The 72089-nt window shown below is 34.8% G+C and overlaps 3 protein-coding genes and 1 non-coding gene across 5 annotated transcripts; all 4 read left to right on the forward strand.

The window, feature by feature from the left end:
* Window positions 1-19403: 19403 nt before the first annotated feature.
* Window positions 19404-19510, forward strand: LOC141662487 (small nucleolar RNA R71). Its single transcript, XR_012550602.1, has one exon. It is a non-coding gene; the product is annotated as a small nucleolar RNA R71 (small nucleolar RNA).
* Window positions 19511-23987: 4477 nt separating this feature from the next.
* LOC141725035 (methionine aminopeptidase 1B, chloroplastic-like) lies at window positions 23988-29746 on the forward strand. 2 transcript variants are annotated; one of them, XM_074527398.1, is made up of 10 exons: window positions 23988-24212; window positions 24439-24520; window positions 25534-25774; window positions 26575-26736; window positions 26829-26870; window positions 27055-27126; window positions 27370-27449; window positions 27540-27637; window positions 27972-28019; window positions 28405-29056. In XM_074527398.1, the coding sequence occupies exons 1-10, from the start codon at window positions 24128-24130 to the stop codon at window positions 28542-28544; spliced, it is 1050 nt and encodes a 349-aa protein (XP_074383499.1). In that variant the 5' UTR covers window positions 23988-24127; the 3' UTR covers window positions 28545-29056. The 2 variants fall into 2 exon arrangements, with proteins under 2 accessions (XP_074383499.1, XP_074383498.1); XM_074527397.1 differs by lacking the exon at window positions 28405-29056 and adding an exon at window positions 29102-29746 and having other exon boundaries at window positions 24006-24212.
* Window positions 29747-30005: 259 nt separating this feature from the next.
* Window positions 30006-32452, forward strand: LOC141725036 (uncharacterized). The gene is made up of 3 exons (XM_074527399.1): window positions 30006-30561; window positions 31296-31556; window positions 32116-32452. Exons 1-3 carry the CDS (start codon window positions 30145-30147, stop codon window positions 32302-32304), a joined length of 867 nt encoding a protein of 288 aa, XP_074383500.1. The 5' UTR covers window positions 30006-30144; the 3' UTR covers window positions 32305-32452.
* Window positions 32453-33426: 974 nt separating this feature from the next.
* Window positions 33427-36257, forward strand: LOC141660864 (uncharacterized). Its single transcript, XM_074467848.1, has 3 exons — window positions 33427-34666; window positions 34763-35031; window positions 35289-36257. The coding sequence occupies exons 1-3, from the start codon at window positions 33427-33429 to the stop codon at window positions 36255-36257; spliced, it is 2478 nt and encodes an 825-aa protein (XP_074323949.1).
* The last annotated feature ends 35832 nt before the right edge of the window (window positions 36258-72089 follow it).

The following is a 72089-nucleotide window of genomic DNA, read 5'->3' on the forward strand; positions in this document are numbered from 1 at the left end:
GAGATATCGACAAGTCAAAATAAAGATATGAAGATTGGAGATATCTACAAGTCAATTTTCTCACTAGAGATCTCAGAGATATCGACAAGTTAAAATGCTTATAGAGATCTCAGAGATATTGACAAGTCATTTCTACATGCAGAAATTTGGAGACCTTAACAAGCCAAGTTCACTTATAGAGAACTCAGAGACCTCGACAAGTCAAAGACACTTATAGAGAACTCAAAGATCTCGATAAGCCATTATACTTATCGAAATGTCAGTTCTCTATAGATAAAACGGGAGATCTGGATATGAACATCAAGTACAGAATGGATAAAAGTTAAAGATTCAAGATTATCAATCAACAAACGATCTAATCAATTAGATTGACAAGTCTACAAAAGCAGCTTGAAGAGTGCAAGATTAAAGGCCAAGATTAACTGACAAAGGAAAGTCACAGACTGTAACGCCCCCAAATACGGGGTCAGGAATGTGGGTCATCACGTCATCCTCACTCATGTGTAACCTGTATTGATTCAATAATCCAACAGATCTCAAGCTCACGCACACACACAAAAGTTATAGCCTTAGAAATGATGTACAAAATATAATCTTCTTTTATTACACTTAAATGTACTTTACAGGATCTTAAACAATTATTCATAACCTCTTCATGAAGTTACAATAATTACTACTAACATCTTATACCTATCTGGATACTCTGGTCCACCTGAGGCAAAGCTGTAAGGGATTCTCCCCATGATTTCAAGTGACAAAGTCCCACACCGGCATACTGGTAATTTGTTGTGTTGTGACATTTAAAAGAAATCAAGAGTGAGCAATAATGCTCAGCCATAAATAATCAACAGTATGAAAAGACTGTTAAAGAAATTATATTAATCCATACAAGGATATGTATTTATTCAAAGTAGTTTTCTTGGTGATATACACCTCTTTTCAAAACAATTATTTGCTTGACTTATTATCCTGCAAATATCTTAATGGTAAACCCAGCGCCTAGGCTTGGGTTACGGTATTGCATCTCAATTCCAATTGGAAAAATAGGACATTCACTAGAGCCACCGCATACGATGATCAGTCGTAATACGGAAAATAGTAACTTTTTCTACTAGTAGGAGGATAACTTCAAAAATCCTTGTTATCACCCTGCCCGCATACGGGCTATGTGTCACATTTTGGGTATACACACACTTCGCAGGTCCTTAGGTACACATAGTACCGTCCCCAAGGTACTAGCAGTCTCCCCAATACACGAACTACTGGACCTCTACCCCTCCCTTGTCATTTAAGAAATCCTATCATATCCCAAGAACTCGTACTCCTCGAGTTCCCAAAGCGTTTAGCTTATTGATAGGCACAACTCATGTTGTTATTATATATATGTACTTCCGAGAATTTTCGGAGAAAGTACTAATTTAATGTGAGTTGACCGTTGTTAATAGATAAATACATGAGGGGGAGTTTCTTATGAAACTATATTCAAAATATTTAAAAAAGATAACATTTTCGACGATCCGTATTAAGTAGAATGATTTTCTGAAACTCAGAAAATATTTAAAATCAAGTCTTACTATTTTTAAATAATATTACATCATTTAATAAATATTTAATAATTAAATAATAATTATTAAATAAAACCCCGAATAAATATATTTTAAAATAATATTTGAAATAATATTCCTCAAGTAATTTATGTTTAAATAATTAAAGTAATCTTTCATAATATACTTAGTTGTGTTTGAAATAATAATCGTTGGAGAATATTCCTCTTATATTAAATGAATAACTGAAATAATATTCATTATTTGAATAATAAAAATATTTGAGGGAATACGATCTTTGGAAATTGTTTTAACTAAATTCGAGGTATTTTGATATTTCGCAAGTGAACATCAAGTCCCTTGGAATAAAACAAGTACGGACTTTAATCGTCCAAAATATCTCTGGAATGACTCCCGGATTTTTGTTTTAAAACTTCGACCGACTCTCGGTCTTATAACTTATACATAACGCTCTACTGTAGCGTTAATATTTATAAATAAAATACCTGCAGAATACTTCCGGGTTTTCAACAAATTATACTGACCGATCCTCGGTCTAAAATATATATCTCATATATACAACGCTACTCTCTAGCTTTATCAATTGAAATTCGGTAATATTCATATACCAAAATCATTAACATATCATATGATATTATATATCACAATATATCTTAATACAATATCATGTATATATAGCATTTATTTGAAAACAAAAACAACACAACAGTTATAAAAGGTAGGGTTTGAATTTTTGCCTAGGTTCCAAGATACGTTTCCCGACTTCCTCTCGTTCCGGGTTTTCTAATCAACAAATATCATAATCTTAAGCAACATTCCTACTCTCATCACCAACTTATATTTTAATAAGTTCAATACTTCATAATTTTAAATATTCAACCGACTCGAATTAAGTATCAATCCTTGGTCAAAACAGACGGTCAAAGTAGTCTTTTAGAGTTGACTTTACTGAATGTTACTATTACGCGACTCGCACTCTATCATTTTTAATATATCGTAAAATTAATATTTTAATACAAAACTACTTCGAGGAGCTTCTTGAGTGTTTGTAATATTTATCATAAAATTTTCATTATGATAAAATGAATTTAATTAGGTGAAAAGCATTTCAAAAGTTTGGTCAACCACGAAATTTTACTATTCAAACTGCTTTCACTAAAATGTTGATATCTCTCGAACCGTTAACTCAATTGATGCACCATTTTCGCGTGCACGATCTAGAAAAAATTTAGAATACTTTTTATATTATGATATTATAGAGAATATCCCTTGAAAGCAATGATTTTTGAATAATAACATTATACAAATGATACTTGTAAGATTTCCCCATTGAAAGAATACTTTTCTTTTTGAATAATGAAAGGAATTTCGAATAACATCCTCAACCAAAGGTTAACCATTAAGGTTTCAAAAAGATACTATTTTGAAAGAAGGAATTTTATTCAGTGATTAACAAAAAAGGAAGTATGTTGTTCTTCAATCACTTTATGATTTTAAAGGGATATTCATTATATAGATGAAAGAATAGAAATTTCATGAACGAAATATTTCATAAAACTGAATATGAATTCTCGTTTGAGTGGACGACCTAGTTAGGTCTCAATTAAATCATTCTTTGAAAATTTCATCAACGATTAATCTTGCATATATAATGCATTGTGCAAAAAAATTGATTGGAAGTGGAACTAGAAAATAATAACTAGTCCATATCAAGCAATATTATCAACCGGCTAAGAAAATGGCCAGCTCAATCGGTTTGGACCATAGCAACTAGCTAGGACGATTAGCTAGGCTTTCATCGTATTAATTAAAATTCTGACTAGTTAGGACATTAACTAGTCATTCATGAGAACATATGCAACTAAGCATATTTCAGTTTGTGCGAAAAAGAAAATCTCAATATTGTAACCACTAAAGAATTTGTGGCTACCTGGATGACGATTTTAAAAGAAAAGAGTTTTCAAATTTGGGCTGAGAAAGGCAATTATAACTCTGAATCGAGTGGTCTTGGCATCGGAACAATCGATAGCCTCTCATCGAATATTTCTTGCCAATAAAATGGTACACTCAGAGTTGCCTTCGTTCACATACTTTATCAGATTCTCAAATAGAATTGAATTCAGAATACCAATATCAAATTCATACCCTTACTATGATTTCAAAATTCAATAAACAATTTCCTCCCGAACAAAAGAAAAGGATTCCTGAGGAATCTATGGATATTAGATCATCTATATTTTTAACAATTTGTTATATATTTACAATCTCGACTGAGAAGAGCAAGTATGAAAGAAGAATCAAATGAAGATACTCATTATGAATATTCATCAATGAATTGAGGAAAATTTATTAAATATTCCTTGGATAATTAAAATAAAGTGTAAATAGCTCTGAGCCGAACAAGAAGATCATAATCTATGAATGAAAGTTCATGGATCAACTAAAAGAATTGAACAAGTCCTAATGCGGAGGAAGACTATTCAAGTTGTTGGTCACATCAGAAGTTCAAAGTAGGGAACTAAAAGGATTTCCTAATATGACTTATTAAGGCAATACGAATGATCAACATTTTGGAGGGAGTAACGTGACAGTGAGTAGGTGCCAAAATATTTCACTGATTATCCTAACTCTCATCATTATCCATCTGAGGATGATCCCATCTCTTCTTCATCGTAATACCATGTTTCAACTAGTTTCTCTTTCAACATCATTTTAAAATCGCTTACTAACTTGACTTTCACACGTATATCTCTCATCCCGGTGTTTTACCTCAAAGACCTTACTCAGAAATATTCCAAAAACATCTGTTAAGGAAATATAAGCTTGCTACACGCATCCATTACTAATTACAAGTGGCCAGTTCCCCCTGGGAACAGATCAAAGAGATCTCTCAGGGATCTCAATATAGTCCATAAGTTCGGTGGCATGTGTGTGTAATTGAACATATGTTACCGAATATATTAGAGGTCTTCGAGTATATATACATAGTCTCTGACATCATATCTACCGAAGAATTTTGATCTAAACTCACTGGTCTATCATTTTAAAAGGTTCTAAGATCAAACCATCACTCGTTGTAATCTTACGCCATTTAATTGTAGACATGCCATTGATTCTCGATGCTCTTGATTTTTGAGCTAAACCATCATAACTTTACATGTTAAGCTCCTAATAATATCATGTAGTGTACTTATTTTTTTTGATGACATTCGTATATTATATTCAAATCTTCCTTAATGGAAATAAATATCCTCAAGGGTATATCAGACACTATCTCTGTTGAATTCGTTATTTATACGGTATTCAAATCCTCATTGGTAAAATGACACCTTCAACTAGTTTGGGTCAATAACTTCAATTGTATGTTAATAATTAGACTATATGGTTTTTACATGTGATTCCCCCTCATGGGCAACTTATAGAGAACTATGAGTCACAAGGCTCGTGTAATCCAAATGAATATATGGTATTAGTAATATCGTCTTTACCCCAAATGCCCTGGAGACTCAGCTCCGAGTTCTACATCCACATCTTTGCCAAATCATATAGGATTCTAACTTTTCTTCTCATCATTCTGATAATCTCCAATAGTTCTATTAGTCACACTTTAATACCTCAAATATACACTTATCCTAACCTACACCTTGGGGCTACATCCGGTAGTCTAATGATGAACTTTATATGAGCTCTTACGAAATCTCGCATCTAGACAAACTCCTAACATTCTCGTCTCTAAGTAATATAACTTAATGCTCTGATACCATTTCTGTAACGCCCCCAAATCTGGGGTCAAGAATCTGGGTCGTCACGCCATCCTTTACTCATGTGTAACCTGTATTGATTCAATAATCCAACAGACCCCAATCTCACGCGCACACACTCACACAAGTTATAGCCTTAAAAACGATGTACAAAATGTAATCTTCTTTTATTACACTCAAATGTACTTTACAGGATCTTAAATTCGTAACCTCTACATGAAGTTACAATAATAACTACTAACATCTTATACCTATCTGGATACTCTGGTCCACCTGAGGCATAGTTGTAAGGGATTCTCCCCATGATTTCAAGTGACTAAGTCCCACACCAGCATACTGATAATCTGTTGTGTTATGACATTTAAAAGAAAGCAAGAGTGAGCAATAATGCTCAGCCATAATAATCAACAATATGAAAAGACTGTTAAAGAAATTATATTAATCCGTACAAGGATATATATTTATTCAAAGTTGTTTTCTTGGTGATACACACCTCTTTTCAAAATAATTTTTTGCTTGACTTATTATCATGCAAATACCTTAATGGTAACCCAGCGCCTAGGCTTGGGTTACGGTATTGCATCTCAATTCCAATTGGAAGAATAGGACATTCACTGGAGCCACTGCATATGATGATCAGTCGTAATACGGAAAATAGTAACCTTTTCTACTAGTAGGAGAATGACTTCAAAAATCCTTGTTATCACCCTGCCCGCATACGGGCTATGTGTCCCATTTTGGGTATACACACACTTCGCAGGTCCTTAGGTACATATAGTACCGTCCCCAAGGTACTAGAAGTCTCCCCAATACATGAAGTACTGGACCTCTACCCCTCCCTTGTCATTTAAGAAATCCTATCATATCCCAAGAACTCGTACTCCTCGAGTTCACAAAGCGTTTAGCTTATTGATAGGCACAACTCATGTTGCTATTATATATATGTACTTCCGAGAATTTTCGGAGAAAGTACTAATTTAATGTGAGTTGACCGTTTTTAACAGATAAATACATGAGGGGAAGTTTCTTTTGAAACTATATTCAAAATATTTAAAAGAGATAACATTTTCGACGATCCGTATTAAGTAGAATGATTTTCCGAAACTCAGAAAATATTTAAAATCAAGTCTTACTATTTTAAATCATATTACATCATTTAATAAATATTTAATAATTAAATAAATAAAACCCCGAATAATTATATTTTAAATAATATTTGAAATAATATTTCTCAACTAATTTATGTTTAAATAATTAAAGTAATCCTTAATAATATACTTAATTGTGTTTGAAATAATAATCGTAGGAGAATACTCCTCTTATATTAAATGAATAACTTAAATAATATTCATTTTTCGAATAATAAAATATAGTTGAGGGAATACGATATTTGGAAATCGTTTTAACTAAATTCGAGGTATTTTGATATTTCGCAAGTGAACATGAAGTCCCTTGGAATAAAACAAGTACGGACTTTAATCATCCAAAACATCTCTGGAATGACTCCCGGGTTTTCATTTTAAAACTTCGACCGACTCTCGGTCTTATAATTTATACATCACGTTCTACTATAGCGTTAATATTCTTAAATAAAACACCTCCAGAACACTTCCGGGTTTTCATCAAATTATACTGACCGATCCTCAGTCTAATATATATACCTCATATATACAACGCTACTCTATAGCGTTATCAATTGAAATTCGGTAATATTCATATACCAAAATCATTAACATATCGTATGATATTATATATCACAATATATCATAATACAACATCATGTATATATAGCATTTATTTGAAAACAAACACTACACAACAGTTATAAAAGGTAGGGTTTGAAAACTTGCCTGGAGTCCAAGATACGTTTCCCGACTTCCTTTCGTTCCAGGTTTTCTAATCAACAAATATCATAATCTTAATCAGCATTCCTACTTCCATCACCAACTTATATTCTAATAAGTTCAATACTTCAAAATTTTTAATATTCGACCGACTCGAAATAAGTATCAATCCTTGGTCGAAACGGACGGTCAAAGTAGTATTGTAGAGTTGACTTTACCGAATGTTACTATTACGCAACTCACACTCTATCATTTTTAATGAATCGTAAAGTTAATATTTTAATACGAAAAAACCTCGAGGAGCTTTTTGAGTGCTTGTAAATTTATCATAAAATTTTCATTTGATAAAATGAATTTATTAGGTGAAAAGTATTTCAAAAGTTCGATCAACTACGAAGTTTTACTATTCAAACCGCTTTCACTAAAACGTTGATATCTCTCAAACCGTTAACTCAATTGATGCACCGTTTTCGCGTGCACGATCTAGACAAAATTAAGAACACTTTTTATTGAAAATGATTTTCTGTTAACAGGGGTGAAAATCCCGAAGTGTCAGTTTAATGGCAGTAGGTGTTCTTGGCGATCATTCCTTGCGCGACCTCAGCTACGACATTTTTATAAAATCGAACAATTAACATCTTTAGCTGAAATTTTAAAAAGGCCTTCCTCATTGTAGAGTAAGTTACTGAGCAAGTTTTATGATTTTAAACAATGTTTAAGGGCCTCAATTATACCCTCAAAGTCAGCACTAGGTAGAAGTTTGGTATTCTCGACTACATTTACTAAAACAAGCTTTTCTCCTAATCCGTAAATCTTCTTGGCACGATCTTTATATGGTTGAAAACTAGAAAACAAAAAATTTACATCCATGTCCAGTGGTGTGTAAAAATATTAAATTTACAGTTCATATTTATTGCTTAATACAGTCCTAAATATAAACGGATATTACGACGACTATACACGTAACGATTCCTGGTTTTAACTACGTTAAATTCATTGAGAACGACTCAAACACCAATTCCTTCATATTTCTTGAAAGATAAGTCCCTCAACTATATGAAATCATCACTAACATCAATCCATAACAATCAACCATCCAAAAACAACTTTTTATAATGCAAACTTAATGAACCAACATGTACTTAAATATAACTCAAACTTAATCTTATAACTCAAGTAAATCAAAGGGTGGATGATGTTTATGTTGGATTTTAATCGCAGCGGAGGCATGGTAAAACACTTTTACACATATAAAATCCAAATAAAAGCATATAAATCGTGATTAAAACATATGAATCGATAACTAACCTTTAATAGCGATCCAAAAGCAATGATCGGAGATCCTTAGCAGCTGCTACTCAAACGTGAAGCACTCCACCGGTATCCACCAAGAAAACGATGTTAAGGAGGAGGAGGAGGTGGAGAGAATTAGGTTTTCTAAAAACTTTTGGGTTTGGGTTAGAATAAAAATAGGGTTTATAATAGTATATTTATAGGCAAAATTTTCAGGTGAAATTTTCCCATAAAATATTATTATTATTAACCCATTTATTATTCTCATTAATAAATAAAACACCTTTTAATTATTAATCCTTTTTCTAAACACTTTAGAAATAATTCTCTCTCTTGATTTAATTTCCAAAAAATTAAATTCTTAATTAATAATATTAAGAACTTTTCTTAATTAATTTATAATCAATTAAATCTCATTTAATCAATTATTAAATTTGCCAATTAATTATTTATTTCATAAATAAATAATTATTAGCCATTATTAATTATTTCCTCCACCATTAAATCATTCTCTTTTTATGGTGTGACCCTGTAGGTTCAATATTAAGCCGGTAGTAGAAATAAATAATAATAAAACTATTTTATCATTATTTATATAAATTCTCTAATTTATTAAATATGATTAATTAATTAATCACATTTATTCTACATCATGAGATTTACTTCTCAGCATATCGCGACTATCCGGATAATATGAATTCACTGCTTAGAATACCAAGAACCTATTCAGTGAATAGTTACCGTACAATAAACTCCTTCTACCCTACAATGTCCCGATTAAATACAAGGCATGGATCTCGTGCCAAGCCTATCTAATTCAATCACTTGCTTACCATTTACTATGCTTAGTTCTATGCAAATTAGAAACTCCTTTCTAATTTCATTCACTCTGGCCAGAGATTCCTGAACTAGCATAAGTGGATCAGCCTTGAACATTCGCTTCCTTCACTGGAAGGGGTAGATCCTTTATTGATCATACACTATCTTCGTGTACAAATTCCTATACCCAGTAGAGCCCTAATAATTGTCCCTGGAGACTAAGAACTAAACCAAAGCATAGTTCAGTGTACACAAGATGCCTATGATGACCTCAAGTCTAAGGATACTTGTACAACTATCACTATGTGAACAACTGCTGACACGTGAGTGAACTCCATCAGTTGTTCAGCTGTGCGAGTCATGTTCAGTGAACTTATTCTATAATAAGCACCTACATACTAGCTATAGTGTCACCACATAAATGTCTATGAGAACAGACATCCTTCATAATGAAGCAAGCATAATATGTACCGATCTTTGCAGATTATTAATTACCAGTTAGTAATCCTATGATCAGGAACTATTTAAGTTTAGAGTTATCATCTTTTAGGTCTCACTATTATGATCTCATCATAATCCATAAAAAGCTTTACTCTAAACTATGGTATATCTTATTTAAACACTTAAATAGATAGAGCCCATAATAAAAACAAAACAAGTCTTTTATTAATATCAATGAAATCAAAATAGATTACATAAAAGTTATTCCTAAATCCTAATAGATGATTGGACTTAGGACATATTCCTTTCAGTTTATACCTTCCTTAAAGATTTTTAATACTTAATAAAGTCCAAAGATCCTTGATGAAGCCTTGGTCTAGCTTTAGGAGCCTTAAACTTCCATGAAAAATCAAGGAAACAAGTTAGTGATTTTCGGAGTTACTATTTACCCTCAACTTCAAACATTTTAATAAAATTAAAAACTTCATGGATGGGCTTGAAATTTGGTTCGTGACTTACCCATGATATGAAAGAGGTTTGGTAAAAATGTTGTGATTTTTTAATGGGTAGAATGTGAGTTTTGGATTTTACTTTCCTCCTTGTTCTTGAAAATCAGCATTGTTCTAAGAGAGAGAGAGAGAGAGAGAGAGAGAGAGAGAGAGAGAGAGAGAGAGAGAGAGAGAGAAGTTGATTGGCTTGGCTTCCTTTGGAAGTATTGAATGATATTTGTGATATGTATTGTGTATGTATAAGGTGTGTTCAACAAGATGCTTCTAATTCAAGCCTAGGTCTTAGCTTTCACACCACACTTGACTAGTCATTTTAATTATTAAACATGAATTCTTATTTTAAGAATGTTGTCTTTCACTTAATTCTTAATTTACTTAGCTAGCTTGGATAATTTATTGCTAATTAATTTTCATGGGATTTTCTTGGCCTTGGTTCTTTTATTTATTCGCTATATTCGCTTGGTCATTTATTCATTTTCGTAATAAATCTTCGTAAGCGGTTTGCGGGGTAAATCCTTTCTTATAAATCGTTTATACTTTGAAACCTTGTACTTGGATTTTAATTTCTAGAATTCTAAATTCTTAATCATAATGTGATTCTCGTATTCCTCGATAGTCCGTAAGATAAGGTCATTTTACAAAGTTCATTTTCTCTGAAAATGAATGGCTTTTACATACACTTATTTGGTACGTATAATCACAATATCAACTCGGAATCTTAAATTAAAATCTCTTTTATGGTGTGATCGCAAATTTTTTCATTAAACCACAAGGTTACTATTTATAAGGGTCTTTTACCGATGTCAAAAATTTGGGTTTTTACACAGACCTACATGATTTGCAAAGATATACTAATCCAGAAATGGAAAGCTTTAGAGATAACTTAAAGTAGGGTTTAGTATATCTTATTGCATGCTATGTAAACCTATGTTTACTAATCTATAAAATAAACACTGGTCCTTTGTTTAAGTAGTATCAAACATATCTAATTTTTCTTGTACTCTCTCAAGGAAGAAGCTAAGTTTTTTACCTACAAAGAACCCAGGATTTGTAGCAAAACAATAGCCTAATTTTAATACAAAATTAAGTGAGTTTTGAAATATTGTGTGCACTATTTTATATCAGCCAACATAATATTAATGCAATTCTAATATGCGTTATTAACCAAGAAACAAACATTCAAAAAGCCTTAAAAATATCTAAAATACATTCATCCCCCCTCTGTATTGTATTCATTACCTAACAAAATTCAACAAATAAGACAAAGCTAGAGAGACCCAAGTGCATTACTAAGAATCTTAACTATTCCCTACACTGGAAGTAGAGTGCACTTGAGGCGATACTGGTTGATGGAGTTTAGAGATGAAAGAAATACTAGATGATTCTTCAGACTGGAAGACCAGCTAAAGATATCAAGCAATGAGACTCTCAAGGAAATGTTGGATATGTTGGATCTATCTAATGAAGATGAATCTATATTCAACAAATAACTCCAACATCAGATAGAAAATAACAATGAGAAGCTGAGAAAGAAGACTAGACACTAAAGGAAAAAAGATTAATTTGCTCAGTCTGGAGGAGCACCGTGAACAAGGCTTGTGAGATTTCTGTGAACTTTCTTCTATCATTTTTCAATAAAGTTTTTGCAACACTTATCATTTTTATCTACTATTGAATGATCATTTTGTATAAGGTATTTTGTTATCATCAAGTCTTCCTAAATTTATGCCTACAATTCTAGTAGACATAAATTGGGGGAGATTGTTAGGAATGTGTTCTAGACTTGATGATATTTTACCAAAACAACTTAATAGATTTAATTAAGTGTGTTTATAACTTTCAACGGATAATCTTACTTTGTCATCCATTGAAAGAGTAACTTATGGTCAAATAAGTTTTTGTAGCACATTCCTGTAGACTGTAATGTCTTAGAGGATTAGTGGTTGCAGGATATTCTAAGTCATGTTGACTACTAGAATGATATGCAAAATAGGCTGGCTAATTATAAATATTAGATGCCTTGTAATTTTGCGTAAATAAAATAGAGTCAACTGCTATGGAAATACTTTCAACGGATGATTCTACAAGGCTTTGACGGATAACCCAAGTTACTCTCAATGGATGATTCAATAGAGACTCAACGGATAATCTACAAAGTCTCGACGAATAACAAATTCAAATAAGAGTTGATAGTGACTTGACAGTCACATGGGTTGATTGTAGACAAAAGGAATGTGGCAGCCTATTTGCAGGGTTTTGAGAATAAAGAGCATTTCCATTTTCATGCTTACTTGAAGAAATACAAAGATGCTGGATAGAGAAATGAAGAAACATGTGATGAAGACCTAGACACTTTATTTTATATGTTTGTCTTTTTCATATGTAACTTGGTGATATATAAATTGAGAGTAGAAAGTAGATAAAATATCAATTGAGCTGAGAAATAGAAAAAGTAACATTTGTTAGGAATTTCTATGTTCTTTACAATTTTACTTGTAAACAGATGTGTGCATTATTGCATCACAAAGTTCTCGATCAATATCTCTGGTGGAAAATATCAATCCACCAGAAAGTTTTTAAATCTTTGTGTTTAATTACTTTGTGTTTTGAATACATTTATATTTCATTCCGCACACTTGCATATTCAAACATTGATATATTTTGGTAAAGAATTTTCTTAATTTTCATAAAAAACTATAATTATATTCACCTACCCCTTTTGTAATTATATTGTTAGATTGTTTGGGACTAACAAAAAGAATGTTAAAAATAATATTTTTTTGGGAAAATGGTTGAAAATAACCATTCCGGAGGCAGATGGCTAAAAATAGCGTTTGGGATACGCATTTCCCAACTGGGTATCCTATTTTGTACTAAATACACATTTGTAAAATTGGTATCCAATTTTTTTATGATACGCATCTGATTGTTGGGTGTCTCAAATGTAATACCAAATTGTGAATGCGTATCCTTGTAATTTTCTGAGATACCCAATTCAGAAATGTGTATTATCATTACCCAATTAAGAATTGCGTAATTGAATGGGTATTTTCAGCAATATGCTTTTAAAATGGGTATCTATCCTCTTGGCTCGGTTGGTTAAAGAGAGGATAACTATCCTTTTGGTAACAGTTTCGAATCCCACGGGAGGAGAATTTATGATTTTAATTCATGAGTCAGAGCCTGTCGCTTAAATATGGTTTACCTTGGTTCACGTTGTTTGCAGGCTATTGCGTGAGCCCGTAGGGTTTACCTAGTGTGCACTCAAAGGGTAGCGGCTGCGGGTTACCTACGATAAAAAAATATGGGTATTTTGATGAATTATATCAAAAAATTGGTATTTTTCACCTTCACCCAAGGGGTGATGAAAAAAATACCAGTTTTCACTCGATTGTGATGACAATAATAATTCTCGGGAATTATGGTTGAAAATACCCGATTGAATACGCATTCAATATTGAGGTATGGGCTAATACGCATAAGCAAATGGAGTAATATGGGATGAATGATCTAGTACGCATGCATGACTTGGGTATTACAAAATTATTTAATATTAAAAAAAAGATATGCAGTTATAAGATGGGTGACATGATAGAATACTCTATATAATACACAAACCCAATATGCGTATTTTATATATACCCCACTAGGATATGCGTGTTCCACTTACCTATCTTCAGCTATCAGCATCATATCCATATATCCAGCCACAACACATATATACATATATTTCTTATCCGGCTCTTTCTTTACTCTAGCAATCAGATATACATCGAAATCATCTTATGATCAATTGAGGTTATATATATTATGGTGGGTATATAAAATAGAAGGGTGTGCTTTGATTGTTCACGAAAAATGAATCGAAGAGAAAGACAAGTTGACTTGTATATGCATTTGTAAGTGGGATAATCAAATTGGTAAAATCCGTCATCTATATGGGTATTTTGGTGGTTTATGATGAAAACATGGTACTTTCATCATTGTTTCCACCAAAGAACCAGTTCAGCAAGTCACCACGTTAAAATGTAACCAAACAATAGAGAAGAATTCAGACATTACACCCAACATAAAGACAACGATTATTTTTGGCAAAAAAAAGAAGAAGATAAAGATAAATAATTTTTTTATTTTAATTTCTTTTTATACGAGGAGAGAAGATAATACGTGTTTGAAGAAGGTATAATAAATCTGCATGGGCTAGGGTTAGGGCGAAAACACGCGCTAATAACACACGCAAGTCTACGCGTTCGCAAGTAATATAGAATACTTTCTAGTTCGTTCCCACGGAGACTCAGACTAATTATGTTCAATTAAACTCACTCACCAGTGTATGATTACTTCTCAATGTTAAGACAATAACACTTAGATTTGATTAACTAATTATTAACTATAATTAACTACTAGAATTAAACACTTAATTAACACTTGAATTAACAATATTAAAACACTCATGAGATCAAAACTTCATTACTACTTCCTTCAATAGCTATTGTTATTACCCTTAGCATGCAACAGTGATGGTATTAATCGAATAACACGAAACTGATAAAAGCCAACTTTCATTGTATTAATACCATTCTACCAAGCATCCACAATTAATATAGAAGTTGAATAGGCATCAATTATGTTGAGTCCCTATATGTCTACAGAAATTGACAACATAACGATTTAAGCACAAGTTATTCCTTTTGATTACACAAGGCGAATAAAACGGTTAGAGTTACCCATTAATCATGCATACTCGTACATGAACCTATGCTAGCATGGCAAGTTCTAAATCTCAAGATTCACCGTCGCTTCACAAGAGATTAACACCCTATCGTATATGTTCGTGACGCACATAAGACGAATACGCACAACCAATACTAGATATCATACAATCATCACACACTAAGGTATTAAACAACTAACTAAAGAATTCCATAGTAAATCCATTACAACCCAATGATCACGATTAGCCCATGATAGCACTCATCGTCATTATGGGTTCATATGAAAACATGATAATAACACACGAGAATAATAACTAAAACTACTTATATTAAACCAGAGTACGTCACAAGAGTAAAATAGGTTCAAGGTAAAGAAAACTAGCATCCAACGTTACAACGAAATAAAGAATCACAAGAAAATATGCTTCCTCTTCGTTGCGGTGTGCTAAAATGGTCTTCTTCCTTATTTCCTTGCTCTTCGATTAATACTACGATCCAACCTTTGTGAAACGTCTCTGAAATCTACTTATATAGGAGTCCCATAAAGCCCAGCTAACTCAGAAGTTGGAAGTCAAACAGAAATAGGAGTCTAAAATATTAACTCTGAAAATCCGTCCCTGCGCGGCCGCTCAGCATTCCTGAGCGAGCGCTCAGCTTCCTGAGCGGTCGCTCAGCAGAGCTGAGCGGGCGCTCAGCAGAGCTGAGCGGGTGCTCAGTCCCCTTGTACAAAGTAGGCCAGAAAAAACCTGCTTGTAGAATACGAGCTGTCGTCTTCTCACCACCATAGTGTCCACCATAAACTGTGGAGTGGCAGTCTCATAATATCCCCTCCGTCTCAAAGAATGGGATACATCTCCTGATGATCTGGTCAGCTCCCTGTCTAAACAAATACGGTTCATCCCACATATACCACTTCACCTCATGCATAAACTTCTTCTTTTGAGTTGTGGTCAAATTAGGATGCATTATATTGCTGACAAGATAATTCACAATATATGCGAACCATGGCTCTTCCTCCTGAACTGCGGACAACTGCTCATCCGGAAAAGATTTGTTGATCAATGTTTTATCATGTGAAGTAGACTCGGGATTCCCTAATCTAGAGAGATGGTCAGCTACTTGATTCTCAGTACCTTTTCGATCCTTGATCTCTAACTCAAATTCCTGTAGTAAGAGCACCCAACGAATGAGTCTCGACTTCGAATCCTTCTTGAAACCAAATAGTGAATGGCCACATGATCAGTGAACACTGTCACCTTTGTCCCAAGCAAATAAGATCAAAAATTTTCGAAACCAAAGACTATAGCCAAGAGCTCCTTCTCAGTAGTGGTGTAGTTCATTTGGGCCCCATTTAAGGTCTTGCTAGCATAGTAGACCCCATGAAAGAGATTATTCTTGCGCTACCCAAGAACTGCGCCCACCGCATAATCACTTGCATCACACATCATCTCAAAAGGCTCTGTCCAATTAGGTGCTATAATAACTGGTGCAGTTATCAAACTCTTCTTGAGAGTCTCGAATGCCGTCAAGCAGTCATCATCAAATTTAAAAGGCACATCCTTCTCAAGCAAGTTGCACAACGGCTTAGATATCTTCGAAAAGTCCTTGATGAAACGCCGATAAAAACCCGCATGACAAAGAAAACTACGGATTCCTTTCACAGAAATAGGTGGTGGAAGATTTTCAATGACTCCCACCTTGGTTTTGTCCACCTCAAGACTCTTGCTAGAGACCTTATGCCCAAGAATAATGCCTTCACATACCATAAAATTACATTTTTCCCAATTGATCACCAAATTAGTTTCCACACACCTTTTGAGTATTGCACGAAGATTATTCAAACATTCATCATATGAATGTCCAAAGACGGAGAAGTCGTCCATGAACACCTCGACATTATTTCCAATCATGTCAGAGAATATAGCCATCATACATCTCTGAAAAGTGGTCGGTGCGCCACATAACCCAAACGAAACTCTGCGAAAAGCAAATGTGCCAAATGGACAAGTGAAGGTAGTCTTTTCTTGATCCTCTGGTGCAATACAAATCTGATTATACCCTAAATAGCCATCCAGAAGACAATAATACTCATGACCGACCAACCTGTCAAGCATCTGATCAATAAACGGAAGAGGGAAGTGATCCTTCCTTGTGGCCTTGTTCAACTTTCTATAGTCCATGCATACCCTCCATCATGTGACTGTTCTCGTGGGGATGAGCTCGTTCTTCTCATTTGCTACCACAGCGATACCTCATTTCTTAGGTACACATTGCACGGGGCTCACCCAAGAACTGTCAGAAGTAGGATAAATGATTCCTGCATCCAGCCACTTCAGAATTTCTTTCTTCACCACTTCTTTCATGATAGGATTAAGTCTGCGTTGTTGCTCAACAGTCGGCTTACTACCCTCTTCTAGCAGAATCTTATGCATGCAGTATGAAGGGCTGATCCCTTTGATGTCTGCTATAGTCCATCCAATAGCCGATTTGAATTCTCTCAAGATCCTTAAGAGCTTGTCCTCCTCACTACCTGAAAGGTTAGATGCAATAATAACAGGTAAAGTAGATGCATCACCTAAAAAAGCATACCTCAAGTGTTCAGGCAATGGTTTAAGCTCCAAGGTAGGTGCTTCCTCAATAGATGGTTTGAGCTTTCCTTCAGCATTTTTGAGGTCAAAAGTACCAAGAGATTCAAATGGCATGTCTAGCTTTCGCCTCTAGGGAGAAGCATTTAGATATTGTAGTTGCTCATTGCCATCCTCATCATCATTGTCAAAATTCCCCACTAAGGTTTTCTCTAATGCATCAGACATTAGCATATGATCAAGTTCTGCAGTAACCGTAGAATCAATCAAATCCACTTTTAAGCACTCCTCATCTTCTGTAGGGAATTTCATTGCTTTGAATACATTGAATGTCACATCCTGATCCCGCACCCACATAGTAAGTTCACCTTTCTACACATCTATCAAGGTACGGCCTGTAGCCAAGAAAGGTCTTCCCAAGATTATGGGAATCTTCTTATCTTCCTCGAAATCCAGAATAACGAAGTCTGCAGGAAAGAAGAGCTTATCCACCTTTACTAGCACATCCTCCACTATGCCTCGTGGGTAAATAATAGAACGATCAGCCAATTGCAGAGACATGTAAGTGGGCTTTGGATCAGGTAAATTCAACTTTTTGAAGATCGACAACGGCATCAGATTGATGCTTGCTCCCAAATCACAAAGGCACTTGTCAAAAGACAACTTGCCAATGGTGCAAGGAATGGTGAAGCTACCTGGATCTTTAAGCTTTGGAGGTAACTTTTGTTGTAGCACAGCACTGCATTCTTCCGTTAGAGCAACGGTCTCAAGATCATCCAGTTTCACCTTCCTTGAAAGAATACTCTTCATAAATTTCGCATAACTAGGCATTTGCTCCAGAGCCTCAGCGAAAGGTATATTGATGTGAAGTTTCTTGAACACCTCCAGAAACTTACCGAACTGCTTATCCAGCTTTTGTTGTTGCAATCTCTTAGGGAAAGGTGGTGGAGGATAGAGCTGTTTCTCCCCTGTATTACCCTCAGGCAGAGTGTGTTCAACAGTAGTCTTCCTTGGTTCCGCTGCTTTCTCCTTTTGTTTAGCTTCTTCATCACCAGCTTCAGCTTCTCATTCTTTTGCTTTTTCAACATCAGCAACTTTTCCTGACCTTAAGGTAATAGCCTTGACTTGCTTTTTAGCTTCCTTCCTGCCTGGCACTTCAGTATCACTGGGAAGTGTGCCAGGTTGACGATTGAGCACTACATTAGCTATTTGACCGATTTGATTTTCCAAGATCTTGATAGAAACCGCCTGACTTTTGCACAACAACTTAAGTTCCTCAAAATCAGCACTAGAGGGTGGAGCTGCACCTCCTTGTTGAGGATATGATTGCCTTTTAGCATAATGTTGTGGTTGCTGGAATCCAGGTGGATTGAACTGTTTACTTATGCCTTGCTGATATGGTTGCTGAATAGCATTCTGATTATTACTTCAGTTGAAATTTGGATGATTTCTGTTGTTAGGATGATACGTAGCTGGCACAGGCTGCTGCTATCGCTGATAATTATTCACATACTGAACAGATTCATTAACAAGAGAACACTAATCCGTAGCATGAGAACCTGCACAAAGCTCACAGACCATAGCTATCTGATTGACCCCATAGGTGGCTAGAGAGTCGACCTTCATAGACAGCGCTTGGAGCTGCGCTGCAATAGCTGTAGCTGCATCGACTTCCAGAATACCTGCTACCTTCCCAGGCATCATCCTTTGAGTTAGGTTTTGATGCTCATTTGCAGCCATAGTCTCAATAAGATTATAAGCCTCAGTATAGCTTTCGGCCCACAAGGCGCCTCCAGCTGCTGCATCGAGCATGGGCCGAGAGTGGGCCCCCAAAACCATTATAAAAACCAGTGATCACCATCCAATCAGGCATTCCATGATGTGGACACTTTCTCAACATCTCGTTGTAGCGCTCCCAAGCTTCGCACATAGATTCTGTAGGTTGCTGTGCAAACTGAGTAAGAGCACTCCTCATAGCAGCAGTCTTCGCCATTGGATAAAACTTCACCAGAAACTTTTGTGCAAGATCTTGCCAAGTAGTGATAGACCCAGCTGGTTCAGAATGTAACTAGTCCTTAGCTTTATCCCTCAGAGAGAATGGGAAAAGCCTCAGCTTGATAGCCTCATCAGTCACACCATTATATTTGAAAGTACTGCAGATCTCGACAAAATTCCATATGTGCATGTTGGGGTCTTCAGTCGCAGCACCTCCGAAAGAAACAGAGTTCTGCACCATCTGAATAGTGCCCGGCTTGATTTCAAAGTTATTGGCCTCAATAGTCGGGTGCATGATGCTAGACTGAATGTCATCAATTTTGGGCCAAGAAAAGTCCATAAGAGCTGGATCTGCCGGAACTAAGCGATCACCCATGGTTACTGGCTCTTTCTGCTCACTTCCTGAATCCGAATCTTCAAAATATATCTTCTCCGGAATATCAAGAACTTCGTCTGTCTCCTCAGCCGTATCTAAAGTCCTCTTGTGAGTACGAGAACGAGTTTGCATAAACGCTCGCTAAAGTACCTGAAACACAACCGGAAACAATAAGTAACACGTCTTAATCACTGAGTCCTAATGACCAATGATGGTAAGTACATAAACTAAACAAATACGCCGAGTCCCCGGCAGCGGCGCCAAAAACTTGTTAGGGCGAAAACACACGCTAATAACACACGCAAGTATACGCGTTCGTAAGTAATATAGAATACTTTCTAGTTCGTTCCCACAGAGACTCAGACTAATTATGTTCAATTAAACTCACTCACCAGTGTATGATTACTTCTCAATGTTAAAACAATAACACTTAGATTTGATTAACTAATTATTAACTATAATTAACTACTAGAATTAAACACTTAATTAACACTTGAATTAACAATATTAAAACACTCATGAGATCACAACTTCATTACTACTTCCTTCAATAGCTATTGTTATTACCCTTAGCATGCAACAGTGATGGTATTAATCGAATAACACGAAACTGATAAAAGCCAACTTTTATTGTACTAATACCATTCTACCAAGCATCCACAATTAAGATAGAAGTTGAATATGCATCAATTATGTTGAGTCCCTATATGTCTACAGAAATTGACAACATAACGATTTAAGCACAAGTTATTCATTTTGATTACACAGGGCGAATAAAACGGTTAGAGTTACCCACTAATCATGCATACTTGTACATGAACCTATGCTAGCATGGCAAGTTCTAAATCTCAAGATCCACCGTCGCTTCACAAGAGATTAAAACCCTATCTTATATGTTCGCGACGCACATAAGACGAATACGCACAACCAATACTAGATATCATACAATCATCACACACTAAGGTATTAAACAACTAACTAAAGAATTTCATAGTAAATCCGTTACGACCCCATGATCACGATTAGTCCATGATAGCACTCATCGTCATTATGGGTTCATATGAAAACATGATAATAACACACGAGAATAATAACTAAAACTACTTATATTAAACCAGAGTACGTCACAAGAGTAAAATAGGTTCAAGGTAAAGAAAACTAGCATCCAACGTTACAACGAAATAAAGAATCATAAGAAAATATGCTTCCTCTTCGTTACGGTGTGCTAAAACGGTCTTCTTCCTTATCTCCTTGCTCTTCGATTAATACTACGATCCAACCTTCGTGAAACGTCTCTGAAATCTACTTATATAGGAGTCCCATAAAGCCCAGCTAACTCAGAAGTTGGAAGTCAAACATAAATAGGAGTCTAAAATATTAATTCTGAAAATCCGTCCCTGCGCGGCCGCTCAGCATTCCTGAGCGGGCGCTCAGCCCCCTTCTGGAAACTGATCCATTTTTCTTCCGTTTCTTCGCTGCAATCTGCTCCTATCTTCCCACTTGCAATGCTAAACACATGCCAAGGCTTAGTATTGATGAATTCTCTCCCGAAATGCAATTAATACCCTGAAATGCACAAACACTAGAAAAACGCATCAAATACACAAAATACTTGATTTCAAGACATCAATTCAAGCTATTATAAGATGTTCTAAGTGGTACAAAATGCCACTTATCAGCTAGGTGAGTGGATTTATACGGTGGGCTAGTTAAGTGTATACGCATGGACTATGTCAATCCATTAAAATGGGGGCTAAAGTGCATAAGTTTTTCAAACTTGTCTGTCTATTTAGTTGCTTGTATTGTCCAAAGTTTATACAAGTAATTAATATTCAGTCCCGCCGTCCCGGGGTTTCCGGCTATCATAATAGAATTTTTCTTATCAGTGTGGCATAAAATTATATTTATCGAAGATTTTTTACGATCCAACCAGATGGATACAAAATTATGTCAAAATATAATTGTAAAAAAACTTTCATGCAAATTCAAGGGGAATACTATTGATTTTATAATGATTCTATCTTCTTATATAATGTTAACGGTAAAGTTGAACGATTATTTTTTGTTATAAAGTGAATGATCTAAATAATAAAATAATTTGAAATTTTATATACTTACTTATTTTTACATTTACATCGGCTGAATTTTTAATTTAATATTTAATTATTGTGAATTTGAGGTGCACTCTTTTTTCAAGTTGTGTAACTTGTGTAAATGTAATTTGAAAATACCAAAATGTGTACTTGAAATTAACGAAGGGCATACATTTTGTGTACAACCCTTAACTTCATTTAACAACATTAATGGAGGCTATTTTTGAAATGTAAAATATGTACCAAAAGATTCGAATGGTGCAAATTTTGTATCTGAAGTTTGAATAAAAACTAAAAAATATGTAACTTTAAAATGCATTCTTTTTAAATTATTTATTAATTTGCATTGGAATTAAAAAAAAGAATCGATTTAAAGTTGAAACACAACATAAAAACAAATTTACTAGATTTAGTTTTATTTTATATCCGCCCTCTCTCGTATAATATTTAATTCAGATGATTTAAAAGGTATTGTACAAGTAAATTTATCCAGAATCCGGAGAACAAAGCCGTTCGAATTATGTATTTTTTCATCTATTTGTTTTTATATATTACAAACTTTATTACATTGATCGCTAATACCATAACTATCAAAATTCTGAATAAAATTCCTCTTGTTCCTATTATATATAAGATATAATATATTAAATCCGAAAATTTATTACACGACATGAAATATATATTACGGAAAATACGAAAATTTAGTGTTTTATTTATATTTTGGGTACACGACACGAAACTAAATGAACTCGAGGATTTAATATCGGTTTTGTATTTTCGCTACGAGTACACAACTTATGACATATATAAATTTTTAATTAAATATTAATATTTATAATGAATATATGCAGGGGTAAGGAAAAAATCGTATTAAAATCAAAACCCATATGAAACCGTCAAAACCGAACTGACCTGATTATTAATATAAATAAAAATATAATTTATAATTTATATAAATTTTAGAACTAGAAAATATTATAGTTGTGATTGTAGTTTTCGATTTTTAAAATTGAAGATCTATGGTTCCAGTTCAAGTTTTACTCAAAAATCGAGTCGAACCGGCTATTCTCTCTTAAGTATAAGTATATTTACTAAAAATATGTGCATATTTTTTTTTAAAATTATACATGATATTTTTAAAATAATACTTGATATTATAATGTTTTATATAAATGTAATCTATATATATAGGCATATTATAAAATAGAAACTAAAGATAAAATAGGAACTATAAACTAATATAAACCATTAGATCAAACTAATCTAATGACCCCCTTACAAGCACCACACCCAACTAATCTACACCCTCCCCACACAATCTCAACTTTCCCCCTCCATTTTTAATTTGATTTTTTCTGTCAAACGATAAGTTTTTTTTGAATCCGACTTCATTGTATTTTTCTCCAATTTTCAACAATAGATTTACATACCATATGTGTTTTATTTCAAAACAATTTTTTTTAAAAAATTATTTGATTTCTAATTTATATTCTAAAATTGGAATCTATTAGAGTAGCCCCTATATATACACACATATATTGTATGTAGATATAATATTTATCTAAAAAATTATATTATATTTTTGTTTATTTAATCTAGTCTATATAAATATTCAATTATGCACAAAAATACGACACAAAATATTTGACACGAATTTCTTCGGGTACATATTTTGTTATTCTCAAACTTCAGGTTTACAATTTGCACCATTTCGAATTCTCAGGCACATATCTTACATTCAAAAAGAAGTTTTCACTAATGATATTAAAATAGAATTAACGATTATACACAAATTATATATTATCACTAATGATGTTAAAATGGGTCCTGTTAACTACATTCCTAACGCTGTACTCCAGAGTTTGAAAATAGAGAGAATTGAAGGGGACAGAGGGAGTAATTTTCAATAATTGATATATTATAATTTGTGTTCATACTGTGTATGCAGGGCGACTTATATTCGTGGTAGAGTAAATTTTGATAGAAAAAACATATATATTTAATGATTAAACATATACATTTTGCTATTTTCAAATTAGCTGCAGACATTTGCTCAATTTGTAAAGTTTATGTCACATCTTACATTTTAGTCAAATTATAATTATTATCCGGTTGTTGTTGCTGGGAAGAAATGGCTATGAATATGATAAGCTCTTCATCCTTTCTTCGTGGGGATGCCTTGTCATCTTCCTCCTCTGCTCTCTATCCTCTATCTGGTATGTGTGTATGTATGTATACATTAATCTGTATCTACTACTTGTTTATACAATTATGTTATGTTTCAATTTTATTATCTAAGTTGTAACATTACGAAAAAAACATTAAAAGTACTAGTTTTGCTCTACACTTGCTATTAGTTGCTAATTTCTGTTCCTTTCTATTGTTTTCTAAATTTTGATTTCAATTCTTGATTGTAATTTTCTTGAATTGCCCTTGATTCAGGAAACCATCTTCAGTTTTCAAACCGATTCGTTGTTTTTTCGAAAAGAATTTCGGGCTTAGAAGAAGCTATCAGAATTAGAAGGTACAAATTTCTAGTCCTTTTGCGGTTTTGCCACCCCCATTTGCAGCAATTCATATATTTATTAAAGCTAGGATCTTTAGCCAAACAATACTTAGGAGGGGGCTTTGCGATAATGTATAAAGTTATAGTTTGCGTACATCTTAATGCACATTCTCAGTGACTATGTTAGTTTGGTTATGTTGTATCATTGGATGATTTTCTTCATGTTCTGGCACATAATAAGCTAATCATGTACCACACACCTTATGCTTATTTCTTTTGATATGTCTATACAATAAGCTAGCCATTGCAGGTCTATGATAATGACATAGTGATCAAAGTATTAGCATCAGTAGGTATTCAGTCCTCCAGTGAAATATAGTTCAGGCATACTTACAACGTTTAATTGAAATAAACATGACCAAGATTGACATGTGGCCATCAATGTGCTTCATCGGTGGTTGCACAGTTGTAGGAATGTACTTAGTAGTAATGCATAAATATATCAAAACTTTCACCTAGTTGTTTAGATAGAGAAATGAACATAAACCTATTCTATATTAAAAGCGGGTAAGATTAACTTCTGCAAGTTCATATGGATCATGTATATTGAGTAGTAACTATGTTAAATATGTGATAACAAATGTACATGTCTGTGTGAGCTAGTTATATATATATATGTATAGAGAGAGAGAGAGAGAGAGAGAGAGAGAGAGAGAGAGAGAGAGAGAGGTCGTAATTAGCTATCCGTTCATTAGTATTGTGTTGCACTGCAGCCTAAGTATGTACCTAAATATTGGTTCACGAAGGAGTTTAAAACCTTAATACTTTGCTCGTTTGATTTGATTTCTCCTACATTCTTTTTGTTACATACAATTTTCTAGATTAGTATGTTAACGCTCCTATACAAAATAAATAGAACCATAAATGTTGTGCATGGTAGCTGAGATTTAGTGGACTTGGAATCATATTTTTCCTTTATGAACAAGAATTTGTTTAACTGATCCAGTAAGTTGATGCTTGTTACTCTACAGGGAACGTGAGCTTAGTAAGAAATCAACAGGTTCAACACGTAGATTACCTTTAAAGCGTGGAAAGGTATCACCACGTCTTCCAGTCCCCGATCACATACAAAAGCCCCCTTATACAAGTTCAACTTTGTTGCCAGAAATTTCGAGCGAATATCAAATTCATGATGCTGAAGGACTTTCTAAAATGAGAGCTGCATGTAAGCTCGCTGCTCAGGTCTTGGACTATGCGGGAACCTTGGTTAGGGTGAGAAATTTCAAACTGCAACCTACCCCACCCACCCTCCCCAGTTAAATGTTTTATATGTATTAAATTTTAAGCACAATCAAAATTTGGACGCCTAGATACTCATATTAGTCACAATTTTGGACTTTTGTTTCTTAATATTTTTTGAAAGAAGATTTTTAGTTTCACTTTTAGATGCTATGATTTTGGGTAGAGTTGTATTTAACTACCATGACTCTAGCTCAGTCTTAGATTTGTTTATTCTATGATACTTGTACAAAAAACAAAGAAATATATTAAAATGTTACTCATGTATGTATGTGTATGAATATTTCGTTAAGTTTAAACTTTAGGGTCAATTTAATAAAATGTAGTCGATCATCACACTTAACAGGCTAAGAGAAATTGGCGCAGTAGACTGAAACTCCCTAGGCACAGCCTTAAACAGTAGTTCATTTTAATTCACGAGAAATTTATAAACCAATCTCAAAGGTGACTTCTGTTAGATTTCTGAATCTCCTCATGTCTAATGTACTAATATTTTGTAAGTGACTAGCCTATAAGGTACCTATATTTTTGTAGTGCTGTTCAGCCGTCATGTATCTTGTAGATACTTGCCTAGCATAGGCCAATCCTGCTTTCGATATGTCAATTTCTGGTATTTACAGCTAGTCTAGATACTTTCTGCAATTTTCAGGGTTCTTTGAGATGCAAACTTCACATTTTACTATCCTTTTTTGCAATTTTAAGATAATCAGCCTGCTGATGCACAAATTATGAAATGTTAGAACGTGTGACACAATCTTTAAATTCTTGATCAGCCATCAGTGACAACAAACGAAATTGATGAAGCAGTGCACCAAATGATTATTGAAGCTGGAGCTTATCCTTCACCACTTGGCTATGGGAGTTTTCCAAAGAGTGTATGCACCTCAGTAAATGAGTGCATGTGCCATGGAATACCTGACTCTCGGAAACTAAAGGTTTTATAGTAGTTCTGCTCATCGTTACAAGCTCAAAACGCTTAATGTTTATAGTATTCTTAGTGTTAATAAAAATGAGCTTACCTTTGCAGGACGGGGACATCATAAACATTGATGTCACAGTCTACTTGAATGTAAGTTGATGAGTGATGATATATTGTTTATTCATTTATCTTATAATTACAGTATGTCCCCAGTATTATCTTCTTATTTATGCCAGTATTTTATTGCATCTTTTTGTAATATCCTTTTGATCAATTGTACTTTGTAAAGCAAAGGGCTAAATTCTATCTAAAATTGCAATTATTTTGTTATCAGGGCTATCACGGGGATACATCAAAGACTTTTCTCTGTGGCAATGTTGATGATGCAACAAAAAAGCTTGTAAAGGTAACCTTTTGTTTGAACTTACACAATTAGAAAAGTAATATTATTATCAATATTATAAACAATATTCATATTCATTACCATAATTAATAGAAAAATTAAGCTCACGTTCTTCAATTAATAAATTATAATGTCATCATTGTTACCGTCTGCCAAAGAATTTTTAAGTTGAAATTTTGTTTCATTCCTCACATAAGTTTCTTGATATGCTCTCTGACCTTCATAGTTCCTATTTATATATGGCAGGTAACAGAAGAGTGCTTACAAATAGGCATTTCTGTCTGCAAAGATGGTGCTCCTTTCAGAAATATTGGAAATAGTATTAGGTAACATTGTCTCTACTGCACTTACATGGAGAAAGAGTTGGTAGACTAGTATTGGTCTTTCTCTTGACAGTCTTATAATTGGTGTATCAGTGAACATGCTGAAAAGTTTGGTTATGGCGTGGTGGATCGTTTTATCGGACATGGTGTAGGGACTGTATTTCATTCCGAGCCATTAATATATCACGATCGTAAGTAGCTTCTTGTTCTGGCTTCAGAGTAGAAATTGCGAATCATAGTCAAAACAACTGCACACTATCCGGCCTTAGAGTTTTTAAGGATTTCATATTAATTTATACAACTAAACGGAAGGAGTAAAATGTAAGATAAGCTATCTTCAAGACTGGTGCGTTAAGTGCACCACAATGGGGTATTGTTTAGTCGGAGAAATATACCATATGGAAATATGCTAGGTCCTTTCCCATATATTTGCAGAACACTTGTAAATGCATCTATTTCTGTTTTAATGATGTTGGTGTCTTTTCTTTTTGTGTTTGTATTTTACATGTACTTGTATTCATACAGGCAATAAAAAGCCTGGTACAATGGTTGAAGGATTGACTTTTACAATTGGTGAGTGCAATACCTTCATATGCTTGAAAGTTTCATAACTGTTTGGACCATACATACTTGGCGCAACCGTATTTAACTGTTTGAAATTTTATAGCAGCTACCAATCATAAATGCATTGATTGTCGGCACTGTCTTGACTACCTCAGATAAACTCTTGATTTTGATGGTCAACACTAACTGCAGATTCCATGAGTACATTATCAGAAAAGAAAATTAGTGGGATACAAATTTGTCATTTTCATTGCCTTTGAAATAGTCTTAGCTCAGGAAATTCAAAATGAACCTTATAATTGTTCTGGCCTACCAATTGATTGCTTAACCAAATGTCCAGGATTAGTCTACATTCTAAAATATTCCAAAATCTTTCTATTTTGATGTTGAACAGGTTGTTGTCAGGTGATTAGGGTGCATGGTACGATTCAAGAATTTTACTTCGTGTCCTGTGGATTTAAGCTAGTAAATGATAACTCCGGTGTTAAGCAAAAAAAATTTATGTATAACTTCCTGGCATACATGGAGTTTTAACTGCCGGCTATTAGGCTAATTTTGGTTATTTGGAGACTGGCCTTGATCTCTTCTGTCTATCAAACTTATCCTTAGCTTGTATGTACAGCTAAACATAAACAGTTTGACAATGTGAAGGGCTAGCCTTAACGTCCACAACAAAGATAAATTGACTTGTAATTTTACTTGACTAAATCACTCATCATAATAAAGCTGTCTCACACTTTCTATTGTACTTTGTGGAATATGATCCAAGAGCATTGAGTAGCGTGTTTTAAGTTGAACTTTCAGAGCGAAAGCTTTGTCTTTCTTGCTGCAGCAATGTTTCTGTCTTTGGAATAAATGTGACACATTGTCCACTTCTCTAGCATGTTAACCTTTTACTGCACGTAGACTTGTTATTCTGTTGCCTTATTTATCTATTTGAGAAATGCTTTAACAATTGAACATGTTAAACATATACAAATATTATTGCATAGGAAGCAAATTGTTTAAAAGTAACCCAATTCTTATGTTATTGATTTGCTGTACTATTATATATATGGATAACTGCTAACATTGTAACCAATATGCTGCAGAACCAATTCTAACGCTAGGAAGCATCGAGTGCATAACATGGTCAGATAATTGGACAACTCTGACATATGATGGCAGCCCTGCAGCACAATTTGAACACTCAATTTTGATTACCAGAAGTGGTGCAGAAATTTTGACACAAACCTGAGTTGATAATCTTCTAATTCTCCGTCTTCCAGTAGAGAACGTGGTTACATGCAAGTAGAGCATTTATCGGCTTCTTGTCTAAAAATCACCGTGGATGAAGTCAGTTCCGCAGAAGCACTAGAATTAAGAATTACTTAATATATCAAGTTGTTACAATGAACTTACAGGATGAAAGATTAGATATTCAATATCACACTGGATTACAGACAATGGTGTTATAAAACAGGAGGATTCTCTTCAAACAGAAAAGAGATGTCTATTCACATGGATCTGTACATATTATATTCCCATTCCACTACTTCTGGTGTTTTAGGCGACCATCTCTAGTTTGATATAAATGAATCGGATTTGATTTTAAGATTTTGAGGAAAAAATTATGCAGACTCGAAACTCGAAAGTCAATTTTAGCTTCAGAGTCTACTTGCAAAAACTGATGGAAGCTCTTGATGTACTTTTTAATTGTCCTGTGATTCCGATGAAAGGTTTATATTTGATTCTAATTGCAGAAATCTACTTCAGCCATTTACTGCATAATGCATATATATCCCAAAGGAAAAAAACAGTTTAAACCAAAATAAAGGTTTTTTTACCGGATTAAATATGTCATGCACCTTTAAAATAGGAATGTTAGATAGTCATAACATTACACATGATGACATGTTGCAATATTAATCAGGACAACAGAAGAAATATTAAAATTTCGTATATTTGGCTATTTGCATGTCACGAAAGTGCATATGTAGTACAACTTGGCTACATGAAAATTATGTCATGTACATGCTATCCTATTTGTGTGGCCATGAAAAATATGCATCAAGTCCTCTGAACCTCTTCTTGGTTCTTGTTCCTTCGTTTCTGCTGCCTTGTTGCTTTGTTTTCTGTCTCTAGTGTGAACCAGATGGCCTGTGTAGCTCCAAAGCCGAGCTCAAGTTTTCACTCCTATCCATCTTCACAGCTTTCAAAATTGCCACTCAATCTTCCAGCTTTCATCTCGGCAACTTCAAGAAACTGCAAGAAGATTTCAAATAAGTTATATCTAACAAGCAGAACCCAGAGTAAGAAAAGTGTTGTTTGCCAGGCTACGCAAGTGTCAGTGAGTGAGGATTCAGGTGGTTCAAGTGTGAGCGATGATGGTAAGAATTGGATTCCGGTGGTTCCGTTGGCTGCATTGCCTAAAGGAGAGAGGAGAGTGATTATACAGAATGATGAGAGTATATTGTTGTTGTGGTATAAAGATCAGGTTCTGGCTATTGAGAATAGATCACCTGCTGAGGGTGCCTATACCGAAGGCCTCCTCAACGCTAAGCTCACTCAGGTAACCAAACCCTTTTACCCCCTACTAGTTCTTTTTATATGTATGTTTCGGGGTTTCAGATTGTGATTTTTCCGTAATTGCGTTATAAACTTATAATAAACAGTCACTTTGGGACATACTACAACTTAATCGAGTCATGCCTGTGTTATTTTCGGGTTTTATCCATAAACCCTTGACCTATATAACTTTGTCGATATCAAGGCGGATTTTGGTATGTCATTTATATCGTGTCAGCCCGGATCCTGATGCTTAGATTACTACTGTTTCCTTGTTGATAAATTCTTTCTGAATGACTGCATGACAGCATGAGTGTTTGCCATTTTAGGTGTAAGTTTTTTCAAGTTGGTTGATTTTGAAAAATGGGACTTGCATAATGCTACATCATACATCTAGTCTAAAATATAATAGACATCTAGTTCCAACTCACAATCAGGAATTCATTTGGTGAAGTTCTAGCTTATGTTACAGATCTTGGCAGAGTTGATAAGAATGTGTTTTGAACTCTTCAAGGTATTGTTCTCTGTTTGAATTTGTCCAGTGTAGCACTAGATTATGTATGTAACTACATCATTGTATTTGTAAACAACATTTGGATATGTTTACCCGTATGACAAAGATCTTTCTTTTGTGAGGACTAAATTAATTTTTCAGCATGACACAGAATTTAAATTTGTTTTAGTAATTTACGTACTCTTTTTAAGAAGAATTTAATGAGTAGTGCTTTTTGCCCCCAGGATGGCTGCATTGTTTGCCCATCAACAGATAGCACTTTTGATTTGCGAACTGGAGCTGTCAGGGACTGGTACCCCAAGAATCCAGTGCTAAGAGCCCTTACACCAATATTGAGAACCTTATATGTATACCCAGTGAAAACTGATGGTGACAACATTTACATTAGCTTGGGAGGAGGAGCCAGCTCAGATGCATCTGCCGAGATTGTTTTTAGTGGCAGAGCACAACCTGGTGCTACGGCTACTAATGTTAATGTCGAAGAGGTAAGAAATCCCTCATATCATGTCCTTTTTCTCAAGCCAAAGTTGAGTTTTAACTTTTATGTTAGGAAAATGAAGTGGTAAAAAGTCTATTTGTTGGCATTGTGAACACTGATTTAAAAGATTTGATCACTGCAATCCTAGTCTTCACAGAAATAATCTTAAAATGGGGTACCATGGGAGTCTTTGGTTTAGTCTTCCAACACTGTCTCGTTTCTTCTTCTATTGCACTTCATTGAAGTTGTAAAAAAGTCTTGCTATTTAATTTGTCCTAAGAAATTAAAACACTTTAGGTTCTGCAGTTTTTAAGCCGATACCAAGTAGATTAATACACACAGACACACACTTTAATGTATACACAAACAATATATAAATTGTGCTTCAAGAAGTATACAATTGTCAGCCTCTAAGTGTTGCACTTGGCTATGTTGTAATATTTTCATCAAAACAAGCCTAAGTCAACAATATCATTCAGAACGAAAGTCTCTAAGGATCTTGCTGGTGGTATACATATGCTTTGGCCTTACAGAACCAAACCTTCTAAATTTATGTTGTGCTTCAGGTGAGGATGGTGGTAGATGAGGAGGCTCAAGGTTTTGGATTCACAGAGAGAAATGAACTAATAAATGGGAAGGCTGCTATAATTGGCTTGCTCTGCCTACTAGATTTTGAACTCTTAACTGGTGAAGGTCTCCTCAAGGGAACAGGATTTTTGGACTTCATTTATTCTGCTTCAAATGCTCTCAGCTAGAAGCCTCTGTTTTCTATTTGGGCAACAGAATTTTACGATGAAACATCATTATATATACTTACAATATACATAAGAAAACAGGAGGCATTACCTTCTAAAAAACCTGTGTTCTCATTCTTTTGACAACTGTAATGCTGTTTTATTTCAACCATGTTGCTTCTAGAATCCTACGTTATAGTAGAGTTTTCTTAGCAAGTGCATTTTTTATAAAATGCCTTCAATTTTTAAATAAACATAAAATGGGTGAAAAGTTGCGGGATAAGAAACGGTCTTTTTAATGTGTATTTAATGACTCGCTAAGCCGTATATTTCATGAGTTTGTTACATTTTTATTGGTGAAATTATTGTTAATGCAACGGTCATCAATATTTATGATTAAAAGATCAATCAAAATGCATCAAATTTATGTGAGTTAATACTTATTGTGTGTCATTTGATACTACTGAGGACCACACAGCTGTCTCCACCTATCAGTGTCTCCACTTAATCAGTCCTACACTATTTTGTCTCTGCATCCATCCGTTATTGTTATATTTTGTCTTTTTACGTTTTCTAGGATCAATCAAAGGTGGTTGGAATATTATGGTCCCTTTCCACCACTAGTAGCTTATAATAGACTGTAGCCTGATCATTTGTTGAAGAAAAATGAATACATTATTGTTACAGTGAGAAACAGGCTGAAACTATCCTTTCTTTATTTCATCTATCAGATTGTGCACTCAATCTTATTTCACTCTTTATGGTATCAGAGCTTAGGCTGGCGGGAGAACTAAGGTTCGATTACCAGCCACCCCCAATATTCTCACAATTTATTGTGGACACTAAAGGCAATTAATACCCCAAAGATGGGTGCCGGTGTTCCACTCTTCGACCCATAAATGGGCTTTCGAGTGAGGGGGAGTGTTAAATATATGATCCTATTGGGGCCTTCCTCTAACACCTTAAGGTTTTAGATGAGCTGGTTACTCAACATGGTATCAGAGCGGTGAGTGTCATCTGTTCCTCTTTGTTCTTCTCTTTCTTCGCATAGGAGAATCAGTCTTAGCCTATTACTGTTCTTTTAATTCATTTTCACTTCAAACCAGATCTACACACGAGTAATACACCTATCGACACAAAGTAATGGCTACTGGGGGGAGATTTACGTTTGCAGATATGCAAAACCCTTTGTTTCTTCATCCATCAGATGGCCCTTTGTCTGTCAGTGTCTCAAAGTTGCAAGGAGCTGGTGATTATCGAAGCTGGAAACGGATGCTTGAGCTTCAACTCTCTGCCAAACGAAAGTTGGGCTTTGTTCAAGGCACAGTGGTCAGAAACGAAGCTGATGAAACTCAGGCTACTCAGTGGGACACATGTAATGATCTGGTAATTTCCTGGATCCATGCTAATGTCTCGGATAATATAAAACAATCTATTCTCTTTATTAATTCTGCTAGTGAAATTTGGAAACAACTAGAGCGTAGATTTCAGTTGAGTAATGGTTCTAGAAAGTATAAGCTCACCAAGGAGTTGTTTGGTATTTCTCAGAACAAAATGTCTGTTAATGAATACTTCACTAGGTTGAGTAGTTTGTGGGAAGAACTCGACTCTATGAACCTTTTGCCTACTGTTACTACCACTGATGCTCAAATAACAGCTCTGTTAACTGCCATAGAAACTCAAAAAGAGGAATCAAAATTATTTGTGTTCCTTAATGGTCTAGATGACACTTATAGTCCTATGAGAAGTCAGTTGTTAATGCAAATTCCCTTACCTACTGTTGAGAGTGCTTGTGCTGTTATTCAGCAAGAAGAGTCACAAAGAGATGTCCTTACTATTCCTGAATTAGAGTTTTCTGCTATGCTGAGTAAGAAATCTATAGATTCCAGAGTTGTTGTCTGCACTGCTTGTGGTGGTAAAGGCCATACCAGTGAAAAATATTGGACTGTTATAGGCTATCCTTCTTGGCACTTAAAACATAAAAAACCTTTTCTCAAAAACAATAATCTTCAAAATAAAGAAACTGGTAATAGAGTGAATAATCAGAGGATGGCAAATCATGTGGTTCAAGGCACCTCTGAAATTCACACAGACTCAGATATTGTGTTCAGTCCTCAACAACTGGAACAGATTTTGAAACTTATTCCCGGTGAAGCCTTGCAGAGTCTAAAATCTTCTGTGCCTGATGATGAGTTTGATGTGGCTTTTTCTGGAATGGTCACTTGTAATTTAGCAAAGTGTCACTCTGCAGATTGGATAGTAGATTCTGGAGCCAGTGATCACATCACTGGATCACTTACTATGTTAACTAATGTCAAAGCTGCTGGTGATAATCTCACTATAAATCTTCCCACAAGAGCAATGTCAAAAATCACTCACATAGGTGATGTGAATCTTTAAAATGGATTGGTGCTCCACAATGTGCTGGTGGTACCTCAATTTAGGCATAATCTTTTGTCAATTCATAAATTGGAAACAGATAACAAGTGTGACATACAGTTTACACCTCATACTTGCAACATTATTGACTCTGCATCTCAGCAAACTAAGGCGGTTGGAAAAATACACAATGGTCTATACTATCTACATGATAAAGCTGAATTTACAATACACTTGCCTTCAGATGCACCTGCTTGTCATGCTGCAGTTGTTGATAGCAACATTTGGCACCTAAGGTTGGGCCATGCTCCTTTGTCCAAACTAAAAAGCATACCTCAGTTGAAATCACAGCTTGGAGTTTCTGATCAGGTATGCCTTATCTGCCCTATGGCTAAATTCACTAAACTGTCTTTTCCTGTGAGCTCTTCCCATGCTGATAAATTATTTGATCTCATACACTTGGATACTTGGGGACCCTATAAGACACCAACAAGGGGAAATTCAGATACTTTCTGACACTTGTTGATGATAAATCTAGAAATACATGGTTGTATCTGATGAAAAATAAATCTGACTATCTTACATGTTTCCAAGCATTCTGTCAGTATGTTTTGACTCATTTTCAGACAAAAATCAAGTGCATCAGATCAGATAATGCACCTGAATTTTCAGACCCTTCTTGCACTGTTTTTTACTCATCTCAAGGAATAGTGCAGCAAAAGACATGTGTTTATAGGCCACAACAGAATGCCAGAGCAGAGAGAAAGCATAGGCACATCTTGGAAGTTGCAAGATCATTGAGGTTACAATCAGGTATTCCTTTGTCTCACTGGGGTGATTTAGTTATGACTGCAGTATATTTGATCAACAGGCTGCCAACTCCAGTGCTTCAAAATAAAACACCTTATGAGATGTTATATAATGAGCCTGCAGACTATAATAATTTAAGAGCTTTTGGCTGTTTGGTTTTTGCACCTAATCCAAATCAGTCTGCAGACAAGTTTAGCTTTAGAGCAGTGCCCTCTGTGTTTATTGGATATCCACCAGGAGTAAAGGGATACAAGTTGCTAGATCTATCAACAAAGCAAATCTTTGTGTCAAGGGATACTGTCTTTCATGAATCTGTGTTCCCAATGAATAATAACTCAACTGGAAGTTATGTACATCCTGTACCATTGGCAATGCCAACACCAGAAAGGTCAATTCCAAACACAGATGACATACTTGTTCCAGACGATGTTGAACCTCCACCTTCACCTCTGTTGGACTCTCCACTATCTGAAGCTGCAAGTGACAGAGAAGAATCTGAATCCAGCTCTTCTGAACCATCTTCACCACCTAAAGTTTTAAGAAGATCAGACAGAATCAGAAAACAGCCTGTTTGGTTGAACAGCTATGTCCGTACATTGCATGCCAACCCTAGTGCTAATGCAGCTCAATCTGCTGATCAAGGTGTTCATCCCAAATTTAATTGTTTCTTAGCTGCATTGACAAAGACCCAGGATCCAATTTCATTCAAACAAGCAGTTCAACACCAAAAGTGGGTGGATGCTATGAATAAGGAGTTGACTGCTTTAGAAGATAACAACACATGAGAAATTACCACTTTACCACCAAATAAAAGAGCTATAGGATGCAAATGGATTTACAAAACTAAATTCAAACCAGATGGATCAGTGGAGAGGTACAAGGCTAGACTGGTGATATTGGGATGTAAACAAGTCTATGTCATTGATTATTTGGATACCTTTGCTCCAGTGGCAAAGTTGACAACTGTCAGGACATTGCTTGCTGTGGCAGCAGTTCAAAACTGGATTGTTATACAAATGGATGTCACCAATGCCTTTTTGCATGGTGACCTCCATGAATCTGTTTACATGAGGGCTCCTAAAGGCTACAAAGGTATTGGTTCAAGAATTATTTGTGATCCAGGAAGCAATATTGATTATTCATCTGTGTCCTTTGTCTGTAAGCTGCTAAAATCTCTTTATGGGCTGAAACAGGCCCCTAGACAGTGGTTTACAAAACTTTCTATGAAATTGCTGGACCTTGGTTATACTCAGTCAAAAACAGACTATAGTCTGTTCACTATAACCTCCTCGTCTTCTATTACACTGGTCTTAGTGTATGTAGATGATCTCCTAATTGCTGGAAACTCTACATCAGACATTGATCAGCTCAAAACCTTTCTCTCAAATGCTTTTCACATGAAGGACTTGGGCAATGTGAGCTGTTTTCTTGGCATAGAGATTGACAGGTCAAATGCGGGCTTCTTTCTTTCTCAAAAGAAATACATAGTTGATCTGTTGACAGAATTTGGTCTCCAACATTCCAAGAGTCTTAAGGTTCCCATGGATGTTCATGAAAAACTAACACCAACTTCTGGAATTCCCTTGACTGATCCACACCCTTATCAAAGACTACTTGGCAAATTGATATACCTTACGGTGACAAGACCTGATATCACTTTTTCTGTGCATGTTCTAAGTCACTATATGCAAAGTCCCATATCAGCACACATGCAAGCTACCACTCGAGTGCTTAGATATCTAGCTGGGAATCCTGGACAAGGGATATTATTGGCATCTTCATCTGCTGTGAAGGTTCAAGCATATTGTGACAGTGACTGGGCAAGCTGTCCAGTCACTAGGAGGTCAACTACAGGATTTTGCATTTTACTTGGTAACTCTCCTGTCTCATGGAAATCGAAAAAGCAAACCGTGGTAGCAAGATCAAGTGCTGAAGCAGAATATAGGGCTATGGCCCTCACTACCTGTGAAATTACATGGATAACTGCTCTGCTGGGTGACATAAGACTGCATAATCTTCCTCCAACTCTTCTACAGTGTGACAATAAAGCTGTAATAGCTATTGCTGCCAATCCCGTTCTGCACGAACGAACCAAACATATTGAAGTAGACTGTCATTTTATACGAGATAAAATAGTCTCAGGATCGATTGTCACTCAACACGTTCCTTCTCACGCGCAATTGGCAGACATTTTGACTAAGCAGCTCTCTGTTAAACAGCACCATCATCTACTTCACAAGCTTGGAGCTTCTGCTTGTTCTGCAGCTCAGCTTGAAGGGGAGTATTGAGGACCACACAGCTGTCTCCACCTATCAGTGTCTCCACTTAATCAGTCCTACACTATTTTGTCTCTGCATCCATCCGTTATTGTTATATTTTGTCTTTTTACGTTTTCTAGGATCAATCAAAGGTGGTTGGAATATTATGGTCCCTTTCCACCACCAGTAGCTTATAATAGACTGTAGCCTGATCATTTGTTAAAGAAAAATGAATACATTATTGTTACAGTGAGAAACAGGCTGAAACTATCCTTTCTTTATTTCATCTATCAGATTGTTGCAATCAGTCTTATTTCACTCTTTAGATACACATTAGAAAAATCTATATAAAATAATGCTTTCCGGTGAAGATCGGATTCCTCTTACTTATTTGACCAATTCATCTTCTTCCTTTTCATTGTTGTTTTTGTTCTTCATCCCTGCTTGTAATTCAGTTTTGATGGCATTGTTGTTTTTGCTCTTCATCCCTGCTTTTAATTCACTTTTGGTGGATTCACAAAAGATTTTGCTGGATTTTTTGTACAATAATAGTCCCCATTTGTATTTTTTTGTCCTAACAATCTTGGAACAAGCTCATTAGCTCTGTAAAAAATGCATATTTTTTATAATCTATCTGTTATATGATAATACAACTAGCATATTACTATATTTTCAAGTTTATCTATTTTGAAAATTGTATTCATTCATTAACAAGCCTTGGTGTTTATCATGTAAGACTTTGAAGAATAATACACTCCAAGAGACCAGACATGCTGGCTTAAAATTATGTGCTTTGCTCTTTGATATTTAGGTTTTTTTAAACATACAAAACTTTTCATATGATCTAGAAACTCATCATAATCAGTTGCTGACCCATGATCTCTTTCCGAAATTATGGTTTATCTAGAACAATTCTTAGGTTGTTTGGCTCAGTATATTCATCTGGTGTTACAGCTAAAAAAACTCATCGAAGAGGTAATTCGTTTAGGATGCAAACAGATGCCAAATGTTTATTATTGATTCTTGGTACGAAGTACATTATCCATGATCTCTGCTGGAGGTACATTTCATGTATCCCTTCTTAATTTTTGATTTTACCATGAGGAGAGTATCTTGATGTAAAGTGCATCGCTCATTTTGGCGGCGAGGATAATGATTGATCATTTTATTGAAAATTATACTGATTGTAAAACCAGAGGGTCTGCAATGCGTCGCTGCCTCTTTTACCCCCGCTCTCCCGGGTCTGCAATCTGTTACTGCCTCCTTTATCCCCTCCATTAGATTCGTTTGATTGTTATTCTTTGATGTTTTACTTTCAGACTGTGATGTATTAATAGATGGCATTTTGAAATTGTTTTTCTAAATTTAGATACGACATGATAAGTTGATTACATCAGTCTAAATTTTATGTGCAATGATTTACTAATTAAGCTAGTACTAGTACACGTGTAGATAGCACTAGACCTGAAATTCGTGATGTAATTTGATTCCATTCATATGCATTATCGCCTTTCTTGCCTGCAATTTAAATATAGATTCCCTCGCTTTTTCGACAAGTATTTGTGTAATACGATCAATTTTTTGATCAATTTTTTTTTGCTTTCAATATTTCCAGCAAACTGAACTCATGTCCATGCCCGGTTCAAACGGCCCCAAATATCACTTTTCTAAATCAAATGGGCTTCAATATCACTTTATAAAACGACGACCCTAATTATCACTCTAAAAACTCAGTTTCAATTCATATTTTTGTTAAATATAAAAACTCATTCTCGTTTCACGTTTTCAACATTTTTTATTTTTATTTTTTCTTTAATATGTTACATAACTTCAAGTCATATTTACAAACCCTAAACTGATAGACAGGAATATACTATTTTCAAATCAATTTAACAAAAATAGCCGAGCCTCGTCGAGTTGGCCAATTTTGGCCGATAGATTACACATTCACCATCGGGTTAAGGAGGATACATATTCACCACCGGTGTAATAATAGGGATACACAATCCCACAACCAGTATTCTGCACAATTTACGCAATTCAGATGATAGTATTTACTGAATACACAATTAGTATGAGGGTAAGCAACATAAAATAATTGAGAATGCTATCCAGGGAAGAATAATTGGACACAATATCCAATGTGCCCTTGAGCACACACTAGAAAAACCGTTTATTATAAAACAATGCATAAGGAGAATAATACATGCTGCACAATACTCAATATATAGTAGGTTGAATACACATTTCCAGATGTTAGATCCAAATGGCCATAGTTGGCCAAAATATGCAAACCTGATATTTCGGTGCAACTTTTTAAAAAATCGGTTAAATTTGTCATTTTTTCAAACAACACTTGATATTACTTTTTTAACATTAAAATATAACTTAAAAATATGTTTTCATTTGTTTTCATTTGTTTTTAATTAATATTTTATATTTTCATAACTTTTTATTGTGTTTCAAAAACATTAAAATTTCAATTAATTTAAAAATTCAAGTGTGGGTTCCAATTCAACAATCATTAACTTTTTATGGTTCAATAATCCCTTTTTGAGGTTTAAAAAAATTAAAAAAATTGAAAAAAAAACATATCTAATTTAACAATTTTTAACATTTTAGGGTTCAACCATCCCCTTTTGGGTTTTAAAAATATTAAAAAATAAATTAATAAAAGATATACCGATTTAGGGTTTAGGATTTAGGGTTTAGGGCCCTAAACCCTAGAGTCTAAACCCAAATTTAATCTAGTATTTAGGGTTTTAGGAACCAAACTCTAATTATTCACCGATTTTAATAATTTACGGTTAACCAATTCTCAATTTGAGTTTTAAAAATATTAAATAACTATAGATCTGAATAAAATATGAAATAAAATACCCATTAGAGTAAAGTTTTAAACTTGAAAATATAACATTATCTAGCCTTTTGGGTAAAAAAAACAAAACGCAAACTCAACATGCGTTAACATGAAAAACATATAGTTTGAGATTGTGTTTTGCCCCCGTAAACATGATAAACATGATTGGAAGTTACGTTAGTAAAAAAAAGTAAAAATGAAACACACAACTCCGTTATTGATTAAAAAGAAAAACAGAACACGAAACTCCATTTGGTACTGACATTTGGGGCCATCTTTTCCCAAAGTGATATTGAGGGTCATTCTCTCTAAAATGGTGATATTTCGGGCCAACTGTAATATCCGGGATATAACGTTTAATTATTTTTATTAATAATAAATATTATGTGATTATTATATGAATTTTGGTAATTATCTGTGAAGTGGTATTTGTATTTGAATATGTAAATATGATATAATTTGAGTATTTTAATTTTTATATGTCCAAAATAAAATATAGATAATTGTCATATCTTCCTATTTATTTTTATGATGATTTATGATTTTATTGGATATTTATGGATTTTATAATTTCTTTTTCTGAGTAATTACAAACTATTTTATATAAACCTCAACCGTTTTTACGTTTTTATAACCCGAAACTCTTCCGAAAACTCCTTCCTAACCTAATTGCAATATTCCGAGCATTTTACATGTTTTGACTTTTTCGATACGACGTACGGCTTTTCCCGTGCAGGTCCCGGCGCAACTTTTTCGATACAAAATTTATTTCGGTAAATCGATAAAACCCGTATTTTCGATAAAAGGGATCTTTTTAATAAACTATTATAATTATCACTTCGTAATACCTATAACCAGACGCTGAGACCAAGACCGCAGTATAAATTGTACAGATTTTGATAATTATCCCGAAAACCGGTACCGTTTGGATCTGTTTTTATAAATAAATGTACTATTTTATATCCAAAATGATCCAACGGGATACTAATTTTCCGTAATTATAAATAGCCTTTACCGTATTTTATTTCGTACCAGAAATCATTTGCAAACAGTATTTACAGAATTTTTACATAGAAAATACTACAATCATATTTTGTTCTTCATAATTAAACTCAAATCTGGAGGCGTTATCGATATCGGATTTTGGTGTGCTTATACTCAAAACGAAGCTGTTGATTTGTACTTTCAGAATCTTTCATCAAAACCACTACAGAATCAAGTGGTAATTCTCTATAAACTGTTTTTAATTCGAATTATTATTGATTTAAATTTTGAATTTTTGTACGGATGATTGTTTGAATGATTTAATGCTTGCATGTTGTAGAGCTTGTTATCCTGATGATTTTCATATGTCATATGACTGATTTGGAGTTCAACAACATGCTTAATTTTAAGTTTGATTTTCGAATTTCAGAATTAGGGTTTATATTGCTTTGAATGTTTTCAATTCGATTTAGGAGAATCTTTGTTAGGGGTTTTCAGTTGATCTTGATGGGCGCTTTATGTTCCTTATCAAATTTGCAATCGAACCATGTATTCACACATCACAACCGATACCTGATAAGTACGAAGTTAACTTTTGAAATTGTCGCCGGAGTTCTTCGCGTGTCTGGCCGGTTTTGGCCGAAAGTTTGACTGGGCAATTATTGATGATGTTTGTTGACTAGTTTGTGCTTCTGGGAAGAATCTGAATGAATCCCTGTCAAGAAACGAACTCAACCCATCAGTTTTTAGGCAGATTAAGGCCGCCGGAGTTGACAAGAACCCGCCGGATTCTGGAAATCGGCCGGTGTTCTTGCCAACCCGTTTTCCTGTCTGGACCCGCGACTCAACCCGGTTTCGACCCGGGTTTGATTCTATTTTTCCTAAATCAAAAATCAGTAACCTGTTTCTGGATTTTCTTTTTATAAACAATTCAAAAATCCATTACTTAAATTCTAAAATTCATTTTAATTTCCTAAAATCATTATATAAATTCCAATTTTTTTTTAATTTAAAAATAAATCTGAATTAATTAGTTAATTAATTTTAGTTAATAATTAATTGATTAATTGGTCAATTAATTCAAAAATGAATTGATTAATTGATTTAATTAATTATTAATTGATTTTAATTAATTATTTAATTAGATTTAATTATTTATAAATGATTTAAATATTCCAGAAAATAGTTTCGAGCTTTAAAATGTTATTTTAAATTATTTTCAAGACTCGATAATTATTATAAAATTATTTTGAAGCCGGATTTGGCTAACCGAACCGTGTTTATTGTTTTAAAATTGATCTAATGACCCGTTTTGACTCCAAAAAATGTTTTAAAAATTATATTAAATACCTGAAAGACTGTTTATGGCCCGAGACTTCCTTATAAATGAAATTTCATTGATTTTTTGACGTGCTCTGTGCTATATGTGACTTATTTGTTTGACTATCGGTCTATGTAATCAGTGTTTACTTGTTTTAGCATAACTTTTAATCCGTAAATCGGATTTGGGTGAAATGAAGGGTAGATGAAACCTTATGACGTCCATGTGACGATTAGAATAATGTGAAATGAATATTGATAGATACTTATGATGCCTTACAGATTAGACAAGGCATAGAAAAGGGAAACAGGTGATCAGAAAATGGAATCAATACGTAGAAAATACAGCAGGTGATCAGTGAATAGAAGCAAGGCATAGAAAAGTAGATGAATGGTTGTTGAATAAAGTCATTAGACAAGTACAAGTGAAGTTGGAATCGATTGTGATAAGGCAAGTACTTCTAAACCTTTTTCGAGATATAATGCAAATATTTATAAATTCTCTCGTGACATATTGTTAAATATTTAAAATAGCTCTCTTTATCCTTCAGCCTTGAACCTGAGCCACATCATTTGATCTTTGAGTCGTAAGCCTTATTATAATGACCCGTATATTTTATTTATTATTTAAATGTAAAATTATGGAATAAATAATTAAATAAAATGATTGTGTGGGTTCAGTCAATGGGTTATTACTCTGTCACTATGTGTATGTGATTACTATGTATGAAATTGAATTGTGTGGTTAATTAATGAATTGTATGATTTTGTATTATTGTTAAAAATGGTGTTATTGTAGTTTTGTTTCCATAAATACTTGGATTGTCTCTAAAATTTTTTTTATGACTTTATAATTTCAATAATTATTTTTAGGACTTTATAAAATTGAGAAATCAATATTTCATTAATTACTTATTTTTAAATGATTTTCTGAGTGTGTTTAATAATAAAATCCATATTTAATTATGGAAATCTTCAAAAATTATGAAACTTATATTTTATTAAGTTCGCAGTATTCTGAAAATTTAAAATTATTTTGGGAATTTTCGGGATTAATCTCAACCGCGCGTCGTTTCGTTTAATTGTTAAAAGCGGGTATAAAGTACGTTTTAGAAATTATTCTAAAATTTCGAAAGTTACATTTGTATTTACTTCGGGATATTTCTAATGTTTTAAGACTATTTTCGTAATTTTATGGACCTATTTTATGTGCTGTTTGGCTCGATAAATTTGCAAATTAGCGAAACAGAAAGAGGATTGCGGTACATTTTATTAACACGTGTCCTGATACTAAACACGTGCTGTAAAATTAGAATGGACACGAATTGCTCACTGTGTTATTCACTTCTTTCAATCTCAATTACAATCTCTCTCTCTACAATTTTTCTTCAATTCATTCTCTTTTCTCTCTTTATTTGTTTCTCTCGACTCCTTCTGCTGCTCTCCTCTGTTCTGTTGCTCCTCGGTGTGCTTGGTAATCTCTCTTCCTCGCTGTGTCTACTTTCCGGCTGCTGTTATCTTCATTTTACGGCCAAAAGCCGTGTGTGTGTGAGTAATAGGTGTGTGCGTATTGTGTATACATCTGTGTGTGTGCGTTTGTGTGTTAAATCTCCCGTGTTTCTCTGTGTGCTGCCCTGTTCTTTTTTCTGTGTGGACCGTGATGAATTAATTCTGAGTCCAAAAATTTAAAAATAAATAAATAATAAATATACTGATTTTATTTGTAAGTTCGATATGAGATAATAGTTGCATATTTGTATTCGAGGTTAAAAATTGTGATTGCGATAGGGATTTCTGAAAGTCTGGATTGTGGGATTGATTGATTGTTGTTGAAATGACGTCGAATTGTTCGACGGGTAGGCCGATAAACAGAGGAGGTGCTGCCCGAATTTTCGGAATTTAAATTCGAGACAGACCCTGTAATTGTCGGAACGTCGAGCGAGCATAAATAAGTATATACATATATTTTGTGCGAAACCTGATTGTATGTTATGGTGAATGTTCTGTCAAAATCCAGTAACCCTAATTTCGTAAAATGACGAGTATACGTATTTTCAGAAAACGAACACCGAACCAATTTCTGAGAACGTGAACCCTAACTGTTGTGTGTGTTATTATAATATGTATAATTACGAGTCGGGTTCGAGTATCGTTGGGTAGGATTGGTATCGAGGATATGTCAAGCATACCTAGACGTCTAACGTAGGGTATTTCGGCTTTATAAGTTCTAATCGAAGGACTCAAGAATTGAAGTAGAACTAAAGATAACCTAGTCACCAGTCGACAAGCGTAGCGAGGTTCCAAGTGAAGGACCTGAACGTTGAAGTCGGATCCTGGATAGTTTGATAGTAAGGGGATAAAGCCGAGTGTCCAAGTTAGTCCAAGGTCAATTAGTAATAGTGGTAAAGCTCTGCAAGGCAAGTACCCCTAACCATTCTTTTGTGGTTCAGTACATATGAATAACTAAATGTTTTACTTTCGTAATGGAACAAAAATGTTTTAAGTTACGTATCCCCTGTATTTGAAAATATTGTTTAAAATTATGTTTTGGGGAAAAGTAACTTATGAAAATACCTATCTCTAAAGTGTGATTAAAAATGGAAAAGAGGTTTTGAATAGTGTGCTGTGACAGAATTGATTTTAATAAGAGATAGGTAAAAGTGATTTTGAAAACTAGATGAAACGAATCAGATATTGGATAACGTTGCGTAAGTGGCTAATTCGGTTGCGCGCATTACATAACCGATTAGTCCAGCATAGATAATCAGAGACCTAGCTAGTCTCTACGGATCCGGTGATTTTGTGTGAAAGCTCGATCAGCTTTCCTAGACATTTTGTGTGATAGCCCGGCCAACTATCCTAGATAATTTGTGTGGAGGCCTGATCAGCCGTCCCTAGATAACATCCAATACATATCTGATTGTGATTTTTGTGATTTCAGTAATGAAACAAATGGCTTTGGGTCCCCGTAACGGGACAGATGTTTTTACGGTTCTTGTAATAGAACAGAAGGTTTGAAAATAGAAATAGCATGCTAAAATTGAATTGTGGTTTTTATGCACAGCATACAACAGTTGATCTTGTTTTACAGAGCATGCTAGTTTTGATATCCAGTTTATACCTGATTTACATGTTTCTGGCAAGTTATAAATTCTGTTCCTTTAACTACTTTACTTTAAACTGTTTTACTTGTTATTCATATAGTGGTGCTGCTGAGCAAGCAATTGCTCACCCTTGCAGAATATTTTATATAAATTGCAGATACCTAGGAGATTCTTGCACGGTAGTAAGGGCAGAGTTCTAGCTCCTTTTGTGTCAGGCTACTCTGAGGTAGCTGTGTTCAGACCAGATGAGGTCTGTTGAGTTGCTGCGTTAAATTAGTGGTCAGGATTGTGTAAGGTAATTTGGGTTGTGTTAGTTAAGTAACCTAAGTCATACTTAAACCTGGAAAAGGTCTTGCTAAAGGGGTCGTGGTTATGGATAATTAGTGATTTGGATTATATTGTGTTCATTATTATTATTGTTGATGACGTCAACTCCTGACCCCGGGGTTGAGGCCGTCACAGTTGGTATCAGAGCTACAGGTTTGAGTCCCTAATTTAGGTTATGAGTAGAGTCAAAAGAGTGAAGAAAGGTTTGTAGATAGATGTAAGTCAGCAACTCAATCAGAGGAGTGAGTCTATGAGTTTAGTCAAGGGTTTCGGAGATGTAACCCTGACGTTTATTAAGGATTGACTGGAACTGCCCTAACCTAGAGTACATATTCTTCGCATATGTATTATTAATAATGTTTTATATAGATTCTAGTTTTTCCCTCGAGAAAACGAGTCTGATTGCGAAGATTCAGCATTGAGCGGGCTCTTGTTTTGTCAGTTGAGAAGACGCCAACGTTATTTCTAGATATCATATTTTCTGTGTCAAGGAATGTTATTGGACTGATTGTGTGACCTTGGTGAGTTCGGATAGCGTGATAATAGTCAGGGGCTGTTATGACGACTAAGTTTGGTAGTGAATGTGGATTAGAACGGGAGGTGATATCTTTGAACTCTTTTATTTCCTTCCTTGAAATATATTTTATCTCCTGAGTAATTGTTTCTTATTCTATAAGTTGTTTATCTTTCTTGTGAGAAAGTTGTGAACCCGAGATAAGCTACTTAGGGTTCTGTTGATCTCCTTACAAATCAGATTCTTTCCTTTCTATTTGTGAATTTCTTACCTGAATATTGTTTCTTTCCTCGGTGATTTTTTTCGAGTAATTGGGGCAAACAATGCATATGAATTGACCATTTGTCTATGTGACAAAAGGGTCTGGTGGGACGCCACCAAATTATGTGTTGTGACCATATGGTACTAAGACTGGCCATCTTATGTACTTGTATGGTTGCTCTCAGTCATACCTATGTTTTCCTCTTTTGTCCTCCCCGTATCATTCTTGACTTTGAAATTTCATTTGAAGTCCCGGAAGTGGATTGTCAGTAGCTTTTGTGATTAGACAATCTTGGTCATCGAAAGTAGTTGAGAGTTGACTGTCTGGAAGAAATATAAGATGTACATTAGATTGCTAGCTATCCCAGAAATGATAATAGTAGAGAGGATTTATGATTCGATATTGAAGGTTGAGGTTTTAGAAAATTTAAACCGTGGAAGATGGGTCAATTGTACGAGATAAGAAGTCGCATTGGGAAGAATGGATGATTGAACCTCAGGCTGGTGCGTTAGCCAAGTCTATGATTCTTAAGATTAATTTGACTTACTAGTTTACCTTTTTCGGGTGGTGCCTAGGATAGCCCGCCTAGCTTTGCGGTATATGGAATTTGTTAATGTTGTATTTTATTGGTGCTAAAAGGTTGCTCGGTTGTTGTTGTATTGAGAAAGCATACCATAATGTTTAGTACCTCTATATTCCAGTTTTCTGCGCTGTTGTTGATTCTGCTACTGTTATCGTTGTTATTGTTGCTAGTGTTGCTGATCTAGATATCTTTTATAAATGGAACCTAAGAATTGGGACATGGGTGCTTTAATTGGGCAGCATTTTCCTGACACAGGTGCACCGTTTGAATGGTGATATTTTGTTATACATTCTCATTATGTTTTGAATAAATTCCCTATTATATTTCAGGAAAATGCCACCTAAGAAAGCTATTCAGTCTAAAGAAAATAGTAGTAGTTTGGCGGAGGTTCCAGTTATAAATGAAATTCTAGATTTGTTGCGCTAGCAACAGCAACAACAGTTATAGTTAATCCAACAGATTCAGCAGCAACAACATCAACAAGGAAAGCTAAACAAAACTACTAGTTTTAAATCCTTTCAGTCTGTTAAGCCCCCAGAGTTCAAAGGCGAAGTGGATCCTGTTGTTGCCATAAATTGGCTGAAGGAAATGGACAAGGCATTTACCCTCACACAAGTAAATGATGATCTTAAGACTGATTATGCGAGTTACTTTCTTAAGAATGAAGCAAATTATTGGTGGGAATCCACTCGAGTGTTGGAAGGAGAAGGCCCTGTTTCTTGGGCAAGATTTACATAATATTCTTGAAAAAGTATTTCCCCGATGGTTTAAGAAGTCAGTTGGAAGTCGAGTTTCTAGAGCTGAAACAAGGTGAGAGAAGTGTGCTGGAGTATGAGGCCAAGTTTACAGAATTGGCCCGATTAGTTCCTGAGTATGTAAGTACGGAGATTCAGAAAGCAAGGAGGTTTCAGCAAGGGTTGAAGCCTGAGATTCGCAGAGGAGTTGTGGCATTGCAACTCAAGACGTACTCCTCTATGGTTCAGGCCGCCCTGGTAATGGAAAGTGACCAGAAGTTGGTTGTTAAGGAAGAAAGTGATAAGAAAAGGAAGTCGGAAGGTGTTAAGGACAAGGTAGACCAAGGGGAATCCAGTCAGGAATTTGAGAATCGGTTTGACCGAAACAGGAGTAAAGGATTCCGGAGACATAGTTTATTTCAGGCTAGGACTAGTGTTATTTCAATTGCTTCCACTCTAACTCAGTTAGTCAAGTCAGCAGCGGATTATAAGTCCTGTGACAGGAGACACAGTGGTTCATGTAAAAAGAATGTGCAATGTTTTAAGTATGGACATAAGGGTCATTATGCCTCGGAATGTAATCCAGAAAATCCAGGAGTTACGTGTTATAACTGTGGAAAAGTTGGGCATATTGCAAGGAGTTGTAGAATGGTTACTCAAGATACTATATCCCAAGGGCCAACATCCAGCACAGATAGAGGCAGAACTTCTAAAAAGACCAAGAGATCGAGCATTTAGAACTTGGACGTAGTTGCACCTGATTTGCCACCCTTCGAGTTAGAAGAGTTCGATGTGATTTTAGGATCGGATTGGTTGTCCGGTAGTAAGGTAAGGAGCGGTTTTTAGAAGAAGTGAAGTATAAAGTGTACAGAAGCCAATAGTAAGGTAAATTTCTGGATACAGAAGCAATATAAGGAATTCTTCCAATCATGCAAGAAAAGAAGTGATAAGCTAAGGACATAAAGTAGATCCACCATCTGTAAAGATACGAAGAAGAGAATACTTAAGCTGAAGGAATTTTGAGTAATAAATGAATGTCCTGGAATCTCTGAAAGTCGGTGGAATGAAATAATTATTGCGATAATTGTGAAAGCGATTGAAAGGGAAGTGAGTGTAATAGATAGAGACCCTGAAATGCACCAGTGATGTTGCTGAAAAGAGGAATGAAATTATGAGATTGTGTACTAATTATCGGGAGTTTAACAAAATAATAAATAAGAATAGGTAACCTTTACAAAGAACTGGTTACTTACGTGACCTAATTCAAGGAGTGTGTGATTTCTACGGGATTGACTTAAGATACAGCCTGAGGACATGTCAAAGATTGCGATTAAGATAAATTATGAATATTACAAGATCTGGTGATATCATGTGAAGTAATAAGTGTATCAGTTGTCTATGAAGAATCAAGGAACATGGTGTATCAGGAGTACTTGGAAAAGCAAATTATATTTATTGATAACATCCTCAACTGTCTTAGGATTAAGAAAGTTTATGTAGAACAACCCAGGATAGAAAAAGAGAGAAAGCGGATTTGCATCGAAAGAATATGAATATATAGAATGAGGATCGTGGTATAGGCAAAAGCTTTACCTTGAAAGAGATTGATTAAGTAGGAATAGAAGGGACAAGTAAATTCCTAATTGTATTTAACCATTCGAGGTATAAAGAAATATAGGTAAAGTTGTCTATAAGTTGATATCACCACCGCAGTCCCAGTATATATATATATAATATGTTATATGTGTCAATGTTAAAGCGATATGTCTCTGATTGGAATCAAGCCATTGATTAGGAGCCAATGGGCTCTCATCCAAATTTGTTCTACGCGGAATAATCGATCCAAATCCTAGATCGTTAAACGTGAGTCCTTAGTAATGAATTTATGTTTATGGGAGTATGCCTTGAATAAATACTTGAGTCGAAGAGTATTCCTGGAAGTTAGAGTCGGAATTGCTTGACAAATATCCTCACTTATTTGGTTAAGTCAGATTCTGAGGACAGAATCTTTTTAAGGGGGAAGGATATAATGACCCGTATATTTTATTTATTATTTAAACGTAAAATTATGGAATAAATAATTAAATAAAATGATTGTGTGGGTTCAGTTAGTGGGTTATTACTCTGTCACTATGTGTATGTGATTACTAGTGTATGGAATTGAATTGTGTGGTTAATTAATGAATTGTATGATTTTGTATTATTGTTAAAAATGGTGTTATTGCAGTTTTATTTCCATAAATACTTGGATTGTCTCTAAAATTGTTTTTATGACTTTATAATTTCAATAATTATTTTTAGGACTTTATAAAATTGAGAAATCAATATTTCATTAATTACTTATTTTTAAATGATTTTCTGAGTGTGTTTAATAGTAAAATCCATATTTAATTATGGAAATCTTCAAAAATTATGTAACTTATATTTTATTAAGTTCGTAGTATTCTGAAAATTTTAAAATTATTTTGGGAATTTTCAGGATTAATCTCACCCGTGCGTCGTTTCGTTTAATTGTTAAAAGCAGGTATAAAGTACGTTTTAGAAATTATTCTAAAATTTCGAAAGTTACATTTGTATTTACTTCGGGATATTTCTAATGTTTTAAGACTATTTTCGTAATTTTATGGACCTATTTTATGTGCTGCTTGGCTCGATAAATTTGCAAATTAGCGAAACAGAAAGAGGATTGCGGTACATTTTATTAACACGTGTCCTGATACAAAACATGTGTTGTGAAATTAGAATGGACACGAATTGCTCATTGTGTTATTCACTTCTTTCAATCTCAATTACAATCTCCCTCTCTATAATTTTTCTTCAATTCATTCTCTTTTCTCTCTTTATTTGTTTCTCTCGACTCCTTTTTCTGCTCTCCTCTCTTCTGTTGCTCCCCGGTGTGCTTGGTAATCTCTCTTCCTCACTGTGTCTGCTTTCCGGCCGCTGCTATCTTCATTTTTCGGCCAAAAGCCGTCTGTGTGTGAGTAGTAGGTGTGTGCATATTGTGTATACATCTGTGTGTGTGCGTTTGTGTGTGTGTTAAATCTCCCGTATTTCTCTGTGTGCCGTCCTGTTCTTTTCCTCCGGCCACCTTGATGCCACCTGTTTTTTTTCCCGGTGAGGTGTCAATGGTGTGGTGGCGAGTGTTATGTGTATATATCTATGTGTTGTGTGTGTGTAAGATTGTGTGTGTGTTTGTGAAGTGTGTGTGAGTGTGTGCGTTGGTGTGTAGCGGCGTGGCTGTGTTTTGGCCGCGGTGGTGGCTGTATTGCTTCGATTCTTCCTCCTGTTGTTTGTTGGGCTGAATTTTTTGGCCCTGTTACTTTGGGCTTGGCAGTGTTGGGCCTTTTTGGTGTTGTTGGATTGAATGTTGTAAAACTTTTGATATAATTCCTTTTTATTGCAGGAATTAATTGAGTAAAATTAGTGATATTAAATACTTCGTGCGGGAATTATTATTAATTTAATCGGTAGAATTTACGTTGGAAACCCGGAATTAATCGGGTACCCGTAAATTTTACCGCCGACGGAGGACCGTGATGAATTAATTCTGAGTCCAAAAATTTAAAAATAAATAAATAATAAATATATTGATTTTATTTGTAAGTTCGATGCGAGATAATAGTTGCATATTTGTATTCGAGGTTAATAAATTGTGATTGCGATAGGGATTTCTGAAAGTCTGGATTGTGGGATTAAATGGTTGTTGTTGAAATGACGTTGAATTGTTTGACGGGTAGGTCGATAAACAGATGAGGTGCTGCCCGAATTTTTGGAAGTTAAATTCCGAAATTCAGGACAGACCCTGTAATTTTCGGAACGTCGAGCGAGTATAAATAAGTATATACATATATTTTGTGCGAAACCTGATTGTATGTTATGGTGAATGTTCTGTCAAAATCCAGTAACCCTAATTTCGTAAAATGACGAGTATACGTATTTTCTGAATTCGAACACCGAACCAATTTCTGAGAACGTGAACCCTAACTTTTGTATGTGTTATTATAATATGTATAATTACAAGTCGGGTTCGAGTATCGTTGGGTAGGATTGGTATCGAGGATATGTCAAGCATACCTAGACGTCTAACGTAGGGTATTTCGGCTCTGTAGGTTCTAATCGAAGGACTCAAGAATTGAAGTCGAACTAAAGATAACCTAGTCATCAGTCGACAAGCGTAGCGAGGTTCCAAGCGAAGGACCTGAACGTTGAAGTCGGATCCATGATAGTATGATAGTAAGGCGATAAAGCCGAGTGTCCAAGTTAGTCCAAGGTCAATCAGTAATAGTGGTAAAGCTCTGCAAGGAAAGTACCCCTGACCATTCTTTTATGGTTCAGTGCATATGAATAGCTAAATGTTTTACTTTTGTAATGGAACAGAAATGTTTTAAGTTACGTATCCCCTGTATTTGAAAATATTGTTTGAAATTATGTTTTGGGGAAAAGTAACTTCTGAAAATACCTATCTCTAAAGTGTGATTAAAAATGGAAAAGAGGTTTTGAATAGTGTGCTGTGACATAATTGATTTTAATAAGAGATAGGTAAAAGTGATTTTGAAAACTGGATAAAATGAATCAGATATTGGATAACGTTGCATAAGTGGCTAATTCGGTTGCGCGCATTACATAACCGATTAGTCCAGCATAGATAATCAGAGACCTAGCTAGTCTCTACGGATCCGGTGATTTTGTGTGAAAGCCCGATCAGCTTTCCTAGACATTTTATGTGATAGCCCGGCCAACTATCCTAGATAGTTTGTGTGGAGGCCTGATCAGTCGTCCCTAATTAACATCCAATACATATCTGATTGTGATTTTTGTGATTCCAGTAATGGAACAAATGGCTTTGGGTCCCCGTAACGGGGCAGATGGTTTTACGGTTCTTGTAATGGAACGGAAGGTTTTAAAATGGAAATAGCATGCTAAAATTGAACTATGGTTTTTTTGCACAGCACACAACAGTTGATCTTGTTTTATAGAGCATGCTAGTTTTGATATCCAGTTTATACCTGATTTACATGTTTCCGGCAAGTTATAAATGTTGTTCCTATAACTGCTTTACTTTAAACTGTTTTACTTGTTATTCATATAGTGGTGCTGCTGAGCAAGCAATTGCTCACCCTTGCAGAATATTTTATATGTATTGCAGATGCCTAGGAGATTCTTGCGCGGTAGTCAGGGCAGAGTTCCAGCTCCTTTTATGTCAGGCTCCTCTTAGGTAGTTGTGTTCAGACAAGATGAGGTCTGTTGAGTTGCTGCGTTAAATTAGTGGTCAGGATTGTGTAAGGTAATTTGGGTTGTGTTAGTTAAGTAACCTAAGTCATACTTAAACCTGGAAAAGGTCTTGGTAAAGGGGTCGTGGTTATGGATAATTAGTGATTTGGATTATATTGTGTTCATTATTATTGTTGTTGATGACGTCAACTCCTGACCCCGGGGTTGAGGCCGTCACACTTATTCTTTGTGAACCATTTTTTGTTGGTTTACCAGATACTAAACCACACAAATACGATACTACTCCACAAATATATACCCATCATATGCCAAACACTGGAACAAAATTGTTTAAACATACAGAAACTTTTATACTCCACCATACTTTGTGACATCAAAGAACTAAACCTTGTAAGATCATTGTTCATCTAGTACCTGATTCTCCTCCAGGCTGAAGGTCATTTCTTATTCATACTTTGATACACCCTTGTGATACTCATGAAATGCATCATGCCTTTATACAAATGTTTCATCACTATTGATTATGATCTTGTTTTATTAAGTTACATTGTTATTCCTATTGAATTGCTTTAGAATTGGATAGTTTTCTTTATGTGGACCAGATTCGTGGTCAGATCAGATTCGTGGTCGAATTAGGCCAATGCGTGCCTTGGATCCAGTTTATAGAGTAGAGCCGTATGCCCTGCTCGGGGTTAATACGTGACTGATCAGCAGCCTAACCTTGGTTTTAAAATTTAAAATAAATATCCAATTCTAATGATTGTTTAACAAGAAACTTGATTCCTCTGAATCATCTCGTTTGATCATTGATTAACCTCAGTTATTGCTATTGTGACTTGCTGAGCTAGTTAGCTCACTCTTGCGAATCTTTTTATGTATTTTACAGTTAAAAAGGATACGATTGATAGCGGGGTTTTCCAGTTCAATGTACGAGCTAGGATTCCAGATTGAGTTGGAGCAAGCTAGCTGGAGCTTATTACGGTAGCGAGATAGTAAGATTGTAAGAATGATTTCATTATTAGTTGTAAGTTAAATTAGTTGGGATTTGGTACGTTGTAATAAAAGTTAAGGTTGTGGCTTGTTTTCATACTTTAACCTGTTGCAATCCGTTGTTATGTAAAGCAGGGTCATTGCAAATAATATTTCATATACAGGTTTATATATTGTGTATGTGTTGTGGACCCCAAACTTCTGACCCGGGTTTGGAGGGCGCCACAGGTTGGTATCAGAGCTACAGGTTATAAGTCAGTGAAACAAGCGTAGATTGTCAGGATTGGGTAGAGGGTTAGGATTAGAAATATGAAATAGAAAGATAAGATGTTGTGAGGTTGAGTGCGACTATATAATAGGTTTTCGGCACGATTAGTGTTGCGATTCGAGATTCTTAGCTTGCGACGTGATTTCTAGATAATGGAAATGGCAGATCCTGTTTTTCCGGTATAATCTGATCATTCAGAGCCTTCCGTTCGAGGATCGTCATCTTCTCCCGAATTCAATTTGTACCTTGTTCTTCCACCGGTACTAATGGTATTACCTTCTGTTATGACAGTTGCACCTCTTCGAGTTATTCTACGATATTTTACCACTTCTTGATATGAGACTACCTATTTAAGAACTTCCATCTGTTTATTCTTGTTTTACTGGACATTCGGTTGTGAGTGTATCTCTTCAGTTTACCCTACACCCTGTTCTATACCCCAGTATAAAACTTGTCCTATAAAGCAATATTACCTACGAGGATGGATTCGGGAGTTACAGTAAATGGTGAGTACCTGAGATATAAATAGAGGTGAGAAGGAGTTTAGAGAGAAGATTCACGTGTTTCAGAGGATAGCTGATACCAGATTAAATGGAGCCACTAGTGAATAGACCACCCGTGATTATCTTGTAGGATGGTCTAAATGAATTTTGAAAAAGTTAGAGCGAAAAGTATAGATCTGGAATTTTCCTAGAATTAGATGATGGTGCTATGGTAAATGTGATATGTAAAGTAGTAATGTGATGTGATATAAGCAAACTTTGTTCTAGGAAATGGACTTGTTGGCTCTTGGATAAACCTGTTCTACTTAATGACTGCAAAGATGATGATGGGAGTACTACCAGTATGGAAGCTTTGAAATGAAGCTACGAATAAGATAATATGCAACGACAGCTGAAGTTTTCGTTGATTAAGGAAGGTAATAGACCCAATGAAGGAGAGAAGATAAATGGAAGTGAATGGACCTTTGTGTGATCGTTTCTTTAACTTGTTATCTTGTTATAGGAAGGACAACAATCAACTCATATAGTAAGGACAACCAGATGTGTGATTTTCAAAATTCTTAAACAAGTTTTTGAAAGAGATTTTCTTAATAAAATTTCTAGAAGCCTTTTTGAATAAAATAAATTTTAAAAACTGGTTGTCAAGTTACTACTTGAGTTTCTTGTTTGTTAAAAGACCCGGATTACCTGGAAGGATACTGTTTTATACTTAGTATTGCTAATTCAGAGAACGAAGTAACCCGCGATTATGAAGAAGTTGATTATTCCTAACAGTAAGGTGCAAGCATTGTTTGATAAAATTAACAACAGAATCAGTGTACGGAGTAATTATTCATCCAATTACTAGGACTATCAGAGTTCAAAGAATTCATTGATTTATCAGAAGCCTGAGCATGACCGAAGAAGATTGGGAAGATTTTTAGACTTTTCTACAAAAAGGAATATTATTAACAAAAGGATCGTTATGTTGAATGATTCATGGTTATTCTAAAAAAAAGAAAAGGAAACTTGAGGTTATCTGATAAGAACGCCATTATGATCGAATTCTTAAAGTATTATACGTGTAGATACGATGTTACAGACGCAAGACTTAACAAGTAAGAATTTACCATAATACTTAGTTTGCGAAGGCATTTCAATGTACCTTCTAAAGTTGTTATATAACACAATTGGGATATGATCGAACAAGCTCGAAAGATGAATACAAGTGAAATGTGGATTGTGACCAATGGTATCATTCTTGTCCTCAATATTATAGCGTATATTCCTCTTTAATTTCTAAAAATGTATGAACTTCTTTTCTTAATAAAGTCTTTATGATGATATCAAAAAGGAGGATGTTGCATTCCTTTCAAATTTAATTGTTCCCCTCAAGTTTTGCTCTCTGATTGAGACAAACAGTGTTATAGTGAGACGCTTTGTCCGAATGACGAAGAGTCGGGTAGGACGCCACCTAATCATGTGTTGTATGCCATATTGTATGAAAGACTGACCATCTTAAGTACCAATGTGGTTGTCTCATTCATATTCAAATCATTACTTCTTCTTTCTTTTCAACTCTAAGTTTATTAAAATTGTGAATCCTTCTAGTTGTTTCGTCGTACAGTCATTCTTTGCAAGGGTTTTTCAAATAAAAGTCAACGTATTATGAACCAAGTGGGCAAAGTTCCATCTACCTTTCATGTATAAAAAGGAAACAAGGGCATATGACGAGGATTGTAAATCACTAGCCCTAGCCAGGGATGCACTAAGAGTCAAGGGAATCTACTTCAATAAGGAATACGTCTCCAAGAACGAGAGTTTATGATTTGTCTATGAAATATGGTATTCATAATAGGGATGTGATGACGGGAATGATTATTGCGGATACCTTATGCGTTAATGTATGGAAAGATGTGGGAGCAACTTGATCGTTTATCTCTCAAGGTTTTGTTGATAAGATGAATTACCCTGTTGAATTGATAAGATTATGACTTAAGGACTAGCAAGTCAAGAACGTGTAATTATTAAATAAGTAAGTACCAATAGTGGAATTGAGATTTCTGGCAAATAGTTATGAAGAATTGATATCATTTGAGATAAGAGGATTGGACATTATTCTAAGAAATGGATTAACTATTTAAGCGTGATGCCCAGATAGACCATCGTGATAGAAGATAGTTCTGAAGATGCCAAATGAGAATATGATGAGGTTTAGAGGACGAAGGAAGGTAAAGAACTTGTTAACAATGATTTAAGTTAAAAGGTTACAGTGACCAAGATATAAGCGCTATGGCGATTATAAATAAAAGTTAGAAGTACACAGAACTTGAAGATTTTATAGTCTCAAGACATGTTTCCAGACGAGTTACCAATATTTCCTTCAGATAGAGAAAGTGAGTTTATGATTGACTTAGCACCTGAAATGAAGCCAGTGTCCAAAGCCCCGCAAAGAATGGCGCCAGACAAAATAAAGAAGTTACCAGAGCAAACGCAGGAGATGATTAAAATAGAAAGCAACTGGACCTAACGTACCCCCTAAGATGCACCGGCATGATTTATTAATCAGAAAAATGGAAGTATGAGATTATGTGTCGACTAGCAGAAGCTCAACAAGTTTACTCTCAAGAGCAAATATCTGTTACCTCGAACCAATAATTTGTTTGATCAAATAAAAGAAGCAAAGTATTTTTATAAGATTGATTTAAGACTGGATATATTACCAATTGAAGATTGAACCTATCAAAGATAATTTTTAGAACTAAGTATTGTTGTTATAAAAATTCTAGTAATGTTATTTAGATGAACTGATATACCAGTAATATTTAAATTTGATGCACAGAATCTTGAAGGAGGATCTGGATAAGATGTATTTGTGTTACTTAAGGTCAAAGGAGAACCATGCAAATTATTTAATGATAGCTGGGAAGTCAAAGAAAAAAAAAGTTGTATGAAAAGTTTACAAGGTGAAAGCTTTAATGGCAGGGAGTATAATTCTTAGCATAAATAGTCAGTGAGAAGGAGACCAAAGGGAATCCAGCAGAAATTAAAGTTATTCTGAATAAAGAAAGATTAAAAGCACAAACAAAAGTAAGAAGTTTTATTATTGGCCAGTTATTATCGGAAATTTGTTCAAGGGTTCTTGAAGATTGTAACACCTTTGATGAATTTTACTAGGAGTAGCGAGAAGTTTATATGAAATGGTAAAGTGTGAAGAAAGTTTTGCGGAGTTAAAGGAGAGAATGGTCACAACACCTATTTTATCATTTTGAAAGTATCAAGGAGATTTGGTAGGTTGTAGTGATACTTCTCATAAGGGAATAGGATGTGTGTTGATGCAGCACAATAATGTTATTGCATATGCATCCAGACAACCGAAACCTTATGAGCAGAAGTACCCTACTCATTCTCATAATTAGGAATTAGCAGCAACAATAATATTCATTTTAAAAGATTAGGAAACATTATATGTATGGAGAAAGATGTGAGATACATACGGACCATAAGAGTTTGAAGTATGTATTCACGAGGAAGAGCAAATGTAGTGGCAAGCGATAAGCAAAAAGGAGAGAACGAACATGGAGATTGCACCAGAAGGATTATCTATGGAATTTTAGAAGTTGGAATTGGAAGTCAGGGTTCATGATCCAAAAGGATCAAGAATGGATAGTATGACCTTTCAGTCGAAGTTGTTAAGAGAAGATAAAAAGATATCAAAAGAAGTTGATACATCAGGATGTTAACAGTTAACAAGAGAAGATAATGGATTACGAAATTAACAGTTTAATGAGAGGAAATCTATGCACTTAAAAGAATGATCACGATATCCTCAGATTTCTTTCAGAACTTGGATGCTACAAGTGGCAGTATTAAGGAATGAGATCCTAAAGGAAATTTACAATCCTAAGTATTTAATTCGTTCAAGAAATACCAAATTATACAGAAGTTTAAAGAAGAATATTGATAGCCGAATACGAAAAGGAAATTTCACAACGGATCAGGAGGTGTTAGGCATATTAAATAAATAAGGAAAGTGTCAGAGACCTAGTGGATTATGGCAACCATTAGAAATACAGAATGGAAATAGGAGTATATTACTCTAGATTTTATAGTCAGATTACCAAGAACAAAAGCAACCCACGATGCTAATTAAGTTATGGTGAACGAGTTGGCTAAATCAGCTCATTTCTTGCCTATTAATGAAAGATATTCACTGGATAAGATGATTCACATGTATTTGAAGGAAATGGTAATTTGTCATGGGGTCCCTGTGTCAATTGTATAAAGTCAGGATCCACGATTCAATTCAGGATTTTACAAAGGTTTTCCAGAATGTTAGACACCAAGTCAAATATGAGTACAACTTATCGTCCGCAGACTAACGGCCAAGTGCGAGAAGATGATCTAAACAGTTGGAGACATGTTATGTGGTTATGCCATTGATTTCAAAAGAAATTGAGGCGAGCATTTGCCCTTAGTAGAATTTGCTTACAACAACAACTATCGTGCCAGTACTGGGATGCCGCCATACAAAACTCTTTATGAACGTAAATGTCGATCACCAGTATATTGAGATGAAGTTGGAAAATATGAAATATTTGGACTAGAGTTGCTACAACAGATAAAGGAAGCTATTGAGATTATTAAGAAAAGGATAAGTGCCACGCAAGATTGTTATAGAAAATATGTAGATCAAGCTAAAAGGAGTACAAAATTTGAAGAAGAAGATTTAATATTGTTAGCAGTGTTACCGTAAAAAGGGATCATCCAGGATCGGAAGAGAAAAGAAAGTTGAGTCCGAGATTCGTTGGACCTTTTAAAATTTCGAAATGTATCGGTAAAATAGTATATGAACTAGCGTTACCCAGCATGTGTAACATATTCATAATATTTCTATGTGACAAGGTTAGAAAAGTACGGTATAGAATTTTATACATGCGATAGGATGTGAGCCGATAGAACTTCAGGCATAATTGTCCTATGTTGAGAATTCAATAGAGACTGTAGAAAAGAAAAAGAAAGTTTTAAGAAAGAAAGTTATAAAGTTAGTAAAATTATTGTGGAAACCAAAGGGTTGAAAGGATAGCCCTAGGTTTAGAAAGTGATATAAGTGAAATACTGTCCTGAGTTATTTGCTTAAGTGATTCTGAGGACAGAATCCTTTTAAGGGGGGAAGGATGTAATATACGAGATATGACGTGTAATTATTTTTGTTAATAATAAATATTATGTGATTATTATATGAATTTTGGTAATTATCTGTGAAGTGGTATTTGTGTTTGGATATGTAAATATGATATAATTTGAGTATTTTAATTTTTATATGTCCAAAATAAAATATAGATAATTGTCATATCTTCCTATTTATTTTTATGATGATTTATGATTTTATTGGACATTTATGGATTTTATAATTTCTTTTTCCGAGTAATTATAAACTATTTTATATAATCGGGAACCAACCGACCTCAACCGTTTTTATGTTTTTATAACCCGAAACTCTTCCGAAAATTCCTTCCTAACCTAATTGCAATATTCCGAGCATTTTCCATGTTTTGACTTTTTCGATCCGGCGTACGGTTTTTCCCGTGCGGGTCCTGTCGCAATATTTTTGATACAAAATTTGTTTCAGAAAATCGATAAAACCCGTATTTTTGATAAACGGGATCTTTTTATTAAACTATTATAATTATCACTTCGTAATACGTGTAACCAGGCGCTGAGACCAAGACCGCAGTACAAATTGTACAGATTTGGATAATTATCCCGAAAACCGGTACCGTTTGGATCTATTTTTATAAATAAACGTATTATTTTATATCCGGAATGATCCAACGGGATACTATTTCCGTAATTATAAATAGCCTTTACCGGATTTTATTTCGTACCGGAAATCATTTGCAAACAGTATTTACAAAATTTTTACAGAGAAAATACTACAATCATATTTTGTTCTTCATAATCAAACTCAAATCCGGAGGCGTTATCGATATCGGATTTTGGTGTGCTTATACTCAAAACGAAGCTGTTGATTTGTACTTTCAGAATCTTTCATCAAAACCACTGAAGAATCAAGTGGTAATTCTCTACAAACTCTTTTTTATTCAAATTATTATCGATTTAAATTATGAATTTTTGTACGGATGATTGTTTGAATGATTTGATTATTGCATGTTGTAGAGCTTGTTTTCCTGATGATTTTCATATGTCATATGATTGATTTGGAGTTGAACAACATGCTTAATTTTAAGTTTGATTTTCGAATTTCAGAATTAGGGTTTATATTGCTTTGAATGTTTTCAATTCGATTTAGGGGAATCTTTGTTAGGGGTTTTTAGTTGATCTTGATGGGTGCTTTGTGTTCCTTATCAAATTTGCAATCGAACCATGTATTCACACATCACAACCGATACCTGATAAGTACGGAGTTAACTTTTGAAATTGTCGCCGGAGTACTTCGCGTGTCTAGCCGGTATTTGGCCGAAAGTTCGACTGGGCAATTGTTGATGATGTTTGTTGACTGGTTTGTGCTTCTGGGAAGAATCTGAATGAATCCCTGTCAAAAAACAAACTCAACCCATCAGTTTTTAGGCAGATTAAGGCCGCCGGAGTTGACAAGTACCCGCCGGATTCCGGAAATCGGCCGGTATTCTTGCCAACCCGTTTTCCTGTCTTGACCCGCGACTCAACCCGGTTTCGACCCGGGTTTGATTCTATTTTTCCTAAATCACAAATCAGTAACCTGTTTCTGGATTTTCTTTTTATAAACAATTCAAAAATCCATTATTTAAATTCTAAAATTCAATTTAATTTCCTAAAATCATTATTTAAATTCTAAAAATTATTTTTAATTCAAAAATAAATCTGAATTAATTAGTTAATTAATTTTAGTTAATAGTTAATTGATTAATTGGTCAATTAGTTCGAAAATTAATTGATTAATTGATTTAATTAATTATTAATTGATTTTAATTAATTATTAATTAGATTTAATTATTTATAAATGATTTAAAAATTCCGTAAAATAGTTTCGAGCTTTAAAATATTATTTTAAATTATTTTCAAGGTTCGATAATTATTATAAAATTATTTTGAAGCCAGATTTGGCTAACCGAATCCAGTTTATTGTTTTAAAATTGATTCAACGACCCGTTTTGACTCCGAAAAATATTTTAAAAATTATATTAAATACCCGAAAGACTGTTTATGGCCCGAGACTTCCTTATAAATGAAATTTCATTGATTGTTTGACGTGCTATGTGCTATATGTGACTTATTTGTTTGACAGTCGGTCTATGTAATTAGTGTTTACTTTTTTTAGCATGACTTTTAATCCGTAAATCGGATTTGGGTAAAACGAAGGGTAGATGAAACCTTATGACGTCCATATGACGATTATAATAATGTGAAATGAATACTGATAGATACTTATGATGCCTAGAAGAGTAGACAAGGCATAGAAAAGGGAAACAGGTGATCATAAAATGGAATCAATGCGTAGAAAATACAGCAGGTGATCAGTGAATAGAAGCAAGGCACAGAAAAGTAGACGAGTGGTTGTTGAATAAAGTCATTAGACAAGTACAAGTGAAGTTGGAATCGATTGTGATAAGGCAAGTACTTCTAAACCTTTTTCGAGATATAATGCAAATATTTCTAAATTCTCTCGTCACATATTGTTAAGTATTCAAAATAGCTCTGCTTTATATTGTAAGTACTTTGAATCCTTCAGCCTTGAATCTGAGCCACATTATTTGATCTTTGAGCCATAAGCCTTATTCTTTGTGAACCATTTCTTGTTGGTTTACCAGATACTAAACCACACAAATACGATAATACTCCACAAATATATACCCATCATATACCAAACACTGGAACAAAATTGTTTAAACATACATAAACTTTTATACTCCACCATACCTTGTGACATCAAAGAACTAAACCTTGTAAGATCATTGTTCACCTAGTACCTGATTCTCCTACAGGCTGAAGGCCATTTCTTATACATACTTTGATACAACCTTGTGATACTCATGAAATGCATCATGCCTTTATACACATGTTTCATCACTATTGATTATGAACTTGTTTTATTAAGTTATATTGTTATTCATATTGAATTGCTTTAGAATTGGATAGTTTTCTTTATGTGGACCAGATTTGTGGTCAGGCCAGATTCGTAATCGAATTAGGCCAATGCGTGCCTTGGATCCAGTTTATAGAGTAGAGCCGTGTGCCCTGCTCAGGGTTAGTGCGTAACTGATCAACAGCCTAACTTTGGTTTTAAAATTTAAAATGAATATCCAATTCTAATGATTCTTTAACAAGAAACTTGATTCCTCTGAATCATCTCGTTTGATCATTGACTAACCTCAGTTATTGTTATTGTGACTTGCTGAGCTAGTTAGCTCACTCTTGCGAATCTTTTTATTTATTCTACAGTTTAAAAGGATACGGTTGATAGCGGGGTTTCCCAGTTCAATGTACGAGCTAGGATTCCAGATTGAGTTGGAGCGAGCTAGTAGGAGCTTATTATGGTTGCGAGATAGTAAGATTGTAAGAATGATTTCATTATTAGTTGTAAGTTAAATTAGTTGGGATTTGGTACGTTGTAATAAAAGTTAAGGTTGTGGCTTGTTTTCATACTTTAACCTGTTGCGATCCGTGGTTATGTAAAGCAGGGTCATTATAAATAATATTTCATATACAGGTTTATATATTGTGTATGTGTTGTGGACTCCAAACTTCTGACCCGGGTTTGGAGGGCGCCACAGGTTGGTATCAGAGCTACAAGTTATAAGTCACTGAAACAAGCTAGAATATCGGGATTGGGTAGAGGGTTAGGATTAGGAATATGAAATAAAAAGATAAGACATTGTAAGGTTGAGTGCGACTATATAATAGGTTTTCGGCACGATTAGTGTTGCGATTCGACAATTTTAGCTTGCGACGTGATTTTAGATAACGGAAATGGCAGATCCTTTTTTTCCGGTATCATCTGATCATTCAGAGCCTTCCGTTCAAGGATCGTCATCTTCTCCCGGATTCAATTTGTACCTTGTTCTTCCATCGGTACTAATGGTATTACCTTTTGTTATGACAGTTGCACCTCTTCGAGTTATTCTACGCTATTCTACCACTTCTTGATATGAGACTACCTATTTAAGAACCTCCATCTGTTTATTCTTGTTTTACTAGACATTCGGTTGTGAGTGTATCTCTTCAGTTTACCCTACACCTTGTTCTATACCCCAGTATAAAACTTGTCCTATGAAGCAATATTACCTACGAGGATGGATTCGGGAGTTACAGTAAATGGTGAGTACCTGAGATATAAATAGAAGTGAGAAGGAGTTTAGAGAGAAGATTCACGTGTTTCAGAGGATAGCTGCTACCAGATTAAATGGAGCGACTAGTGAATAGATCACCCGTGATTAGCTTGTGGGATGGACTAGATGAATTTTGAAAAAGTTAGAGCGAAAAGTATAGATCTGGAATTTTCGTAGAATTAGATGATGGTGCTATGGTAAATGTGATATGTAAAGTAGTAATGTGATGTGATATAAGCAAACTTTGTTCTAGGAAGTGGACTTGTTGGCTCTTGGATAAACCTGTTCTACTTAATGACTGCAAAGATGATGATGGGAGTACTACCAGTATGGAAGCTTTGAAATGAAGCTACGAATAAGATAATATGCAGTGACAGCTGATGTTTTCGTTGATTAAGGAAGGTAATAGACCTAATGAAGGAGAGAAGATAAATAGAAGTGAATGGACCTTTGTGTGATCATTTCTTTAACTTGTTATCTTGTTATAGGAAGGACAACAATCAACTCATATAGTAAGGACAACCAGATGCGTGATTTTCAAAATTCTTAAACAAGTTTTTGAAAGAGATTTTCTTAATAAAATTTCTAAAAGCCTTTTTGAATAAAATAAGTTTTAAAAACTGGTTGTCAAGTTACTACTTGAGTTTCTTGTTTGTTAAAAGACCCAGATTACCTGGAAGGATACTGTTTCATACTTAGTATTATTAATTCTGAGAATGAAGTAACCCGCGATTATGAAGAAGTTGATTATTCCTAATAGTAAGGTGCAAGTATTGTTTGATAAGATTAACAACAGAATTAGTGTACGGAGTAATTATTCATCCAATTACTAGGACTATCAGAGTTCAAAGAATTCAGTGACTTAACAGAAGCCTGAGCATGACCGAAGAAGATTGGGAAGATTTTCAGACTTTTCTACAAAAAGGAATATTATTAACAAAAGGATCGTTATGTTAAATGAGCCGTAAGCCTTATTCTTTGTGAACCATTTCTTGTTGTTTTACCAGATATTAAACCACACAAATACGATACTACTCCACAAATATATACCCATCATATACCAAACACTGGAACAAAATTGTTTAAACATAACGAAACTTTATACTCCACCATACCTTTTGACATCAAAGAACTAAACCTTGTAAGATCATTGTTTATCTAGTACCTGATTCTCCTACAGGCTGAAGGCCATTTCTTATACATACTTTGATACACCCTTGTGATACTCATGAAATGCATCATGCCTTTATACAAATGTTTCATCACTATTGATTATGATCTTGTTTTATTAAGTTAAATTGTTATTAATATTGAATTATTTTAGAATTGGATAGTTTTCTTTATGTGGACCAGATTCGTGGTAAGACCAGATTCGTGGTCGAATTAGGCCAATGCGTGCCTTGGATCCAGTTTATAGAGTAGAGCCGTGTGCCCTGCTTGGGGTTAGTGCGTGACTGATCAGCAGCCTAACCTTGGTTTTAAAATTTAAAATGAATATCCAATTCTAATGATTGTTTAACAAGAAACTTGATTCCTCTAAATCATCTCGTTTGGTCATTGATTAACCTCAGTTATTGCTATTGTGACTTGCTGAGCTAGTTAGCTCACTCTTGCGAATCTTTTTATGTATTCAACAGTTAAAAAGGATACGGTTGATAGCGGGGTTTCCCAGTTCAATGTACGAGCTAGGATTCTAGATTGAGTTGGAGCGAGCTAGCAGGAGCTTATTATGGTAGCGAGATAGTAAGATTGTAAGAATGATTTCATTACTAGTTGTAAGTTTAATTAGTTGGGATTTGGTACGTTGTAATTAAAGTTAAGGTTGTGGCTTGTTTTCATACTTTAACCTGTTGCGATCCGTGGTTATATAAAGTAGGGTCATTGCAAATAATAGTTCATATACAGGTTTATATATTGTGTATGTGTTGTGGACCCCAAACTTCTGACCCGGGTTTGGAGGGCGCCACACCAACACCCTTCAAACTCCGTATACTACATTTCTTTACTATTTTCCTGTACTTTTATTTAATTTTCCTGTACTCTTGTTTAATTTTAAAATGATTAATTTAAATTGACAATAATTGGATGTCTCGGTAACTTCTTCAATGAATCTTCCTTTTTCATCTTTCGTGTCGATTGTAAAATTATTAAGCCATTATATTTTTTGTACTTTAAGCTCTGTTATACAAAGCGGCCTATTTTTCAAAAATTGCCGATAAATGCTCAAAAATCGGTCAAAAATATTTGTCCGATTTTCGATAAATCACCGATATATCATCCGATTTTTAAAAATCGTACGATAAATCGCAAACCGGTACCTCAACCGTATAATTCCAATTTCTAAGATCTATAACACCATTTATAAGGCATATTGAGATGTAAGACGATTTATATGAAATATTATGAATTACACTTTAGTTGCTCGTGTAATATCCCAGATTTTCAAAAGTTATTATTATTATTTGAAAGATTTGTGTGATTGTTTTAAGATGGAGGGAATAAAATTATAGATATTTTATTCCTATTTCACGAGTTTGTATCTTTAAATGATTAATGTGTTAATTGATAGTTTTTGTCGATCTTTGTCAGTTATTCTGAAAATATTTAATTGCTTTTACTATTCTCAAACTCTTATTTAAAAAGCTGATCATTTAATCATTATCGAAAAATTGAATTGTTTTGCAATCTTGGAGATCGAGTGAATATTTTACTCGTCTCAATATTTTTATCAGTATTCACCCGAATATAGGGTGAGTTGTGAAAATATTCAAATGTAGTAATTAACAACTATTTAGTTACGTGTTAAAAAATTATTATGTGTTTTTATTATTTCAAATTATGCTAGCCATGATTTAACATGCAGTAGATTTATGTGTGGTTCTATAAGGACCGAAGTATTTTTTGAATAATTTTTACGTGTTTAAAATGCTTTTTATGAAATTTTATGTTATTTGAACGCGTGCCAAATTGTGTTTATTACGTGGTACCTATTTTTTCTCGTTCTGCATGCATTTGCATATGTTATATACTTTTTCGGGGTTTACTGTTAATTTTCGGGGTTTACTGTTAATTTTCGGGGTTTACTGTTAATTACTGTTAAGATTTCATGTTTTATTCGAAGAAGATAACCGGTTTATATACTAATTAAGTAAATATAATGAAATATGATAAAGAAATTATTAAATAAGGGTAATTATATAAATTCAGAAAGTACTGACAGACATTCAATTCAAAATAATATAATATTGGAAATTTAAAGTTAGCTATATTAAAACTTATATAATATTAAAGGAAGCCCGTGCATCGTATGAGTTTGAAACTAGTATATATATATATTTACACACACACACACACATATATATATATATATAGTTGAGTTTTATGTAGACCCAATATATATGGACACCATGAAGACCTATCTCATGACCATTGGATCTTCCTTTCATCTTGTGGCTGAGATTAACAAGGAATATAACGGCAGTTTTAAATTTTCTGTTAGTTATCAAGGCAACTGTATCCCACAAATATACATATATTTGTCAAACAATCCTGAACCAAATATCCCGTACTCATTTATAACAACGGGCGGTTTGGTAGTTACACAATTAAAAAATTATTTACCCACCCTTATTTAATGATTCGTTACCGAGAAAAATAGAAATTGCAATATTCTGAGATTTTACCTGTTATGATTTATTATGTTTGATGATTTGAATTTGAAAGTGCAGAACCATAAACCTATGGAGAAAAGTAGTGCAAGACATTCTTTTTTTACTGGGTGCTGCATGACCGTGTATCGTAAAAGCAACGATTTCTTCTTATTTTTTAATCATCTTTGACTATTTGAATTTGAGAGTGCAGAACAGTAAACCTATGGAGAGAAGTACTATATAATAAAAGCAATGCTTTCTTCTTATCTTTTTCATGTTTTGGAATGTCGACGGAAAATGATCCATTTATTTTATCGATATTGATCATTTTTTGAACTGACCTAAGTCGGGATCAGAGAAAATTACTAAGTTAGAGAGGTTATTAATTTAGGGAGTATAGTATTAATTTATGGAGGTTTTACAATATTATGGGTGATAGGCAATAAAATAGATCCTGATTGCATATTTAATATCGCATTAATTATACCCGGTTTGGGCTACAAATAAAACCCGTTTAAAGGGACCCAGAATCCTGATGATTAATTTCGTAGTTAATTAATCAGCCCACAAGTAAAGTCCAAATAAGGATACAATTCCTTGGATATTGTGCTCCAAGAAACCTCATGGGATAAGAAATCAATTTCCTGCATTCTAGGACTCCAAAGTCCATTCTGAATCTGAGACTTGTCCACCAAGTCTCCTAACCCTAATCCAATTCAAGGCATCTCATGCTTATATAAGGGGTCTCAACCCATAAATCAGAACTACATTTTTGACTTGATCTTTGGCACACAGCAAGGTACGTAGGCATCTTGTGAAGGTATATTGAGTCACGAAATACGAGAGCAGTCAAATAGAGCCTTGAAGCTGATGAATCTTAGCAATAAATACGTCGTAATTTCTTATCCGTAATATTTGGCGCCGTCTATGGAAAAGTATAACAACAACCATAGTGAACACACGGAGCAGAAATAATAGTGGAACAAACACTCATGTACCATCGCGAACTATCGCATCAGTGGTAAAGATACCACCGCACTCGACATATGTCTCCACCCAAGGAGGAACCCCGGTAGGGGAAACGAGGCTCAGCTACAAGGGATGAATTTCCCAGATCCTGAAGGGATGAATCCCCAATTTCAGCAGCTACATGCACCTGTGAACACTCAACCTGTTGGGTATGAGTACTCAATGATCGTAACCACTAACCCCCTTACAAGATGCCCCTGTATCTCGAGGTTGGAGGAAGTGGACACTCTAACCGAAGCGAAGCACAAGGGCGGACGCCCCAATACATACGTGGCTTGGCTCCTCTCCCAAAGGATCGAGAATTCTCTGGACCCTATTCTGATAGAGACTCCGAATCATCAGACAATGAGGTCGCTCCAAGGAGGAGGTGTGCTGGTAAAGAGCCGATACCAAGCACCAACCAGTGGCCCAGGAGCACCCGAGAGACGAATCCCCAAGATGTCCAGGAGAGGATCAGGGCTCATGAAGCTGAAATCCAAAGGCTAAAGCGCGACCTGGAGGCGCACCTGACCCCAAGACCTCCATTTGCTGTGAGGTAAAAAGATTTTTCTCCAATCATAGAACTGGATGGTCCAGTACGAAGGAGGGATGTTGCCCCAAGGGTTGATCAAAGTGATTTAATGCCCCTAGGAGATCCTGAGGATCCAAACCCACCATTCACCGACGAGATAAAGAATTCCCGCATCAAGGAAGTTCAAGATGCCCACCATCAAAGCATACGATGATACTGGAAACCCTGTTAATCATATCAGGACATTCTTAAACGCCCTGTGGTTATAGCCCGTGAACGACGCTATTAAGTGTCGAGCCTTGCCTCAAACCGTATCGGGTATGGCTCAACGGTGGTACAGCCATCTACCCCCAAACTCGATTGGATCTCTTAAGAATTTGAGCCAAGATTTCATCAAGCAATTTATTAGTGGCAGAGTGCATGAGAAAAGTTCAGGATCCCTCACGGGTATTATGCAAGGAGTGAAGGAGTCCCTAAGAGACTATCTGAATCGCTTCACCAAGGAAGCCATGAAGGTCCCGGATCTTGACGATAAGGTAGCTATGATAACATTGCAGTAAGGGACTAAAGACGAGTTTTTCAAGATATCCTTAGCGAAGCGCCCCCTGAAAGCATGTTGCAGCTCCAAGATAGGGCCGGGAAGTATATCAAGGTAGAGGAAATTATGAAGAAGACGATAGTGAACAAAGAGCCCACTGGTGGCAAGAAGCGAAAAACTGATCAAGAATACAATACCAATGGCAAGTATCCTAGAGTTGAAAAATGTACTGATTCACCACCCAAGAAAGGGGGAACTGGACAAAAGTTCACCAAATATGCTAGACTAAATGCTCCCAGAAGTTAGATCTTAATGGAAATTGATAGAGATAGGGTTTTATTGGCCTAAACCCTTGAAGGCTGATCCCGCTAAGCTAGATAAGAGCAAATATTGTAGATTTTACAAGGATGCCGGTCATGACACATATGAGTGCCGACAACTGAAGGATGGAATTGAATTCCTTATTCGGAAAGTATGTTATTCCCAAATAATCTAACTAAGAATTACATAAGGGGGGGTTGAATGTAATTCTAGCTACTTTTTGGATTTTAAGAACTGTTCTACTTTGAATATATAACTGTGTTTGATTTAGCTAAAGTGCGGAACGGAAGTATTAAGGAAATCAAACACAAAGTAATCAAATACAAGTATTTAAAAATTTTCTGGTGGATTGAACTTTTCCACCAGAGATATATATAAATTCGAGAAATCTGTGATGCAAGATTTGCGCACAACTGCTTATAAGTTGAACTTACAAAGAACAGAGAATTTTTTTAGGAATATAACTTTATCTAATTCTCTGGTAATTGCTTACTCACTTCGATTCCGTTCTACTTGCTACACTTGGTTTATATATCACCAAGTTACATGATAAAAAGACAAACAAATAAGACAAAATATTTCTAGTCTAATTTCATGCTTCTTCATTTCTCTATCTAGCATCTTTGAATATCTTCAGTTTAGCATGAAAATGGAAATGCTTCTTTGTTCTCTAAAACCTATAAATAGGCTGCCACATTCCATTTGCATACAATCAACGCATGTGACTGTCAAGTCACTATCAACTACTTTGAATTTGATCATCCGTTGAAACTCTGTGGGATCATCCATTGAGACTTTGTGGGATCATCCGTTGAGATTCTGGTAAATCATCCGTTGAGACTCTTGTTGATGATACGTTGAAACCTCGTGGAACATCCGTTGAGAGCATCTTCATAGCAGTTTACTTTATTTTATTTATACAAGATTACAAGGCATCTAATATTTATAGTTAGCTAACCTATCTTGCATATTAATCTAGTAGTCAACATGACTTAGAACATTCTACAATATCTAGTTCTCTAAGGCATTGCAATATGCATAAATGTGCTACTAAACTTATTAATACATAAGATACTCTTTTAACGGATTTTAAAGTGATCATCTGTTGAAAGCTACAAAATCATTAAATTAAATCTACTAAGGTGTTTTATTTAACTTATCATCAAGTACACAACATATTCCTAACAATCTCTCCCAATTTATGTCTACTGGAATTGTAGGCACAAATCAAAAGAAACTTGATGATAACAAAACACCCTATGAATACAGATTGATTTCTAGTAGATAAATTTAATAAATGCTGTAATTTATTGGAAATTAT

The sequence above is a fragment of the Apium graveolens genome, chromosome 5, assembly GCF_009905375.1.
Source record: "Apium graveolens cultivar Ventura chromosome 5, ASM990537v1, whole genome shotgun sequence".
NCBI classification, from domain to species: domain Eukaryota; kingdom Viridiplantae; phylum Streptophyta; class Magnoliopsida; order Apiales; family Apiaceae; genus Apium; species Apium graveolens.

Bases quoted from the DNA above. Each gene is read 5' to 3' on its own strand.
- LOC141725036 (XM_074527399.1), top strand. From the start codon at position 30,145: ATGGCCTGTGTAGCTCCAAAGCCGAGCTCAAGTTTTCACTCCTATCCA. The intron at 30,562-31,295 runs GTAACCAAACCC...TTTTGCCCCCAG, and splicing joins TCAACGCTAAGCTCACTCAG to GATGGCTGCATTGTTTGCCC. The intron at 31,557-32,115 runs GTAAGAAATCCC...GTTGTGCTTCAG, and splicing joins CTAATGTTAATGTCGAAGAG to GTGAGGATGGTGGTAGATGA.
- LOC141725035 (XM_074527397.1), top strand. From the start codon at position 24,128: ATGGCTATGAATATGATAAGCTCTTCATCCTTTCTTCGTGGGGATGCC. The intron at 25,775-26,574 runs GTGAGAAATTTC...ATTCTTGATCAG, and splicing joins ATGCGGGAACCTTGGTTAGG to CCATCAGTGACAACAAACGA. The intron at 26,871-27,054 runs GTAAGTTGATGA...TTTTGTTATCAG, and splicing joins ATGTCACAGTCTACTTGAAT to GGCTATCACGGGGATACATC.
- LOC141660864 (XM_074467848.1), top strand. From the start codon at position 33,427: ATGGCTACTGGGGGGAGATTTACGTTTGCAGATATGCAAAACCCTTTG. The intron at 34,667-34,762 runs GTGATGTGAATC...AATTGGAAACAG, and splicing joins GTCAAAAATCACTCACATAG to ATAACAAGTGTGACATACAG. The intron at 35,032-35,288 runs GTATGCCTTATC...ACTCATTTTCAG, and splicing joins AGCTTGGAGTTTCTGATCAG to ACAAAAATCAAGTGCATCAG.